Raw genomic sequence first — 72089 nt, forward strand, 5'->3', positions numbered from 1 at the left:
GGATATCTCTTGAAACCTTCTCCCACTCTTCCTAAACAGCCATCAGTGATGGCACCTGGGGAAAATTAAAGAAAACCAGATGAACCGCAACAGACCAGTCCCACCAGGGCATGAGCCAGATGAGGAGGAATTGCTCTCCCTCCAAGCACGGTGGATTTCTGGTTTCTGTGGTGTCTGACCTCACACTGGACACTTGCACAGTGCTGCACTGCCATGGCTTTTACAGTCCCTTGCTTCAGCCATGAATAGGCCCTGCTGTGCTGGCCCAAATCACTGGGAAACCATACAGGAACACAGCCATGTCCTGCTGAAATACTCCTCGATTTAAGGGTCACCTATTCTTTACTTGAGATTCCATAAAAAGCTGGCCTGAAAAACTTGATAAATAACTTCAAATCACAATTGCTGTTTCATAATAAAAGTGCATGTGGTCAGGAGATGAAAAAAGAACTGGAAGCTTAGATATGTTCTATGTTGAATTGTATATATAAAAGTGCATTTTGTAATTAACTTTTTTCTAAGTATCCATCCTACTTTTATTCTCAAATAATTTTTCTAAGTGACATATTTAATGTGTAATAACACATACTGACTTTCTTATGAATCTAAGCCAGGATGCACGATGCCTTCATCTGGTTTCCTCCCCAAACTGCCTTAAAGCCCAATAAATCTGTGACTATTTCCTTTCTGAAGCCTCAGAGGATATAGAGTTACTTCACAATTCCTCAAGCCCAGAGCCTTCAGTGTGCCTGATGGAGAGCCAAAATCAGAATGGAATTGCTGTAATTGGAAAGTGAAACAAAAATAGTCCCCTGGAAAGAATGGAAGCACAATGACAAAAGCAAGTCCCATTTGGAATGGCAGCATGATGGCTATCAGACATCATGGTGAAGTGTGTGTTTGCCTCAACAAACTGTTCAAACAGTAGTGACTGTCATATGGCTCCCATCATAACCTGTCACTGACAAAAACTGGAACAGTGCTTGATGCAGTCAGGGCCCATGCAGTTTAGTTTTCTCCTTGTACAGTCAGCAGTTCCTTACTTTTCCAGAAAAGGGATAAATTATGTTTCAGCTTTAATTTTATGTAGTCACTTGTCCTCCCCACATGGCGTTTTACTGTGTGATTTGTGTCACATTAAGCTCCCTGCCTGGCATAACTTTTATTGAGCATTACATTACTGCTGGCTTTGAAGGACGATTTCCTCTGCACTTACAGGTTCAGATTATGGGATGCAAGGAACTGCTCTGGCCACTGCCCACCTTTGCAAGGATCTGTGACTGCAATACACAGTGCAGCTTGTGCAGTTTCAGTTTCCAACACTGAAAGAACAGGTTTTTGCTGCGTTCCTCCACCCCTTTCTAACTATGGAGAAATGAAAGCAGAGTGTTTGGCCACTATTTAATTTGTGTTCACATGAGGATCAAAGTGCATTTGCATAAACCCAATGTCTGTGCAAAGCCACCTGCTCCTGCTCTCCCATGCAGGGAATTTCCAAGGGCAGAGGCTGTTAATTTTAGGTTGTTCTGTGCATAGCAAAAGAGATGGAGCTCAGGCAAACTGTTCAGAAGTCCCCATATAGAACACCTCAAATGTGTGCCTTAATGATCCAGGGTTTTTACTTGTATCTAGACAGACTACTAGCAGAATTTTCAGGAAAGAAGGTTTTTGTGATATGTTAAACAGGTTGATGTTAGAAAGAAATCAAGATTATCTTTCTTCATCGAGATCTTAATGTCATAGTGGTGCTCAGGGAGATCTCTGGTGTTGTAGAAATAAAGGCAATTAATCCATCACTATAAGAATCTACCCCAGGACTCCACCATCCCTGATTATCCTGATCCACCATCCAGATTTGTGGTTAGGTCTGTGGCTATGTCACATTAGGACCTTTTCAGGTATTTCACAGCCTCACTGCACCAGATGATGCTGCACTAACACCCTGCATGCCACTGTCCTACTCACTGCCTCTACAGCTCTTCCTCTAAACAGAAGGAAGGAAAATTACTCAGTTTGAGAGTGTCCTTATCAAATTCACTTTGCTTAGCATCCTTGTAGATTCAAAGCAAGATCTGTAGGCGTTTCACTGAGGTTTAACAACCCCTCTCCTTTCTGCTGAACGCTCCAAGCTTTTCAGAAGCTAAACCATTAAAATATGTGTTTCTCTCACAGCATGGACGCTTGGCTCTAAGCATTACTTAAAGAACATGGGTAAACACAGGAAAAGATGTCCCAGCAGGAGGGAAGTGATTATGGGGACAGTATGTTCTGACAGCAATTCAGGTTACAGAGGAGGCAGTGTCAGATAATGAGTTGTTTTATTTAAATAGTCAGCAGGTTTCAGTCCAGAGAACAATGGAGTCTGCTCCCACAGCGCTGCTGTACACATGCAGGGAGCTTCATTTGGTCAGGCCAACAGAGAAAAGAAAAAGACAGATAACATCTCTGAGAGAGGCACTGGGCTGAGAGATTGGCCCTGGTTCTCCTTTTGCCCACAGCTCAGAAGTCACTTAAGGTGAGTGGTAATACTCCATGGCAAAGCTGGAAAGGAGTGGGGCAAGTTTGGGCTTTTCCAGCCTCAGGGTAGTTCTTATTTCTCATTTAAACACCTGTGAGGTTCTCAGGCCAGGACCTATAACCATGCTGGGTTGGGAGGGAAGCACGGAGCAGGAACTGGAAAGGGCAGTGAAGCACCCAAATCTTGATGGAGATCCAACCCTTGGCTGTGCAGGAGCAGGAAAAAGGGCTCAGCAGCAGATGGACAAGAAGAGGCATTTCCAGGGAAGAATGGGACTATTCTCTTCTAAACAGACTTTTTTTCTTGCTGCCTTCTTATTTCTCTGTTGATTCTACCTTTCCTTTCTTTCCATATCCATCTCCATCTCCAGCCTCACATCCATCTGCATGCCCTCTGGGCAGCCCACAGTCTCTGCCCACACTCTTTGCTGCCTTCTTGAAGCAGCTTCCAGCATCAGTGGCCCTGCCCAAGCCATAGGCAGCTGTGCCCTGCACACCTGACCTTGGACTTTGATTCCTGGTACACCTTTGGCATCAGCACATCCCACCCACTGAAGTTCCATGGACTTTAAGCCTCCTCTGTGAGCAATGAGGATTTGGAAGAGGATCAATTTGGCCCATTGACTATTCTTTTAAGAAAAGCAGGTACACTGGTGGGCACAGAGGTACTCTTTCAGGTCTTGAGGAAACTTAGCAGCTCACTTCAAAACTAAGCAGGGGCTGGGAGCAATTTCTGTCTTCTTCCATCCAGTTTACCTTAATTAGAGGAAAGGATTTGACAGGAATAGGTGTGGTCTTTAGCAAGTGGGGCAGTTAGTTCATAAGCCCTTGTGAGACAGACAAGATCACCTGTGAATCCAAGAAAATAATCTGGAGAAGAATTGTAGGGAAAAGTGAAGTATATCAAAGAGTCTCCGCCTCCATGAAATCTGTGATTTTCAGTATCCAGCTGAGTAGTTATTGTACTTTACATAAATGAACTCCCACTCTGATTACATTTGCTCGCAGCAGTATCCCAACCCTACCTATTTCCTAGGAAGACGTTTTACTTACAGGGAGAGTGTTGCAAGTCATTTCCCATCATTTGGTTGCGAATCTCTCTGACTGAGAGAACACTCCTTAAAAAAAGCAATAAGCCATTCCCCATGTTACCCTGGGGACAAGAAGAGGAGGGTAGAAAGATTCCAGGTAGGTATTAGGAGAAAGGCCAGTGGTTGAGTTAGAGCAAGGCATGCATGGCCTATCCCAGGAGATTTTCAAAAAGAGATTAGAGAAATCTCTGTAAGAAATTGGCCAGGTCCAACCTAGCTTGCCTTGGGGCAGGGAAAATGAAATGCTTTCTGAGGCTCTCTTCTAGCCTTGTTTTCCATTTCTCCACCTACAAAACACTTTCAAACAGCTGTGATGTCTTTCCTCTGTTTCTTCAAGAAGCAGTTGGGAATCTGTCTGTCCACTCAGCAGAAAATTGCCTTTCAAACCCTGGAACATATGAGCTGGCTGCCATTCATTGTCACCAAGATTCTCAAAGAGTTCATGGGTAACTTATAGTCCTGTGAGATTAGCAGCCAGAAGGGGTGTTTCTTGGATGTGGAGGGCATGTTCCTTTCCTTGGGGAGTGAGAAATATTTGTGTATTTCACAGATACCACCAAAAAAAACCACCCAGGAGAACAATTATGATGCCTCTGACTGGGTGATGTTTATGATCAACAAAATTGATTGGGGTAGTTCTCAGAGAAGCAAATCCAAGATGAAAGATTCCATATCATATTACCAACCACCCAACCCAAGTGTGCCAACACTGACAGACACCCTTTGGAAAGACTTAGAATTCAATGATTTTGACTAAATTACCACATCCATGGCAAATTACAGGCTGTCTATTGGAAAATATCTCCTCTCAATCCTACTATTTTTTGTTCTCCAGTTATGTTTATGTTCCCAGCATTTTCCCTTCCTGGCAAAGGCCCAGTGTTTTTTGGGAAGGACTAAAGATAGGCTTTATCTCCACAGAATGCTATTTAGTGGTTGGACAAGGTTGCAATTAGACAGTGTGATCTTCCATTCCGCTGCAGACCTGTGATATCAAGCTTTCAGCATGACCTACAATATTGGATCCAGATCTGAGCCTTGCCAGACCAAAGCAGTGCAGAAAATCTGACTGCTCTTGGAGGCAAGTGATAAGTGCTGTGTGGTTGCAGGCTATCAGAAGCTGCTCCTTATCTGGAGTGTCTTCAAGGGGCATGGAGAGAGATGGAGGAATTCACTGACTTTGAACTCTAATGGACAGGAGAATCCATTTCTGCCCAATAAATACACAAGAAGACCCAGGTGAGAAGTCTGGAAGTGAAGTGAAGTGAAGTGAAGTGAAGTGAAGTGAAGTGAAGTGAAGTGAAGTGATCATACTTTGCTGGAATCAGGGGAGCTCTGCCCAGAGGCACCAGGCTGGCTGTCAAAAGCTGTGCATATGTGTTAGCCCAGCGCTCAGCAACCCTCCTCAGGCAAAAAACAGAGGGGTTTAAAACTCTCCAACCTTTCCAAACAGTGTAGAGAGACTAGAGATGGAGCCAAAAATGTTAAGCAGAGATGCAAGTACCTGCTCCTTTTCTCATTACTCTTGCATATTTGAAACCTGATTTTTGTGCTTCATTCTGCAATGTCTTCATTCTTGATGGGCCCAGGAGAAGTCACTTGAAACCCATGCTCGCCAGGGTACACATCCCACAGCAAACATTTCACAGCCTGGAGAGGTGAGCTGGGAGCTCACATTCACATTTAGAAACCCCTGACCTTCTTGGGCAGAACAGGAACCTCTCAGAGCAGCTGCTGTCGCACTAACTCCTGCCTCTGGTGCTGTGCTGGGACCTGTCCTGTGCCTTGTGGGGAGGGGCAAACACACCTCACCCAGTGCTGCACTATCTAATCATCGCCAGCTTTTGATGTGCTTATCATCACATCACTCTGATAGGGAGTTAGAGGTGGGAAACTGAGGCACAAAGTCTCAGGTCAGGTTTTGAAAAGATTGTGAATGGATAGACACTTTGTCTCTATTTTAAAAATCCTGTCCCACAGAAATTGCCAAAGAATGTTCTGATAAAACAAGGATTTTTGCTCCCAAAACCCTCTCTAAAGGCACAGCACTACTCCTGAATTTTAAAGGCTTTTTCATAATTTTAAATTAGGGAAATTACCATCCTTACTTCGAAACATCTACAAAATTATAAAATATTTCTGATCCCAATGACACCCACAATCAAATTAAATGGAGTTTTCTAATATTATAGCTAAGGTTTCCTTAGCACACATCTCACTATGATATGTGTCCCTCACTGCATATGAAAAGGTCTGGAGAGGGAAAAAGAGAATATAGTGAAAACCAGGCAAATTAAACAAGAGTCACTGAATTATTTTGGTAGTATTTAAACTATTTAAACTTAATTACATTACATAATGAGAGACTGCTCCATTTATTCTTTTTTTTCACAAGTAACCAGGTTTTCTAGATCCTAACTCGGATTCCCTCTAAATAATCATAGTTCTCTTTAACAATACAGTCACATGTAAAACAAGTACAGGAAAAAAAAAGGATTGAACAAAGTTATTAAGAAAGGTAAACTTTTTAATCCATAATCTGTGCAGGCTGCATTATTTCTTGATGGCCACAGGCTTGTGTGAAAGCATACAGAAGGGATGAATGAACCCCATAGAAAAGTTTCAGTTCAATCAGTTCAGCTTTCAAAGCCAGATGAAACCTTAAAAAGTTTCATTTACTTCAGGGAATTTGTGAAGAGGGAGATTCTCACCAAAGACAGCAATTTTACATTAACCTTTAGGTCAGACCAATGTTGCATTATTAGCATTATTTAATTAACAAAATTCATGCTTTGAAACTTTAAATATTTGCAAATTCACCCCCTATAATGACTTTCATTCATTATTATTTATTTAGGGCTGGAGTCAGCCTGTGGCAGCTCTTATTTCCCACTGCAGGGGCAGCTGGGGGAGACAATCCAGTCACTTTCTTTAGGTGTTTAAATGGGAGCAGAGCTCCTCCAGAAATCTGGCTCCAATTATGGGCACTATGTGCTTTGAAAATCTGACCCTGGCCTTCAGTGTCAGCGAGGGATTTCCCAAACCAGCCTTTTGACAATGCAGAGTCACCCAGGCACAGCTCCCCTGGCACACACAGGGCACCCTGGGCTGGCATCACACCTCTCCTGCCAGAGGCGACCAGCAGGGCTCAGCTGCACAGCCAAAGACCCCCAGCTGACCACCAGATCCACACCACCAAAAATGCTTTATCATGGAAAGCTCAGGGGTGTGTTGGGACATTCACTTTTGTTGTTTATTTTTTTTAAAAAATCAAAATCTTTTACTTAGCTTTTTAAGGAAATGGTGATTTTTTTTTTGTCAGATTCCTCTGCCATCTTTTGCGGTTTTCTGTTTTGTATTATATTTTGTATTTTATTTTTTTTATTTGTTTTATATTAAAATTTTATATTATAATTTTGAAAAAACACACTCAAAGTATGTAATTTAACGTACGTAAAGAATTTTTGTTTTTCATTTGCAAGTGACTCCTTCACCTTTGTCCTCATTCCTTTGGATGGCCTGAAGGAAAACACTTTACGTTTCTCCAGCTCTATTCTGTTAATGGTTGAAAGAGAAAGTGATGCTGATGTGCTTCACAAGTGCTTAGAGATTAAAATGCTCACACTTCTGACAGATGGAGAGAGTCTATGGGTTTGTACACAGGAACTAATAAAGCTTTCAGTACTGCACCCTGCCACCCTGTACCTGCAGCACTTGGGGAAATATTCCCTGATGGTTTTTTGAAGCAGTGTTTCTCATACCAATCCATCTCCCTGCCAAGCCTCCATGGCCATGGGGAAGTAATTGAAGCGTGCATGACTGGTTCCTGTGAGTACAGCAGCAGCAGGAAATTAATCTGGGTAATGATATCTCATAAATACTTGTTCTAAGCTCAAAAATCACCATTTTGCTGTCCCTTTCCTCTGCCTCTTTCTCTTACATCAGAGGCAAATCTGGAGATGAGTTTCATCCCCCTTCCTGGTATGAGTGTGACCAGGTTTTAGGGAGGAGCAGAGAAGGGCAGCAAAAGGTTTGGCTCATCACTGTGCCACAACAGAGGGGCAAAAGCAGTGCCAGGAAGGGGCTGGTGATTTTTGCATAGCCTGAGTGTGAGAACTGACCATTAAATGAGGTGGCAATCCAATCAGATAAATGGGCACAGGCACTTTGTTTGAAAAAGCCATGTTTCTCCTGTGAGTTTTAATAAAGCCCTTCTAGAGCTGGTGCCGCAGAGATGGGACTGCACTTTCTCCTGCCAGGGACGGAGCTTGCATAGATGGGAGACTAGTGCACCTCCACACACTAGTTCTGCCTTGAGGTGCCAGTATGGGCACAGACTCTCGTGTCCCTTTGCTGTTCCTGCATCCATCCTGCCTCTGGAATCCCCCATCTGCTTCCAAGAGCCAGCAGTGCTGGCATTTTGGTGGAAAGTACAAGAAACCCTCTAGTGGACACTCAGAGGGAGCAGGTCTGGGCTCTGAAGTGTGAAGATTTTTATTGCTTTTTGGATTTTATGCCATTTTGATCTTGAAAAGACTGTTCTTCTCGAGGGAGACTCCTAAATCCTTATCACCTGGGATTTCTTTCTTTTTGCTTTCAGTCACAATTCAAGTCAATGCCCTGAGCTAAGCACAGATACTTGTGTCACCAGGGTTGGAAGCTGTGCCATGGGTAGTGAAGGGCAAGAATCAGAGAAACACAGAATCATTAAGATTGGAAAGGAATTCTACCATCATCAATCCAAACATTACCTGAGCACCAGCGTGTTCACCACTGAACCATGTGCCATCCACACACACTTTCTGATTTCCACAGATGGCAATTCCACCACTTTCCTGGGGAGCCTGTTCCACCCTTTCAGTGGAACTTTTTCTAGCATCTGATCTAAAAATCTCCTGCTGCAATTTAAAGCCATTTCCTCTTTTCTTATTTCTTGTCACCTGGGGGAAGAGGCCAGCCCCCACCTCACTAGAACCTCCTGTCAGGGATTTGTAGAGAGCAAGAAGGTCCCCATGAGCCTCCTTTCCTCCAGGCTGAACACCCCCAGATCCCTCAGCCATTCCTCATAAAACCTGGGCTCCACACCCTTCCCCAGCTCCATTCCTTACTTGGGACATGCTCCAGGACCTCCACATCCTTCTTGTCGTGCAGGGCACAAAACTGGACACAGAAATTGAGGTGCAGCCAGGGGCCAATATCCAGGTGGCAACGTGGAGACCTGGGTTGCTCTCTGCTAGCTGCAGACTAAACAGGGGATTTTTAGAGCTACTCAGGCATGTAACTACATAAGTACCTAAGATTTCCCCTCTGCATCCCTTCAAATCCAAATGCCTTCGAAATTTTCCTGAAAATCTTTTAGTAGTTTAAGAGCCTTTATTGCTCATTCAGCATGAGGTAAGAGTCTTGCCAGGGTCCCGGGCTGAAGCATTATCTCTCAGGCCCATGGTAAGAGCTGGATAGGATAAGGACTTCATCATATGAAGTTTCTAGTGTTGCAAAGCCCAGCCTTTCCTGGTCATCTGAATTCGCGCAGATTTTATTTTGGCTGAGCAGGACATCCTTTACTGTGAGATACATTTGTCTGAGCTGCTGCTTCCTCAGCCTAAAGCTCTCATAGGAAAGCCAAGACTATCAGGATACCTTCACACTGAGTGCAAATGCAAAATCTGCAAGGCTCTGACTCTGCTTTCTCCATCAGGGAGCTGATGATGAGCAGCACCACAGCTCATCCCTCCCATCCTGCAGAGGGGATGCTGCAAAGAGCCACTGCTTTGGACACTGCAGAGGCTGAGGCATCCAAAGATGCCAGGTCAGTTTTAGCTTGGTCTCTCAGAGGGCTGCACACTGTTCTCATGTGTTAGTCACCACAGCTCCTCTATTCCAGCAGCAAATGAAGAGCTGGGAGTTTCTTTGGTTGCACTTGTCTGTGATACACAACACACAGTTCTTGAGGCCAAAAAACAGCTGGAGGTACCCAGACAGGAATGTCACTGGCAGAGCCTTGGCAGGGCCCAGAGGTGCTGGAGTAGTGGGCTGGGGGCACTGCTGGAGGAGGGAGAGGTTGAAGCAGAAGGTAATGAATGCTCCAAGCGCAGCTTTAGGATTTGCCACTTTTTAGTAACGTCAGCACCATTCTCAGTTCTCATTCCTGAGCTGGTCCTGGGTGCCAGACTAGCTCAGCAAAGGGAGATGGAGCTGTGCCTCCTGGTGTGCAGAACCTCTTCCTCGTGGTGCCCATTAAACCAGACTCCCAAAGCACAGCTGGGAGCACTCCCTTTGCATGGCCACCCACGCTGCCCATCCTTTGTCCATCACCTGAACTCTTTTCCAGGAGCTGAGACACCCACGGTCCTTTGACTTAGAGAGTGCAAACCTTCCTTTCTCCATCTCTGGGGGCACTCCTGCCTGCCCCAGGCTATGTGGAGGGACAAGGGCCTATTTCAACTCTTTTGAATACAACTGCTCCAGTGTGGGCAAAGTATTTAAACTGCATTGCAGTAATGAGTCAGACACAGTGCAGCACTACACCTCTGTGCTCTGAGGCTGGGGCTACTCTAGGGGAAGCAAAAGGTGTTTGTTCCTCTTTGAGTTTGTTCCTGAATTTCATCCTATTCCTATTTTAAGCAAATACATATGCTTGTCCAAGTAGGTACAGCAGTCTGCTGCACCAGAGCAGACTTAACAGGGGTCTCTTAGTTATGCAAAGGCATTAAGGTGGCGAGTGAGCTGCCATGGCTCAGGGAGAACCTTAGAAAGGATACTTGTCAAGTATAAAATAATGTTAACAAATTAGAGCAATTAAATTTAGGATGTGGCATGTCAGAAACCAAAGAAAAATGCAGCTGCTGGCATCACACTGGGGTGCATTTGTCACATAATGTCAAGGGGAATCCCTATAGATAGAGAGATCTTTCACTGTGCACAGAAAATGAAACTTTCATGGCCCTCACAGGTTATAAATGGGACTGTTGTTGACTTTCTTCATGCAAAGCTGCTTGCTCCCCAACAAAATCTCAACAATTCCAGAAAAAAAATTCACTCAAGTAGATTTTTTCCCCATTGAGACTCACTTTTCAGGCACAGCCACGTTCTCTCCCAGTCCGTGGCTGCAGTCAAAGTGCCTTTTGTATGTCCCTCCAAAATAGTTTATTCTTCTCTAGCAAACAACATCATTTAGCACTAGCTGGAGGAGCTGAGCGGTCTCAAGTTAGGAAAACCAGATGTATTTGAATCATCTGTCAAAATCAGAGGCCAACACTTGATCTATGGCAAGGTAATGAAAAGAGTCACTCATTCATTAATAGTGCGGAGCCGTAGGAGCGCTGCAAATCACGGGGTGGGACATTGTATGAATGTGTCAATGTTCCTGATATCCAGGGGCCTGTTACTGAAACATGCACTGATGAAAGGCTTCATGTGTGCACCCAGAAACAAGCCAATAAAGTCCTGCTCCTTGCAGGAAAACAAAAACAAGATCTGAAAAGGCAGCACAGAGCTAGAACAACAGTCTCCTGTTACCTTTTTGCTATCACTGGAGCAAGACACTGGACTTGAGAGACCTTTTTTTTTATTATTTTTCTAAACGTCTTTTACAGACTTAACAGCCTACCTCCAAGGTCATGCCATCAAGAGGCCGAAGTGATGACTCAGATGCCATCAGTGGGTTTAACACCCTGTCTTGGGCTGTTATTTATGGCTGGTTTTATTGCCGTGTTTTTGAGGCCCCAGCTGAGGCAGAACCTCCGTGCATGAAGTCTTACACAAACACACAGGGAGGACTGCCCTGGCCAAGGGCTCACAGTCTGTGAAAGGGGGTGCAGAGTGCCTCTGGGGTATGGCCAGTGCCATACAGAACATTTCCAGGAGACACACAGAACCATCTCTGCAGCCTGCAGGAGACACTGCCTTGTGCGGCCAAGAAATCACCACCCAATGACAAACGGGGGTGCCAGCGAGAGGGAAAGTACAGGGGAAACACTTGGAGGCATTGGCCAGAAGTCTGGACTCAGAGGCAGATTACACACAGTCCTGTGTTTGTGCAATGGATCCTCTTGATTAAGGGCATTTTCTGCTCTATCTGGTGAGCTGAAGTTCGATTTCCCTGGTCTGAATGCTGTGACCAACAGTGAGAAAGGTGATGAAGGACATGGTCAAGGTCACACTGAATTAGAGGTTCAGACAGGAATAAAACCCAGAGCTCCTCAGCTCCATCTAGATGCCAAGGCAAATAGTGCTGGAGGATGCAGATGGCCATTAATAAACACCCTCATGAAATTCCTACAGGATTTGAATGGTCTCCTGATGAAAAGATTATAAAATGTACAGAATCAGATCTGTAGCTAGCACCTATGAGAAAAGCCAACTTCTCTGGATTTAGCTGTCAAAATTCAACACCAGCCTACACCAACTGAGGATTTGGCCCTCTATTCTTGGGAAGCCATTTACAATGAAAGAATGTGCATACACTTAGGCAGCTTGCTCTCTTTTTATATTTTAAGATCAAGATTCATTCCAGATTGGTAATTAAGTTTAGCTCTTTCAGTGTCAGGAACTGCTCTGACAGCTGTAAATCACAATAACATGCATTTCTGTACATTTGTGCCTATATGCTTGCGCATTTTTGCTGTTCTAGCTAAGAATACAGTCAGTGACTTATGTACATTATGCTGCATCTTGAAATTGTTTTTGCTAACAGACAGTGCTTGCATAGTGAAGAGGGCTGTGCTCTGCTAAAGACATCTTCAACTTCCTCACAGAAAACACTGTCCAGATATGAACACCTCCACCTAGGATGTTGGTCAGATCAGGCCTAATAGTGGCCCAGGGCTACAAACCCAAAATTAAGTGGATGTTTCTCCTGACATGCTGCAGTGCCTGCCCACACTGCTCTGGGGAAGTTAGCTCCAGCAAACTGGGGCTGTTCTCCTGGGTGCAGGCATGGAGGCTGGGGAAGGCATGAAAGAGTTATTAGGAGCTGAGAAATGCTGTCCAAATCTTGCTGGGAGTGGTGGCAGATTGTTATGTGAAAGCAAAAGAAATGCTCTAGGCAATGCATCCTGCTGGGGCAGCCTGTCCAGGCCAGCTAACCAGGATTGTGCTCTCAGTGGGGAAAAGGAAAAGGTTGGGAGCAGCTCCTGAGCTGGGGCTTGTGCTAGCCCCAATGTGAGGACATGCCCAAAGAGCCCACCCACCTCCTCGAACATGTGCTGCAAAGCTTACACTTGTGCTTGGATGCTGATCACAAGTAGAAATGCCATCAAAATGTTGCTTTAGCTCTGGAAATTCAGCATAATTCAAAGATGGCTTTATGATGCTGCCAGCCCCAATTCCATTGATGGAAATCAAAGCTTCCCAAAAACCAAAGGACTAGTGACAGCATGCCAGGTTTGGTCCTCCTAGGTGGTGGCACTGCTTGCTGAGTCTAACATGTGGGCAGGCAGCAGAGATTCTCCACAGCTTCCCATTTGGCTCTGGGCACTGATGGATGGCCGCATCCTTGAACCCCACACAACCCAGTCTGCTCGTCTCTGATAGATCCACATGATAAAATCCAGCTTTGGTGGGATTTATTTTCATCCCTCTAATGAAAGTGTTTTGATTCAGTTTGCAGCATGGTTTAGAGAGCAGGAAATTTAAAACCCGCTCAGTGTGCTGTCAGCTTGAGCACAGTGATTTGCTGTCAGCCCACCCAAATGGGGTGCAGGCTGGTGAGTGATGGAAAAGGCAGTTTGGGGGCTTCAGAAACATTTTCCTCACTATAGCAATGATTCCTTCTCAAAGAGCAGTCATCTAAAGTACCTCTCCCTAGCTGTGGCTGTCAAACAATTCAGTATTCCCAAAATCTTGACTGAGATACTCCTGCAGGCTCAAAAAGTGCATGTAAAATGAAGCACGGTTGCTTGAATAGCAAAACAGCAACATTTACAATATGTATCAAACAGATTGATATTTTTAAAAACTTTTGTCATTTAACGTGTTCAGGCCTCTCATTTAATGTGTTCAGGCCTTGTGTCATTTAATGTGATCAGGACTCTCTATTCAGGATCTATGTTGATCTTAAAGGGTTGGCCTCCGCAAGTCATAGAGTTGGGGCATGGAGCTGAGGTCCCAGAGCTGAGTTGTGGTAGGTGAAGGAGGATGTGTAGGAGCTGAGTCTCCACAAACACTTCTGGGACATGGCCATGGCTGCTGGTGCTGGACTGTTGGAGAGCTAAGCCAGACTGCTTGAGGAACAAGGGCTTCTAACCCGGGAGTTATTTTCTGAACATGACCTGCTAAACCTGATGGAGCACAGCTGGAGAAGAGAGATAAGAATGTCCTGAACTTGCTTGGTCACAGACAGGTAGGAAAGTACAGCACAAATCCTGCTCTGCATCTGCCAGAAAAGGGATTTGAATCTGGATCCAAATCTGTTGGAAGCACCAGGCTGTTATATGTAAAGTGCAGGGTGAGGTCACCTGGTAGGGAACACATCCTCCTGCTTCTGCTGGGGTGGAAAAGGACATACTCAGTCCCCTCAAAAAGCATCTGCTGTGCCTTTCATCCCCTATCAGGTATCTCCCTCCAGCCCAGAATTAAGCCCTTTGTCTCCCTGAGTGGCACAGAGGTGGCATCACACCACAACCACCAGCACAGCTTTTGGCTGGCTCAGGCAGGTCCCTGGCCAGCAGGATTTCACCATGGCCCTTGTTTCAAGGTGCCCATGGCTACCAGTGCCTTACAGTTGTTCTGGGTCAAACACTTCCCTTGGTTCATTATGGGCAGGGAAAAAGGTGGCATGAGTGTGCCTGACCCTCCTATGCTTTCATCCACATCTCCCAGCCAGTTGTTACCACTGTTAAATGTGAAATAACTTATGAAATCCTGTTTTTTCCCTGTCAGAGCATCAGCTAAATTTGGATGGAGTTTAGGAAGCTAACAGGAGCACTGGTTTTAATTTTAGGGGAGGAAAAACAAGCCTCCTAAGCTTGAATTTGTTTTCCAACTTCCACTACAGCAACCACATCCTCTCTGTTTTACTGCTTCTCCTTATCTGAGAGACAGGGTCATGATGCAGGGATAAAACAATATATATTCAACACAGAGGCCTCACATGTTTATGGGGAACAGCTCCATCTCTGGCCTCTTCAACATGATTTTGAAACAAACTTTTTACTTTAGCGTTTCTTTGATGATTGATATTGGGGTTGGGTCCCTCACTTCTTCAGAGAAAAGTGACCTTTAAGACTCCAATTTTGAAAACTGTTCCAAACCCTGGAGCCTGGAGTGCCAAAACGTTTTCACATTCAAATCTCTTTCAAGCAGAACAGGGAGAGGAAGACCAGAGTTAGTGCACTCAAATGACCTCATTTGCCACATCAGAGCACAGAGCATTTATTCTATAAAGACCATCAGTGTGTGTGCAGTATCCAAGCTTTCTTGTTAGCCAATTTTTTTGATATTACTAATAATAAGCCAGCTTTTATATGGTATGGTTTGGCTGGGAACAAATGTATAAAATAAATTCTGAAACATGCAAAATTTTGAGGTTCTGATCAGAAAAGCCACATTAGCACAAATGTAGTTTTAAGTACACAAATATGGAGAGCATCAAAACTTTCCACAAAAGATGTTTTCCAGTGAAAATTAGCTGTCAGGAATTTTGGGGTGAGAGGTCATTTTTTTTTTCTTTTTCAGAATTAATTTATTTGTGAAAGTTCTGCTTTTTTGAGGAAAATGCCAAGTGTTCCTTCATAATTCAAATACTTACTTTGAAAATAAAATGCTTAGATTCAGCTTGTTTTCCACAACAAATGGTGGAACTTTCTGATGCCTTTATATTCCCATTTTCTTTTATGGGCTTGGCCAAGTATTATCTCCCAGAACACAACTGGTTTTTCACATCATGAGAGAAGGCTGTGGTGTGTCATAGGAAAGAGGATCTGAGCAAGTGTGGTCAGTTGAGGCAAATGTAAGTATAAGGCACTTAAATGGAAATTCCTGCAGGGCAGCACATTAGCATTTCTAACTTAAAAAGAAAAGAAAAAGGAAAAAAGATAAAAAACCCCGGCTTTTAACAGCAGAAAAACTCGCCCTTTATTGAGAAAAGCCTAAACTTTTCTCTGGAAAATACTAATGAAAACAGCAGTGCTTTCATTTTTGTTAGGAGACCCAAGGGAAAAAAAGAAAGAATTTCTGAAAAATTTCAGAAGAAGCAACTTCTGAAGAAAGTAAAATTGAGTCAAAGAAAAGGGGCTCTTTCTGGGTAAGTCAAAATAATAAATTTTCAAATTATGTGTCAAGCAGCAGCTTTGTCTCACAAAGTCCTGCTAGCAGAAGCATCCCACAAGAAATAGGCACTTTTCTAATCTCTGAACAGTGCAAGTTCATTGCCAAGAGCATCAGTCTAATGGACAAAGGTCTTAATGTATGGGAGAGCAGCAATTGCTCTCAAAATCTTGTATCATCATGTGCTTTGAGATCAGTGATGCTCATGGCTCTGAGACTTCAGAAGCAGACATGGATGGAGATGCTTTTCCTCTACAGATGCATTTATGGGCCTGCACTGAGCCATCATGGGCAGCAGCACACACTGCCCTGCTGGAAGGGTCAGGGGAGATGGCAAACATTTCCCTGAAGGGGCAGATGACAGCCTGGCCACCTTCCTTTTCCCATTAAGGAAACCCTTAATGCTGGGTTTCCTGTGCATTTGAGAATTTATGATGGTTTGTCCGTGCTTCTACCAACTCTGTGACTCAGGATGTAGCAAATGGGCACAAGAGAAAATTATGGCACCAAAGTCTGGGCTTGCACAGTCAGCAAGCTGCATGCAGATTGTTCTAGGGGAAGAAAGTGGAAAATAATTTTCTTTAATGTAGGAAGATCTTAATCCCAGGACATTCTTTAAGGTGCTTAACACTGCGCAAGTTACCTGGGCATGTGAGCAGCCAGTGTATCTGATAGGAAGTCAAAAGGACATGATTCAACAGTACCCATGTGGATAATGTAGCATTTTGCCTTTTTTTTTTTTTTTTTTTCCAGGTTTCAGGTTGGGGAAAAAAACCCCTTTTCCAGTAACTATCAAAATTTGGAGCCTGCAGCCCTGCAACCAGATTCACTGTACAGCTTCCAGCTCTTCTGCAGTGAGCAGGTTTACAGCAGGAGACTGAATTTTCTAGAATAGCTATTTATCCCCAGCAATGCTCTCCTGTCCTCTAAAAGCCCAGAACGCTTTTCCCAGCCCAAACTCCCAGTCCATGGGGGCACAGGACACAGTGCTGCCCTTTACTGGTTGTGTCCTTGCTGTAAGCTCTTTCTGAGTTTGTGGTGTATTAATCTCTGCACCTCCTTCTGCTATAGCTACTGTGCTGGCACCAAACACTTAATTTAATCACATGGTGAAACACAGATGTGTGTAACACAGGAGTGATGGGAACAGCAGACAAAACCCTTCAGATCTCTGACTGCCTTGTTTCCCCTTGGAGATCCGTGGAAAAATCCTCAAAAAAGTAAAACCAGAGTGTCAGGGCCAAAACCACCCCACACCTCATTCCCATGGTGTACAGTGTACCTAACAAGTAGATCTTTCAGAGCACAACCATTAAAATAAAAAACCCTCATCAGCTTTGCTGGCAGAGAACACAATGTTTTCCAAGTATTGCTGATAGCTGGCTGACATTCTAGCTCTCTGTGCTTCTGAGAGAGGAAACAGTGGAGTCTTTTTTCTTTTAATTGGAGCTGCTGAAAGTTTGTTATGTTGTTGTTATCACTTTCTGCTAGGTGTTGAGCAAAAGGACAGGGAGCCAAGCAGAGGGGCTCCTAGAGAGAAGTGAGGATGCCAAATACCTTCCTGCTCTTCTGCTTTGGCTCAAACGGAGCTGGTGGGGGTAGAGGCTGGGGAGATCACTAAACTGGATCATCCCCTAAAGCTCTTCTTTCCTTCTTTGACTATGTAGGGAGACCCATATAGGGGACAGCTACAAACCTGAGATGCTCCCAGGGAAAAACTTCTCCCTTTCTCTCAGGGAATGCACTGTCAGAATAAAAAGTGGTATTTTACTCAATTCCTGTATCAATCTTCTGTCTCAGCCTCATCTGGGACCATCCTCAGGGTGTGTGACTGTCACTGAAAGGCACGGGGCCATTATCACTGATAAGGAAACCTGACACATTAACAGGGACAGGGGGAGGAGAGGGATAAAAACAGAGAACAAATTATTAGCATTTGGACATATAAACAAAATATCTAAGAAAAACTCTTTCCACTGAGAGAAATTTTATTTTCCTCCTGAAATTAGTTTTAATGTAACATGTGTTCTCTTCTTTATTTACTCCCACAGTGAGCAGTCCTGGGTTAAAGATCCCCAGCGTTATCCAGGGTTTGGATTTGCACAAATTTCTTTATCCATACTTTTCTCAGAATCAGCATGATTAGTAAACAGTACTAAATGTAATCTGTTGTGTTTTTAAAAATTTATTTAAAACAGAGGCAACTCTTATGACAAAATCATTTACAGAGCAAGGAGATGAAAGGAAGCTTTAGGGATTGCATTTCTCTGTCAAGGACAAAACAAGGAGAGAGTCTGAATAGGATTGAAACAAACAATTAAGGCTGCAAAGAAATCCTTCATCTCTGTACCCTGGAAGGTCCCAATTCAGCAAAGTTCTGCAGTATGTGCTGGATTTTTAGGGGTAATTTCAGTGTTTCAAGTCTGGCATAAACCTCAGTGTCCTGACAAATGGATTTTCCATGGAGGTTGAATGGTCTTTGCAAAGACCCTTTAGTTCAGATTTTCATAGGGTTCATTTCGTGGTCCAAAAGAATAGCACACAAACATGCACACACAAAAACACAAGGAGTCACCAGGTTAAATTCTCAGACCTGTTTTAGATGGGAGATCAGTTCACTACCTTCTGGAGATGCTTTCCTCTTTCCATCTGCTCTGGGGGGAGCTCAGGTTGGGTTTCTTTCTCTTTTTTAAGTAGCAAACAATGAAAACAAAAAGGACCACCATGACCTGTTGGAAATCTTGCAATATCTCCTGTTCCCCGAGCTCCTAGGTGGGAGTTCCCATTAGGGCTGGATTAAGCTAAATCAGATTATGCACCATGGACAATGGTGTCTGCAAGCTACGGACAAAAGGTGTCAGGGCAAATCTCTCCTCAAACCCACTAATATTGTTCTGCAACAGGGCTGTGAAACCAGCCCCCTAAATCAATGCTCCTTTTGTGGCCAGACTGTGGTGTAACACATCAAATCCAGGCTGGGAGTATTTTCTGTTAATTGAAACAACATTTGCCAATACACCTACATCTGTCCCAGGGGGAAAATGAAGGGCAAGTGCCAGCTCTACCAGCCAGCATCTTTGCCTGGATTTTTTTCCTCAACTCCTTTATTTCATTTATTCTACCTTCTGTTGGCAGCCACAGAGCAAAGCTGCAGTGCAAACATGGATTTTTTGTGAAAGTATTAAATGTGATCAATCCTAAACAATACCAACCCCAGGATTTCCAGTCTCATCAGACTGGCACTGCCAGGTTTAGATTGGATATTAGGAAAAAAATTATTCACTGAAACAGGGATAGGCATGAGAGCAGGCTTCTCACAGAAATGACAGAAACACCATTCCTGGAAGTGTTCAAAAAATGTGCAGATGTGGCACTGGGAACATGATTTAGGGGTGGACTAGACAGTGCTGGGTTCATGGTTGGACTCAATGATCTTAAAAGTTTTTTCCAACCGAGACAATTCTATGAATTATTATAAAGCCTGGATGTGCAAGAGCAGTGCAGAAGAAGCATTTCAAGCTCCCCTTCTGTGAAGGGCTCTGTGGTGTTTGGTGACATGGCACCAGTTTGAAACACCTGTAACTGGAGATATATTCCATGTGCTTGTGTGCATGAGTATGTGTGCACTGCATGCATTAAGTCTTCTTTCTGAAGCTCCTCAGATAATTGCAGAAAATATGAAATTTTGCAGGCCTTGATGAATCAAAACTTCTGATTTTTTCCCCCTGTTTTAAAGCACAGGTTTTGGGTTTGCAATTTATAGTTTCACATTAAGATAGCCATGAACTATTTGGGCTGTTTTTCCTGACTAAAGCCATTTATATACAGCTCTCCACTTCAAATCTTCCTCCCCTAACAAATGGTGCTCCTGAACAGGCATGGGCTACCAGATCAGACAGTTGAAAACTGTGGACTTTAGCAGTGCCTTGCATAGAAAATCCCACTTGATTTAAGTGCTTACAGTTGCCTAGTCATAACTGTTAGCATAAGAGAAGTTACTTCAAACTAACCCTCTCTTTAAAGGAAGATGCCCTTATTAAGGCATTTGGAAGCCAGCACAGTCTTTTCCGTCCTCTCTCAGATTTTACACAGCTGAATCCTGACCTACATTACGTCACCTAACCTTGAATTTGATGTAGAGCAGGGTGAAAGTTGGCTTATGGCCTGGGTTATAAACAAGGAAGGCCCGAGAGCATTTCCCCCCTCAGACCTGGGCTGATGTCACCCTATTGTGTGTGTGTTACTCATGTCAGAGACTTCTGCAGAGAAATGTGCTGCCCAAGAAGACTGGAAGGCAAAATGTACCAGCCACTGAACCTGTCCTTTTGCTGGAGAGTGCAAACAAATGGAGAGACCATTATCACTACCAGTACCACAGGGAAATCTATACTCAGGGCAGAATTTTCTCCTCCTCTTGGATTCCCGTATTATTAAAAAAAAAACCAAAACAATCAACACAATCTTTAGCAGTAGAACAACTTTGTATATTCCAGACCAAGTTCAGTCCACATACAATATACTTCTCTTAACAGATGCCAGAATTTGGTTGTATCTGGAATAATGATGAGATGTGACTTATTCTTCAGTGGCAAAACAACTGTGAACTAAAATAACCAAGTAACTTTGTGAAGTTTTCTTCACTCTTTCTGAGATGGTAAATACACCACAGAGGAGGCCAGGGCATGGTCCTGCAAAGCTCCAGTTTTCCTGGAAATGCCCAAACACAAGAGGCTAATGGGTGATGTGCCACCAGAAGTGGATGAGAAAGCATTTATCACAAATTTTGCTAGAAATTCATGGCAAATGCTTCAGGCATCACCAAGAGGATGCCGTGGCAATGTCCATGCTGGGGAATTATCTGACCCATTGACTTCTCTCTCTGGAAATAGGTGAGAGGTTTGCAGGAATAGAATGGAAAACTCAATGTGGAGAAACTCCCAATCTCTCCCAGGTTTTCAGAATAGCACTGGTAAAGACTTAGATGAATATTAGATGTTAGGAAGAAATTCTTTACTCAGTGTGGTGAAGCACCAGAACAAATTGCCCAGAGAAGCAAAGCTACCCCATCTCTGGAAGTGTTCAAGGTCAGGTTGGACAAGGCCCTGAGCAACCTGGTCTGGTGAAAGGTGCCCACAGCAGAGGGAGTGTGAACCAGGCGATCTTTAAGGTCCCTTCACACCCAAATCCTTCTGTGATTCTATGATTCTAAGAAGGATATGGAGAGACCATTATCACTATCATCACCACAGGGAAATCTATACTCAGTGCAGAATTTCTTCTTCCTCTTGGATTCTTGTATTATTAAATAAAACCCCAAAACAATCAACATAATCTTTATCAGATTCTAAGAAGGATATGGACTAAAACCAAAATATAACCAAGCAAAAACATTTATGCCCCAATCCAGCAAAGTTACTAATTTCTAATTTCATTTCTGAAGAAGGCTTTCCCAGCAATCACAGCTGTACCTGCATCCTCAGAGCCTGTGACACTGGGGGCTGTGCCCTACGACCCCAGTGTGGGGCAGAAGAAAAATGCCTCATCTGAAGAGCAAAATGAGGCTGCTGCCAGCCCAGTGCCTTTTCTCTCTAAGCTGTGCTGAGCCTTTTGAGTTCCTCAGAAGCAGTCCCACCACTCACGGTCCCTGACCCAGGTCCTCCCAGTTTGGACATTCCCACCACAGGAGGCCTCTGTGCATTAGTGCAGAATACTGCACTTTGGCAAACAGAGCACCACATCTTTTTCATCATTATTCACTATGAAAAATGTGCTTTGGCAAAGGCATCTCCTTTATTTCTGTGAAACCCAACTGAAGAAACAAAAGATAAATGAGCCTGTCTAATACTGCAGCACAGTTTAGAAATAAGGTCCAGTCTACCCCCTGATGCAAGAGTGCACCATTTTTAAACCTTGGCTAGAGATGCTATATTGTCAAATACATACACACAGGGGTCAGTAGAGTTCAGTCTGATTTTTTTTCCCCTCTTTAGCCACTATTTACATTGCTGCTCAAAAAATTTACTGCTTTATGCTCAAATTATATTTACATTTGTGCATAGAATTTCAGCATGGGCAGGGGAGGAGAGCGTATTTTCTTCATTGCCAGCTGTTGATGGTTTTTCAAAATGCTTATTTCTCAGAAAATTTCCACAAACTTTCCATTTTGATCAAGGGACACTTATCTCAAACCACTTAGAAATTGACAGGACTGCACAGAGGGTCACTCTGACCACATAAGGATATTTAGCCAGGAAAAATGAGGGGAAGGATTATGACTCTGTCTTTGGTACTCCACACTTGCCAGCCACTGTACAATGTGTCCCTCATAGTATTTACATTCCTGAAAATAAAGGCAGTTTAAGAAGTGTTTTAAGCAATTTGTTGGAATCTAGTAAAAGAAAAATCATTTAACAGATTGACTGCAGTAATTCTTATTTATTTATCTCCCATTTTATTATTTTGCACAATTGTGAATGTTGATGCTGAGATAGAAACAGGACTTTATAGGCACTGCCAGTAGTTCAAAGATGAAAAGGCCTCTCGAGGCCTTTTGTTATCAAATTCCACTTACCCTCCCTGCTGTAACTTTCATCACAGCTGAAGAGATGGTGCCAAAATCTGACTTCACCTTGGAAAGTGCCAGGAGACACCACTGGCGTTGCAACAGAAGAAAGAGAGGGGGGAAGAGACAAACTCCAATGCTGACTGTGGCCTGGGAGAGGGGGAAATGGCTGAGGGAGAAAGAAAATGGCTTGGTGCTGCTTCCCAAACCTTCCCTGAAGTTGCTAGGCAGGTGGGGGAGATGAGGCCAGACCCATGCTTTCCAAGAATTGCTTTTCAGACAGTTTCCCTGCCAAATGGGGAAAATGAAGAGTTCCCACCAATTGACTGCAAAGTCTGCCCTCGTTTTTCCACCAGCTCCTTCCTCTTGTCCAAAGCAGATGAGAAAATCCAGCCCAAGAGCAGCTGAGCAGGCAGCACTCTGCCACTTCCCTGAGCATCTCAGAAATGGAAAAATCTGATTTTCCTTTGCCTTGTTTTCTAACCAGTGTCTCTCCAGTGATTATGTGTTTCTGTCTGAAGAACGAGCTTTTGGGGTCAGGCACCACTCTGCCATATGTTTGAAAAGTGTGTAAGGAATGAGAACCCCCAAATCTCTATTTGCATGCTTCAATAGTGATGTTAAAAACAATATCTTCACGATCAGAGCCAACATCTTCAGGACTGACAAGAAAGTTTTGTTGTGTCCAGTCTTGGTACAAACAGGGGACATTTAAGACAGTCTGTTTTCCAAGTTCAGATGTTCACTATCTTAAGTTCAGTCTCTTCTTGCTCTTCACTTAGGTTTTGATCAAAATGGAACATCTCAGATTGCTTATCATTTTTGAATATCATGCCTCATTGTGTTTGTTCCTCAGTTTTTCCTGGTTGTGCAATGGAAATAAGGCTGCTTACTCCACTGTGATTTCTCAAAGCACTTTTAGTGACTCCAGAAAAAGCCATTTGTGTGCTAAAACTTTATTAATATTGTGAAATGATGAATGATCAGCATGTGCCAGCAGTTAGCACATAAAATTGTGTCCTTGGACCCCTTTTTACTTGAAAGGTCTGTCATGTTAAAGGTGAGGTAAACTCAAGAGAGCAATAGTTATTGAATAACCCATATATGAAGACTCTTATTTGGTAAAAAGAAAGATGTTTTAGGCTAATCCACCAACAGAAGATCCTGGTAATTAGGAATAAAATGTCCACACATGGAGTTACTCAGGGACAGTTATTTCAGGAACAACTACTGCTTCAGGGTTATTCTGGAACAGCTTTGCGTCTACAGCAGGGGGAAGCCCCTGAGTAATGTGAGACACCACAGCACAGAGCATCCAGAAAACAGCTATCTTTCAGGCACAAAGCCAGGACTGAACACTGTGTTCCGTTTCATTAAAGCTTTTCTTCTTTTCTATTGAAAAATTATGGGCAATTTCGCAAGAAGTTTTCTGCTTCTATTTTGGATCCTGTAAGAATGGAGATAGAAAAAGTGGGCAGCTCTCCTGGTGTCCTTCAGAGGGGGTCAGGAGCAGATACCCAGAGATGAAGCCTGAGGCAGGTAAGCATGACACCTCCTCTGGCACTTTCCTGAAGCTCACGATCTCCTGCTCTCCTCAAGACTTTTTTCCATCTGTATGTTTACTAGCTCATGAAGAAATTGTCCTTTGGACCTCTGTCTAAACACTTTTGAATAAGTTTATACTTTTGCCATAACACCTCGTGGTGGTGAGAACTGCATTTGAGGCATCACTTCAGTTGATGTCCGCTGCTTCATAGGTGGTGGAGACTGGGCGAAATGCCTGGATCTCTCCTCAAGTCACTCAGGTGGACAACACCTTTCTCATTACATTCACTGGGAATTGGATCGTGGTCTAAAGCTGATCACAGGTTCCCTCAGGCACTACAGGAAAACCTCTGCCTTGTATCCTCAAGTCTTCAAGCTTCAGGACTCAGCTGGAAATGGAATCAGTTTTCCTCTGGCCTACACTTACTTGTAATCATTGGGAATCTTCTACTGCACTTTACAGCAAGCTCTTACCTGCCAACAGCACTTTCCCCACTGAGTGCATGGAATTAGCCATACAATTTGTCAGGGAAGAAAAATAACAGTAAGACATATTTGGTGTCTAAAATGAGTTTATATTCCACACTCTCCTTCTTCTCCCTTCTGCAAAATTCATGTGCTACTTCGTATTTCAGTACCTGACAGACTGGGCTGGTTCAAGCCAGTACCCAGAGAGAGAGACAAACACCTTTTGTTTGGTGCTTATCTTCTTCACTCCTGCCCTCCCTCCACCCCTCTCTCTTGCTCGAGATAAGTTCACAGCTAATCATGAGAGATGTCAGATAAACTTACTGTGAGTTGAAATCCTGCAAGGCTGAAAGGAGCACTGTTGTTCCTTTCTCAAGCAGGTATTGTATTTATACAGTCAAGCGAACAGGAGATGTAAAAAAGATTACTCCCTCAAAACTTGGCTGGTGAACTGTTCAGAGAAAGATAAATTATATTTAATTTTTTTTTCTCTTGATGTAGAGCCAGCAACATGCCACCGGTGCAAAGCAGTTACTATAATCTTCTTCCCTGCTCTTGCAAATGCTTCAGGTTTTGGTCTGGAGCATCCAGGCATCCCCAGTACCTCAGCTGCCTACCACAGAGCCTCTGAGAGTGACCTGTGGGATGGGGATGGCCATCCTGGCAGACTTATCCTGACTTATCTTAAATAAATGGGTGCCCAACTTTAACCATGATATAGTAACTCACTTCTACACCACTCTGAGAATGAAATCTATCCCAGTATTTTCCTTAACTTCTCCTAGGGACATGAAACAGTTAAAGATATGCTGCTAATGTTTTACTCATCAGTGCCTCTATAAACAGTCCCCCTCCACTGTAATGGATGAGTTTTGATATTATTGTTTGGTGTACAACAATGATCTCTAGTTAATTAGTAATACATGTTTTTTCCCCCACCTGTTTGTTCAGTTTCCCTGAACAGTGAGGAATGATTTAAAGCAGAGACAACAAGAAGAAAGACAGCCTTGCTTTCGTGGGAACCCGTGGGTCTTCCAGCTGCAATTTTGTGTTTGTAATGAATAGTGACAGGGTGTTATTACACCTAAGTCCTCCCTGTACCAGCCAGTGCACACAGGAACACAGACAAGGGCTGTGACTCAGACCCACGTGGTCAATGAGCACAACTGCGTGGGAAAAGCAGAAATGCCAGGGGACAGGTTAAACTCAGCTCAGATTTGCTGGCATTTGCTCCAGCTTTGCTGCACTCCCAGTGCAGTGCCCAGCTCCATGGCTTTGCATGTGGCCTGGCCATTTCAGGGCAGCCCTGTCTGCCCTTCAGCAGCCACTTTGCAATGCCCAGTCCCTGTAAGCCTTACTGGAGACAGAGTAGGTTCTCCCAGCCATAAAATGATGCCAAGTCTCTACTCAGCTGCAGACACAGATTCAGACCCTTGCTGATTTTTAACTGTCCTTATCTCAGTACTTCTCCAAGTGTTGGAAAAAGCTCCAGGCTGTTCTTCTCCAAGGGTAGATGGAGCTACTGCCCAGCCAAATACCATCCCCAGCCTGCATTACCAGGCTTCCCTGAGATCAAAGTGAACAGCAGGACTGAAAATACAAATATGGTCGTATTAAGCAATGTGAAGAAAGACTGCTGAGATCAAATCTAGTCCTGTAGTGAGCACGAAGCCTGCGCCATTCAGGGGTTGTGGGATTTCACACAGGTACTCCACTTACTGCTGGCTGCTGCTCCATATCTCCAGCAGGGCTGGAGCTGAAACCAGTCTGTGAGCAGAGGCTGTGCGGGCTGAGCACAGAGTGACTTCCTTAGGAGCTACACCCTGATGCTCTGAAATCAGCAATTTCAACTTGGACCAGCCATCCATAATAACCACTGTATAGGTGCATCCTGGAGTCACCCTGCTACATAATTTTATTTAGGATGTGGTTCCAAAGCTAAGTGAGAGAGGAGGGTGGAAAAGTGATGTCTAATTTTGGTCCTTCTGGGAAATACCCTCTCAGTACACAGACTTGCTATTCCCAGCTGATAGGGTGAGCTTCTGGGACAAAATACTCAGATTGAGTTGGAATATGGAATATGCTCAAGTAATTACTTGAAAATTATCTTTAGCAGTCGTTTCCTGTTAGGTGCTCTGCATGGAGGCTCTCAGCACCCTGAAGGGAGAAAATCCCCTCTTGTCTCTGGGTGTACCCCCCATCAGCTGATGCTAGCCTAAACCTGCCCCTAGATTTCAATGCCAACATGTTTCCCACCAAGCATTACTCATTAAAATCTCATCCCTTCTCTTTTTGACCACACTTGAGACACAGAGCTAACAGACAGAAAAGGATCCTATTTATAACACATAGTGTCGTATGGTTAATTTAAAAATGGCATTTGTCAGCAAAAGCAGTAATTTTTTCAAGATGCTCACACAGGGCTCATGAACAAATAACCCCCAAAATTACAGGCCTATAAACCTCGCTTTGACTCAAGTAACTTGACAATGTTCACTGCAGAACTATTTGGGGATGGCTATTTAAACACAGCAAGCAGTTCATTATCATTTGTGTTTTCCTGCTAAGCTTTCACTCTTTTGTTCAACCCACTTCAGCCCCCGATTGAGACATTCACAAACCTGCCAGGTCACTCCTGCTTATCTTTCCCATGACACCCCCTGTCTCCCAACGAGCCCAGGGCCATGTCAGTGCATTTCCACATAAAGCAATTCTTCTGGCTGAGCGGAGGCATTTCCCCCGCGCCTCCTTTCAGGGATGGCCGGCCCCGGTTTCAGCGCAGACAGTGTGACAGATGCAGGGTGCATTTCCCAAGCAGAAAAGAGGTGGAGGCTGCGGGATGAATGTTAAATGTACCATGCTCCCAACATAAAAACAGACCAAACATGCTGACGAGATTTATACCAACGCTTTACTTTCTCTGCTGGTCAAAGGTTCAGGCACTTATAATAGTTTCCCAAGGCACGTTGACTGTGACAGATTTTAAAGAAGAGACTCCTGAAGGAGTTCAAGGCGTAAATTGAATTACAGTATGCTTGGCCTGCGGTTGCTAGGGAGATCCCAGACCCGAGGAGAAAGTTCCTGGTGATTTTTCACTGTTGTTTGAAGGCTGTGAAATTAAGGCTTTGTGCGGTGCTCACCAAGACAAGGCTGTGCTTGGCGTTCACCATTGACATCAAGCTGGATTGGCCTGGAGGGGGCAAATTTTTATGAAACAGATATGACAAAGCAGCATTTTGATCAAGTCATCGCTCTCTTTTAAAAGGGCCACTCTCACTTTTATTCACACTGGGTGATGGACATTCCTATTTAAACACTTTCAGCTGCAGAGGCCTGAAGCTCAGAGCAGGATCCCAGGCTGCCCTGAGCTCTGGGAAGGTTAGGGAGTGGGATCAGGGCTTCAGGGCTAATCCCATTACCTCTGGCATGGGTGGAAGCGAATTCCCAGCATTGAATACACCAAACTTTAAGAGAATCCATGTCTGGCACTGTGTTTTGCAGCCTGTGTCTATTTTCAGCTCATTTCATGGGCTTGAGCTTTTGCAGGATTCAGGAGGAATGAATTTTAGCTCTTTGAGGTTACACAGGCAGGGCAGAGCCCTCAGAGAAGACAAGGATTTTTTTTCCAGGAGAGCTGGAGGCCAAAAGCTTGTGCAGAGCCACCTGCAATGCCATGAACACTCTCTTCTGCTTGCACTCAGCCACTCATGACCATCACCTGTGCTTAGACAAGTTTTCCATGGCCTGGAAAGCCACAGAAAGCATTATCAAAGGTCAGCTTTGGCAGCTTTGGTTGCGCCTGCAGAGCAGGTGCTGAAGAAAAGTCAGGGGTAAACAAGTGAGAGGCTGAGATCCCAGGGCCACTCCCAGCAAGCCCAAATGTCCTGGGCTCAGCAGGACATCCTGAAGATTTCTCAGCTCTATATGCAAAGCTGAATGCTGTCAAATCATGGATGCAAGATTCTTTCCTGTGACCCTCTCAAAAGGTAACAAAGAGGAAAGGACAAAATGGAACAGGAGACTTGCAGAGCTGAGCCTGCTGCTCCTTCTCTCATGGCAGGGATGCTGTTTGGGAGAAGGACTGACTGTCCATAGATTCACACTTGTCCTTCCCCTTTCCTTCCAAGGCAGCTTTGTGTCTCCTCATGGCCCTGCACTGTTCCTAGAGCCAAGAGAGCCTTTCCCAGCTGTGGAACACCAAGAGCCTTTTCCTTGGAGAGGAGTCACTTTAGCTGGGAAAGAGTGCCTGCTTAGGGTAAGGTGATGCCACCCAGGGCCACACCTGGATGGCCTGGTAAGGCAGCACTGTGAAACCATCAGACTAGTTGTAATGTCAGATGACTTTGCCCAGCTTAAGCAGCCCAGTCAGCATAGCAGGTAGCAGCTACAAATACTGGGAAAAGAGTTAGGATGAAAATTAAACAGCAGAATTAAAGTAAATGAGGGATAATTTTAATAAATCCGTCTGGAAAGTTTATTTGTTTCAGTTTCCCCTAAATCGCTTTGTCTCCATCCCCTTACCCCATCCCAGAGGGACTGATGCTGCCCCTTAGCTAACAACCATTTGGCATGTTCTTGGTATTTGAAGCCCAGCTGGACTTGTCTTCATTTTATAAAATAGTGGGGGAACTTTACAAACACAAAACCCCTCCCAGACTGAATCCCTCTACTTCTTTTGTGCTTGCTATGCACAAAATGTCATCTCTGTTTGCAGAGAGGAGCTGAGTCAGTTAAGTATGGATGGGGAGAGCTTATGTTCACTCCAGCACTGTTTGCTCTGAAACATTATGAAATGCAGATTAATGTCTTAGCACAAGAAAGTTCAGATGAGATCCTGTGATTATGCCTTCTCAAAAAAAAAAAAAAAAAATAAAATTAAAAAACAAATAAAAAACACACTGAACAAAAAATCAAAGAAGGACTCTAGTATGAGAGGGAAAACCCTTCCCTCCCCCAACAATCCCACATTTTGGGAAGTCGAACCTGCAGTAGAAGGAAGAAGGCTTAGTGGAACTGAAGGCAGCGGACAGAGATCTTTCTCTGGATAAATCACAGCGGCACGCAGGGTAGCTGCCTCCTGAACACACTCAGGGAAGGCAGAGTTTGGGTTTCACTGAGGTCCTGGCTTGCCAGCACCCTCAGCCCTGCCATGTTCCTTGTTGCAGTCATTAGCAACTCCAACAGGATGCAATAGACAGAATAAACCAGGCATTGTTCTTGACCAAAAATCCAGACTCTCCTGCAGAAGTCACCCCTTGGAACTTGCTGAGGCAAAAGCAGGTGAGTGTGTTCAAATACTGCTTTTGAAAAAATACTTCAGCAGGTCTTCCAGAGAAATGCCCATTTCTGCCTTTCAAGATGCTTCAGGGAAGGTATAGGTTGGATATTAGGAAATTTTTTTTACCAAAAGAATAATAAAGTACTGGAATGGTCTTCCCAGGGAGATGGTAGAATCACCATCTCTGGATGTGTTTAAAAAAAGACTGGACTTGGTGCTATAGTCTGATTGAGATGTTAGAGCATAGGTTGGACTCAATGATCTTAGAGGTTTCTTCCAACCTCATTATTCTATGATTCTGTGAAATGTAGAGAGTTCTTACCAGGATAGATTGATAATGGGAATTTCACCAGCAAATCCATAATCACCATTTTATTTTTTCATCTTTCCATGGCTGTATGCCTTCCTCTGGCTGCAATGTCTCTATCAGCACCAAATCCTATTGAGATGTCTTACACTGCCTCTGAGTTTGCTCCTGAGCCAAGCCTCGTCAGCACTGGTTCCATGTTATCTGCTGCAGATCTCAAAAGTAAGGGTACTTTAAGACCTGTGAGTGGTTAAAACTTTATTGTGGAAGCATACAAAATGATGTTTTTTAGGCAAGTACATATACATACATATTTATATTTATCTCCCTATGTGTGTATGTTTAAAATTTAAATAATTGAAAATGTTTTGCTTCTTTTTGTTTCTAATCAAAAACCCAGAAAAATGCAGTGAATTTTTCAGGGAAAGTCCTTCCCCAGTCTAACATCTCCACTAATGAGCAGTTCCCAGGCACAGCAGATTCCTCACCTCCAGTGGAGGAAGGCAGCACAGGCAGAGGACAAAGGCAGTGTTGGGGTCTCTAGCTGGTCACTGTGACTCCGAGAAATGTTAAAAAGTCTCTTTTCCCCACCTGGCAGTCAAAAAAGGATTCAGAGCTCTTAATTTCTCAGTCTCAGGGTTGTTTATTGTTTCTAATCTATAAAATACTTTCTCCTGTCCTGCTGAGTTCAGCTCAGCAGGACAGACAGAGGCACTGGAGCAGTGCTGTGTCTTTGTACTAAAAACTACATGTACAATATTTACAATTACTTTCCAATACCTATCACCTGTATTAGACTGTAAGCTGCTACTCTAAACCACCATCACAGCAGAAGATGGAGGCCAAGAAGAAGAAGGAGAAAGGCTGGACATGCCCAGATCCCTCCATCTTGCCCCCTGAACCCCCATTCTAGAAACCCCAAAATCTACTTTTCCACCCTGTGATAAATTCACTGTCATTCTACTTAAACTGTTGTGGCTTGCAGATCTTCATATAAGGTTGGTAACTTGTTCCATGGGTCATAATCAAACCCACAGGCATCTTGGGCTCTGTGCCAGGGTCTCTGAGCCCCCTGGCAGGGGTCTTGGCTGCTCAGGGCAGCCAGAGGGATGTCCTGGGTCCTGACAAGGCAGGAGCTGCAGTGTGTGGCCAAGAGCCTCCCTGGCACCTCAGGCCCCAGGCCATGCTCACTGTCAGGGCAAGACTTTTCCTGTGATTGTCACACACTGCTCCAGACACCGTGACCTGCCCTGGTTGCTGCTCCGGTAATATCAACTCCTTGGAGGTGAAATGCTGCCCACCTGGCTGCTGCAATCCTCCAGCAAACCTCTGCTTTTGGCCTCCCCCTTGCACAGGTGGAGAGGGATCCCGTTACCTGCCTCTGGGAACGGCTTGTGGCAGAGGGTCTCAGTGGTGCAACACTTTTATCTCTGTTCCATTAATTTCTAATCTGTCCCTTTCCACCCTCTGCTCCCCCTCCCCCCAGTGTAACCCTGGATAGAGAAACAGCTGCAAATACAGAAGGGATGTGCTCCTGTCTCTTAAAAGACAACTTCTCATTCAGTTTCTCTTTTAGTTGAGGTGCTGTTGGCAAGTGAGACAGATGCCACTTATTTGTGTTTTCTGATCCAAGGCATGCTGGGGAAAAAGGAATCACTTCCACTCATTCCCACACACACTGGACAAGTGGCAATACCTACAGCTTCATCTTTTTACACACTCCTTAACTCCCATCATTTCTTTTTCCAAATCACTGAGCTAGTCCATGAAAAAAAATAAAGAATACTATACAATGCTCCAGGGTTTCTATATTTTTCCTTTGGGCATCTTTATCTAGAATTTAAAAGCCATTATTAAGTAATGTTTTCATTTTATTTTATGTTTTAAAATAATGAAGGCTAATAAAATTGATTTCCAAAACCATTCAGTTTTAAATGTAATAAATCAAGCTGTAGAGATACTGTGTGTGCACGTCTGCATATGCCAAATGCAGCTCAAATGAATACATTGATGTTTTACACTATTATAAAATGTGGTTTTATATTTTTTTTAATGCCAGCTTGATTAATTGGTCCCCTAACTGAACATTCAGGCTGCTACTGTGACGAAATGCTTTGTGGGTTGACTGGGCGATGGATTATTGTAAAGAGCTGAATAATTAACTCTATTGGGAGTCTTATATCAGGCACTGGGGCTCCAACCAAGCCATGATGACTTGCTGTTAGAAATGAACCAAATGCCAGGGGGTAAATTCATACCTGGTGTAATCCACTACTCAGCCCGCTGGAGTTACTGCAGGAAGGGGTTTTACTTGTGCCTTATGTTTTCACTTGCAGGGTGCAAAGGTTAAGGCTGTCAGGCCAGGCTGTTTGAAAGCTTAATGAGTAAGTATTATCACTGTTTGCAGAGTCATTCTTCAAATGTTTTCAACATAAAACAGTTTATTAAATGTCTGGCAGACTTTCACTGAGAAATGCCAAGATGTGAATTCTCCCCTTCCTCACTGTTATTTTAATACTTAGCACCTCTGCAAGCAAGGGTAGAGAAAGAGAAGGAAATCCCCAAAATAAATAAAGCCAGATATGCAAAATGCAGCTGCTTACAACTCCAGGAGGGATCCAGGCCCCATCATGGAGGTTTGGGAAGGGCTGTGTGGACCAGGAGTCAGTCAGTGTCACCAGCCTGGAAGGGTCACACAGGCTCCACAATAAGGCACCTCCCTACTTCAGATAACCACTGTGAGCTCTGCAGTGGGTCATTCTCCTTCCCATTACCTTTCCTGGCATTTCCCTGATGTATTTCAAGCTTAAGGACAGCTCTGGCCTGTGTAATGCATTGCCTGGCCCACCACCTTGAGCTGATGGCACCAATGAAACCAGCCTTGTCCCCACCAAAGGATGGGGCTGCTGCATTCTGTACCTGGCGTTGCCAAAAAGGCCTTCACAATGATTTCTAATACTCTGAGATGCCAGCAACCTGAACTAAGTACTGGCCCCTCACTGGACAAAGAAAACAAATATTGTTTCCCAGCAACAAGCAATGATTTAAACTTTGAAGAGCTTGTGGAAGAGAATGGAGATGCCTCTGTATCTCTAAATGATTCCCAGGAGGAGAGGAATCCAAAAGACAGAACACTGTAATGAAGAACAGTGGGAAGAAATGAAAGAGACCTTGGAGAAGACTGAAATCTATTTCACAGGTGTTGTTTTATTGTGTTGGAGAAGCATTTCTCCTAAAAAAAGAAAAGACGGAATAGCACAGAGAGATTTAAAGTTTATGACTGCAGCAGAGTAAAGAACGTGGGCCAGAAACTACACCTAAGTTAAGGCATTGCTCCCAGTGCTGGGAACAAGAAGGGGAGAAAAAGGAGGTGGGATGGATACTTTGGATACCTTGTGCACGCTGTGGAGTGAAGCAACCTGTTCATAATCTCCTGCATGGAGGAGAGGGGCGTTAGTAGGTGATTCCTAGAGAAAATGAGACAGCAGCAATGCTGGGTGTCAGCAGGCAGGAGTGGACAGCCAGGCAGAGCAGAGAAGGCAGCAGGTACAGAACCCCCTCAGTGAGGATCCCACACAATAAAAAACAACCACATGAGACGGAGATTGGCTCTGTGTCTGCACCACTGTGTCCATGTCCTTCCTGTGGTGTCTCCAGTTCCCAGGATGAAAATCTCAACACAGAGATGCAAATAACTCTTCTGCTCAAGGAGATGAGGTTTCTCCCTAGATGAGGGGTGCAGAGTAGCCTCAGGGTTTTTTTCATTTGTAATATCTTTGACTTCATGAGGACATAATTCTCCAGGCTGAAGCTCAGCTCCCCAAGGCACTGCTGACATCTGACATGCTGCTGCGCGCTGCAAACTGCACCCAAGGATTGGCATTCCACTAGTGCAAGAATTTGGTCAGAACTCTGGCATTCAGACAATATGCTAACAAGCACCCTTCCTTTTTAAATGAGAAACATGAGATCAAAGGGTTTTTCCGTATATTGGTCCTCCAATGATTTTGTCAGGACTGCTCAGCAAAGAGGGCAAAGTGAGCGCCCCAGGGATTCTAAGATTTGTTTTTGCTTAAAAAAAAAAAAAAACAACAAACCACCAAAAACCCAAACCCTTTCAAAATTAAGAAAAAAGCTTCCAGACATAGGAAAGAAGTAATGTGGAACAACATGCATTTCCAGATTGTGATGCAGCTTTCACTTCTGTGTGGAGCACTGTGTGGCAGCTAGAGCCACACTTTGGAGTGAGTTCTCTTTAAAGGCAAGAGAATTTAAAGGGTGGAGACTTTAAAGGACCTCACTTGGGTGGGGGTCTTAATTTACAGTGTTTGTAGATTAAGACCCCCACCCAAAACTTTACATAATAGCTTGCTGCAGGAGATAAATAAAAATGTACAAGTGAAAGACTGGATGCTACAAGGAGAAGATGTCATTGCTGGGCTCATTGAGAACACAGAGAGTTGGAGCTTTGTAGTAACTTTGCTGGATGCATCTGAGACAGATAAAAGAAAGCAATGATTTCTCATCCAAAAGAGATGAGAAGAGGAAAAGATGTAAAGGGAGAGACACTTCATATTTCTCAGAAACATGAGTCATTAGGGAAATATCATCTTCCTCTGTGAGAATAAATTATTGTGCAGTAAACATATGCTACTGCTTGTTGTACTGGAAAAAATAGAAAGCATCTACTGCTTTTTGTGGTTATCAAGTTAAAATGGATAAGGAAAATGAATCATCTTCATAGCCACTCTTCCAGTTATGTCCTGAAAGCACAGATATCCATATGATGTTCTCAAAATGAAAGAGAAATTTAATTTAGAGGGATTATTTAATAATTCTGCCAATGCCCGAGCAGCAAGAAAGAATGAAGAAGGTAGGATATTTGATTACTTGTCTAGCCTGCACCATGCCAGATAGAATATTTTTCCCACAACAAGTCCCCAGGGTCAAAATCTATTGACTTACACTGATGTATGTACAGAGGAAGTCTGAGAGGTACATGGATTTTCTCCCAGATTGTGCATGTCCCATCCCTGGAAGTGTTCAAGGTTGGATGGGGCTCTGAGCATCACAATCTAAGGGGTGGTGTCCCTGCTCAGGGCAGGGAGACTGGAATTAGATGGTCTTTAAGGTCCCTTCCAACCCAAAACATTCTATGGCATGCACAGGGCTGATAAAGATCACAGGGCACTCTGAATCGCCATCAGGAATGCTGGGAGCCAAGAAAAACCTGGAGGTTTAGCACTTAAGGAGAGCACAGTGCAACTTCTTTTCCTTTCAGTGGATCCCACAGATGCACCTTACCTTGAACAGAGAGATTGTTCATTAAAATTTTCCTCAGATTGCAGAAAATACAATAATAATGTCTGTCCTTTCATTTTTTTTCTCTACGGGTTAAAATTTTGAGGGGAAAGAAGATATCTAGGGAGATTTATTTCAAATATTAGGGTAGGATGTTCACTTTAACTGAAAGACCCAAACCCCAAAATTATTGCAAATGTTGCCATTAGGAAGGGCATCTAATTCCTGAGGAGTTAAGCACAGACTGCTTGGGAAAATCTGGATTTCCTTGGCTATCAGACTGGTTATCTAAGCAGCATCCAGCCATCATTTAGTAACAACTCAGACACATGAAAGTTGATTGGTGTATATCACATTTTGCCTTCACAATATGCAAATATCTGATATGCAAATATCAAATAAGCATTCATATGTATACATACAAATTACTGTGAGTAACAAGCACAGATGTTTGACTTATAGATTCCCAGGTTGATATGATTATCTCATGTAAATGAACATAATTCAGAGTCTATTCCCCATCCCTAATGTGAAGATTTACATTTGGAGTCACTCTTGTGAAACCAGGGGACTTTCTCTTATTTACATTCCCTGTAGCCATGATCAGAATCTGCCCCACCCGTGGCACAGAGGAGAGAAAAATGAGATGCAAATCTCAGCTCATTTCACTGCTGTGTGGATGCAAGTGCCACATGCTCTGTTATGTGGAGTGAAAGTGCTCCAACATCATCCTGCCTTATCAGAGCTCCTACAAACGCGGGATTTATGAGCTGCACATTAAGGCCCATGATTTATGATCCTTTCTCTGCTCAGGTTTGCTGCTTTGCCCCAGGGACTGTATCTGTGTCCATAGGCACTTTCTAAGATTTCTGTGCACCACCTAAACAAAATGCCCTTTCATGAGGCCAAATACATCACATCAGGAAAGCAACTGTATTTCTTTCACAACCATTTAAGCTCCCTCAGCTCTCCGAGGCTCAGTAGCAGCTTCTGGAAAATACTTAGCCCTGTGTATAGCAGAGTGATAAATTAATATAGAAATGGTCTTTCAATTTAGAACTGCCCATGTTTCTGTCACTGGCCACAGGGCACCCTGACAGGAGCACAAGGCCTCTCTGTGTCACCATCCTAAATGCAAAGTAGGTAAACTCTGGTGCAGGCTCTTTTCCAGCTATGTAGCAGCTTTTTCCTTTTATTCACTCTTGAAGTGGCATTTTGATGCACTCAATATGTGTTCAGTGCAGTCCAGGAGAAAAAAAAAAATCAAGGAAATACCAACTCCCACAGGTTCTTCTGTTTTCATGCAATAGCACACTCTAAATGGACCAAAGAATTAATCAGCATCTGTAGGAGAACTGCACCTCACTCGAGTTTCCTTGGACAGAAATTAAATAGCTGGCAGAGAAAGGAACCTCTATCATATTTTCACCTACCACTATATGTAAAGTGGGATTTTATTGGCATGTGTGCTGCAGCTCAGACTGTTTCAACAAGGCAACTGGGAAATCAGCATTTTAACGTTAATAGCCATTACCACTGCTTTGAAATTGTATCTGTGTTCTGTGGGATGTGCCTGCCATAGCCAAAGATGGAAGGAACTCAGAAAAAAAATACATGCTCAGCACAAAAAAAGATAAGGATAAAGATGGGGGGTTTTTTCTGCCACTAAGCACTGATGCACCTTTTTGGTTGAAAGGGAGAAATAGAAATAAATTTATTCTAAAATATGATCATCTATCTGGGCACTAGCCCAGTTTTCCAGTGCCTTATATTTATAGCCTGACTTACAAGCTATTTGTGTCTTTTTCATTAAAAATGCCCCAGCTTCTAGGGGCCAAAACCTTGACTAATAAAAATTACAATGATGATAAAAAGTTAATGATGTGCTCATTTTATTTATAGATTGCACCCCCATTCCCCATCAGTTGTTCATTTTGGGCAGCATCCAGAATTGCACTCAGGGACCTAAAATGAAGCTAAAGAAGAGTTTCAGCTCCTGTTCTAAGAAGAACAATCCAAACCCAATAATCTGAAAGGATTTAGTTACTTTAATGGCCTTTATTTTTCTGATGAAAATATTCTTAAGCTGTTTTTTAAGGCAAAGGTGGGTCTAGAGATTGTGTTCTTCTATCTTCACTACCTGAGTGCTGTAACTAATAGTAGTAACAAAAAGGTGAGCAGAGGAGAAAGGACCAAATATCTCTCCATAGAAAACAGGGATCCTGCCACCTGCACTGAAATTATTTGAACTTGGTGCTTGCCCAAAGAAAAATTTCAGACTCTGAACTTTTATTTCACGTAGAGACAAAATGGTAGCCTTTAATTATGAGCTACTTCTGGATTAATGTTTTTTTTCCTTTCCATTAGCTCAGATATTCCCCCACCTACTCCCAGCAAACCTCCAGGCAGTAGAAATGCAGGGTTCACTCAATATCCCATGTTTTATCATTTCCAGGTGCCACAGCTCTAAATACCCAAATGCCTACATTTCCTCTTTAGAAATGCCTGCAGAAACAGGGACCTGGGAAGGTGAGGTCCAGCTCTGCTGCAGAAATCCCAGCCAGGTACAAGTTAGCCTGCACTGGTTTAATTTTAACAAATATATAAATAAGCTTTTCCTTCTCTGACAGACAGAAAGCTTTTGTTCTAGTCCAGCAAGGACAAGGAATTCCCACCATTGTTTCATGGTTCCCCCTTCTTTCTTCTTTTCAAGTCCATTTTTCAAAAAGTAATTTTGAAATGTTCTGGGAAATGTAGGGGGTAGTAGTGCTAATCTATCATCCTCTTCTGATAACATTTAATTAAAAACCACAGCTATTAGTCATCTGCTACCCCACCACCAGGGCTGACCTGACAATATCCTAACGCACTGGTGAAAGAAAAATGGAGAAGGTTCTTTTTCATTTTATTTTATTGTACCAGCAGGGGAGCACAACATATAATTTAAGGGAGGGCAAAGGCAGATTCTTCTGCCAGTTTCTCAGGAAGTTAATCCAGCATTTTTTTAAATGAGGGGTTTTTCTGCTGTTGTTTGTTAAATGTTGTTGGTAAAAAAAAAATAAATCCAAACTGGGAACAGCTACCATGGAAGAAAGCTCTTGTGTGACCAAAGCTGTCATCCTCCCAACAGAACATCTATAACCAATATTTTCAGCCTCTGCAAGGGTTAGACTTTTCCCTCAGTGGAATGGGAAGCCAGGAATTATCAGGTTTAATTGTAAGAGAGAATATTTCTGAGACCAAATTTTTAAGTTGCCCATGGACTGGTGACATCTAGACTCAGCTTGGCCCATCTGTCTCTTCTAATACTTGAAGATGCCTTTGCTGAACCAGAGTCAAATGGCTGATGATGGAAACAGCTGAATCCTTGAAGACAGGCTCAGTGGTCCCCTCCCCTCCTGGTGCTGGAGCTCCCCATTCCTGTCACCCATCCTGCTATCTGGGCCTAGCTTGAGGCTGCTATAAAAAGAAATTCTAGGTTTACCTTTCTCACACAATTGCCAGCCCAGCCCAGTGTTCAGCTTTCAAGAAGAAGCAAAAACAGCCAGCATAGCCTGGCCACAACCACACATCCCCTGGAAGAGTCTCCCTGCAATAGCTGGAATGGGAATGGGCAGCTACCTACAATTACTTTCATTATGAGTCAAGCTTGGTCTCAGGCTGCTCATTTGTAACCCATCATTAGGAGCAGATTTCACAGCCTGCACTGTCTGAGCCCTCAGCCCTTACAAAAATACAATGGAAGATCCTGACAGAGGCAAAGCCCTTGGTTCTCAAACACTGCACAAAGGTACCAGGCTGAAGTGTGAGGCTCACCTGTGCTTCCCAAATTGCCAGAGGAGCTTCATGAACAGCAGAACTTGGTTTCCAAAGTCTAGCCATCATACGACCAGTGCATGTAAATAAATGTGAGCTCTGAGCAATTCCAGCCTTTCCTTCTGTCTCAGGTGAGGATTCCCTGATGTGTTCTAAAATTGTGTTCCTGCTACCAATTTCTTCTCTGATGAGAAAATTATGAGGATCTTCTCTACAGAAACATAATTTTAAAGGAAACTTCTAATGATACCTTGATACCGTCACAAACATGTCAAGCATTGGCTGAAGCGGGCAAGAGGATTCAAAAGTTATTAGTGATTAAAAGGGATTCAAAGAGGTAAAAACAGATGAGTTAAATATTAAAAAAATCATCCACAGAAGGGGATGGTGGTGACACTGCAGGGTTTTCCAGGGAGCCAGGAAGAGTATAGATTTTTGTATTTCTATTTTGACCAAGTCTAAAATCACAGCAACAGACAGCTCAACTTGTGTGAGAGTCATTAACCCACAAACCAAAAAATGCCCTTCTTCCCTCTACTGATGCTGCTGAGAAAGGCAAGATTACAGCAAGAGCACACCATGTAAAGCTACCTCAGGAATGGGTCTCTGAGCTGGTGTCACACCTTTGGCTCCAGGGCAGACACACTGAAAAGGCTTTGGAGGCTCTGTGGGGTCTTGTCCAGCTCTTGGCATGAGGAGTGCAGGGCAAAGGCAATTCCTGCACTCAAGCACATCAAAATGGGGGCCTTGACTTTGCTTTGTCCCTTTAGGACTCCAAGCTCCTATGAAAACATTCCACCTGTGGCCCAAAGATTTTGTTTAAATGCAAAATCCTAAGATTTGAATGTTCAAATTGTTTTCCTGTGTAGAAAAAGACATAATCACACATCCAGCATTTTCAATTCGCAGTCTTCAGCACCATAAAGGTGCATCAAACCTTTATGGACATGAAGCAAAGGCTTAAAGTTCACAGATATCCTATTATGGCCACATAATTCTGGCAACATGTTGGTTTTCAGAGATACTTCATTATTATTTAACCAACTCCCAGTCTTAAATGGGAAAAAGGTGAAGAGATGTTCTGTGTTTATTTCTCTTCTTCATTTGTTAGAGTGTGTGGTTTGGTTTGGTTAAGAAAGTAGCTATAATGAGATGAGACCACAGACCACTGGTTAAAGAGCTAAGAATAATCATGCTAATGTTTTATTCATGTGGGAATGTTAATTCAGATGCAGCTGTAATTACAGTGCCATCATCATCTAGTGGCCTGGAAGCACAAATGTTCTTCCTGACATGTGGAATAATGGAAACCAACTCGGTACAAATGCTGCTAACCAATACCCAGACACAATCTACACTCATCTCATGGCCCCTGGGGTGCTCTTCCAAAAGGCATCAGTCACTGTCACTCACACAAACTGCTGAAGGCAGAGCTGCATTTTTCTCCATCTCCAGGCTTAAAACAGATCACACAGCATCCCAGGATGGAAAACAAATAAACAGGCAGCTAACCTCAAAGTCCTCAGTGACACCACAACAAATGTTGGGAGCAAAATTTGGATGTTGGGGAGGTTTCTTTGTGCCCACCTTTGCTTGGAGAGAGTGTGGTGCTGACAAGGATGCTGGGCAGCAGGAGCTGGGCTTTCACAGCTGTGTGCACTGTCCTGTGGGCAGCCCTGGCACATGGAATCCCTTCTGCTGGATGGCAGGGCTGGAATTTGGCTGCACCTGGTATAACCTCTCCTCCCTTGAGAGCAGCTCTGAGCAGCACAACAGGCAGGAGCTGCTTGGCATCATTCTTTCTCTGCAGCTGATTTTTCATAAATAGCAAGAAAGCAAGGAGCAGAAAATCCTCTATTGTTTGCCCCTGTCTTGGCATTAAACTGAGAATTAAATTAAATTTTACATTAGCCTTCAATATTTTGGAGGATGTACTTCTGCTTTCCTGAAGACCTGGCTTAAACTGTGGCTGAAATCGAGAAGATTCTGTGTAATGAAGAATGTACCAAACTCCAAAATCTCTGTGAAACTTCCTTTTCTCACTGGTGCTGCAAAAGCTCCTGACAACCATCAGCTTTCTGTCAGGTTTATTTTGTTATAAACCATTTTGAACCAAAACTTTTTAATTTCTACACATTTACACTCCGTGTCTTAAAAATGCGTGTAGATCATAGCATTTCTGGGAGTGATTTTCTTTTTACTCCATGTCCATGATTCAGTAAAAATTATTAAATTTTTCAACAAAACATACTCACAGTGTTTCAGGTGGGGAAGGTCCAAGTTTTAAATGTTGTGCATCACAAAATTTTGGAGCCAGGCAGAGAGGTCAGGTTTACACTGGAACAGCTTTCAAGAGCTGGTTGAGACCCATCTGCAATTAAAGCACTCCCAGCTGTTTGGAAAAACATATTTTCATTCTGCTAGAGATGTCAACATATCTAAATTACGCTCTGTATGTAATGGAAATAATAATCAAAATTCTAAAATAATAACAATAATCCCAAACCAGAATGTCATCTCAGGAGCATAAAAACAAACAAAACCACCCACAAAAAATGTCCTAAATACAAAAAAAAAAAAAAAGGATCTGAATTTCTGAAAGTAAAAACAGCATTTTGCAGCAATGGTAAGCCCCAAACAAATTTTTGTTAAAAATGCCACAATTCAGAAAACCTGAGGATGTTGTTTGAAATAGAGTTCCCCAAAGAAAAACTTGTATGCTCACAACACTCTCTAGTATTTCCTCCACAGGACACCAGCCTGGCGCTGCTCCGTGGTCCAGCAGGAACATTTTGATGAGAGGTGTTTCAGCCAGTTTGACGGGGTGTGCAAGGGAAGGGCTTCTCTGTGTATTGGCTGCTCCATTAGTATTTGCTGGTCACCTGCTGGGCCTGGAGACTTTGTTCTTTGGGTGGACAGGAAAGCCATGGTCATTTGGTTGTCACTGCAGATTTTGTGCCTAACAGTTGCAGTGTTTAATTGTCTTAATTTCTCAGGAGTAGAGAGCCAATACTCAATGCATCCAGTCAAAGGAAATAATTATTATAGCTCTTGTCAGTCACAGGGTGTGTCAAATAGGAGCTACGGCTCTCATGGCTCTCCTAAAACTGGTGTTGAGGAGGGGGAGGCAGCAGCTCTGGTCTTTACTGCAAATTAACCACAATGGAGAGCCTCTGAAACAGGCAAAAGATATTATATAACAGGAGGATGTTTAGCTGGGGCCTTGCTATGCAAAGGCAAACATTTTGACTGAATTCTTTCATATGTGCATTCAATAAATTATAATCAGTGTGTTACATTTTTTGGCACAACAAAACTTCTAATTGTGCTTTAAGTTTTGTTTAGATGGAGAACATAGTCCTTCCTTAGAGGCTTCCAGGAGACCCTGAGATGTTCAGTTCTCCTTTCCTTTAGCACTGCTGCCCTCACGTCTCTGTTGAAGGGCATACACCTCCTTCCCCACATTGCCTTGATCAATACACTGACTCTCTTTCAAAACAGCCTTCCCTACTTTGAGGAAACTCTGATTTCTATTAGAAGACCCCAAAGTGTTAAGGAGAATCATACCCCTGGTTATTTCACAGAATCTGAGAACAGTCTGAGTTGGAACAGGCCCAGAAGGATCACCAACACCACCCCAAGAGTGCAAAGAGATGCAGAAAGTGAGGGATGGCTTGGGGTAGCCATTTCTGAAGGTAAGCCAGAAGGCAGCCCAGGCAAGGGAAATACAGCTCTGCCTGGGCAGACAAACTCTCATCCATAGCCTAAATATTACCCAGATTTAATGTTTTCTGATTCTTTTGGCAGGTGGGTTGACTGTTCTGATATTTTGAAGGAAGACATGCATGTGAGATCTTGGACCTGATGGTGAGTGCTACACTGTGATCACACTGCGCTAAAACCCAAAAGAAAGGTTCATCTCACCTGCCATCATGGGGAATTAACACTGTCAGGGCAGCTTGAGGGTGAAGAACAGCTCACAAGAGGCACTTGAATGTGAAGTACATCTAGTTTTGAGGAAAAGCAGTAGCTTCTGTTAGCCTGATATTGGGGACAGCCCATCTGGCATGCAGCATGGTTGGTCAGTGGAGGGGGAAGTGGTCAGGGCACAGCATGGCTTGATAAAGAGCTTGATGCTTTAATGAATGCTGAATAATTATTTTTTCCCTCATTTACCCTTTGGACTTGCAGACCCTAAAATCCTCTTGGTTGTGTTGGATGTTTCCTCAACAACTTTGACTGAACCAGCCAGCATGGACCTTTCTCCTTCCAGAGCAATGTGGGACACCCATGCAAAGGCACAGTTAGCTGCTGGGTTTCCAGCAAATCCTTCAGATTGGGAAGGTTCAGATAACAGCTTTAGGCACAAACAGCTCCAGCAGCTCCATTTTTGCTCTTTGAATATACAATGCACTTATGTTGACCTTGCTGATCTAGTGAGAAGTGAAGGGATTTATTTTCTTTTATTTTTTTGCTGAGTTTTATGTATCATTATGTCAAAAGGGAAAATTACAGCAGAAGAGAGTCCTGAGCAATATCCAGAGGTACAAAATTCTGTGATTTCAGCTGTTCTACTGCTGGAATTTGCTTCCACGCCTTACACACAAATAGCATCAACCCTCTCATGTAATTCCCCACCCCACATGGGAGCTCAGGTTCCAGATGTACTCAGCTTGGCACAGTTAAGCCCTCACCATTTACTCCTTTCTTGGCTCAAGCAGCTGGGAAGGCCTGGACCTGTCCTTGTCATGAGTCAGAGCATTCACAGGGTTTTCATGTTACATCAAATAACTCTGTAGTGACTCCAGTTTGGTGAGGCAAGCTGGGTTCAGAGGAACTCACACCAACAGCTGCACCCTACATGGATGTGCAGCTAGAATAGAACAGAAACTTTCACCTGGGAAGGACCTACCATGACCATCTAGCCCCACTGACCAGTTCAGGGCTGATCAAAAATTAAATGACTTTATTAAGGGCATTGTCTAAATGCCCCAATTACTGACAGGCCTGGGGCATTGGCCACCTCTTTGGAAAGCCTGTTCCAGTGTTTGACCAGCACCATAGTAAAGAAATGATTCCTAACGCTCAGGCTGAACCTCCCCTGGTACAGCTTTGAACGATTCCCATGCATCTTGTTACTGCATCCCAGGGAGAAGAGCTCAGCACCTTCCTCTCCACTTGCCCTCCACAGGAAGGTTTAGAGACCAATATACATATATATATATATATATATATATATATATATATATATATATATATATATATGTAACTACAATTAAATAGGCACTTATTTTTTCAGCACTAGATGGAATTTTTTTTTGTCCAAATAGAAACATTTCACTCTGACTATTAAAAAATCTTTTATGGCTGTCTATCTCCCAGTGATACCTCCATGCAATGCAAAAAGGTAAGAGCTAGTCATGGGAACTGAAGTAAAAGAGTGAAGGCTGAGCTCTGAGTAGAAGGGCCTGCCTGCAGCATCCCTTTTCTGAGAGCAGGAGGAGAGATATCCTGTGCAATTCAATGTCTACAGTGTCTTGTAAATCTGCCACAGGGAGCTCTGTGTCCCAGTCCCTCACAGCAGCGCCCCAGTCCCTCCCTCAGCATCCCATCATCCCAACTCCTGTAACAAATGATGATCCCATTTCTCTCTCACACCAACAGAGCCAGTGTCAAAATCCTCCTGGCTATTCTCAGGCCCTTTCTACAGAGCTAATGCATTAACACAACTATTTCTTGCTTCTTTCATTTTCCCAATTTCTCTCCTGTTTTTAATTAAACACTCCCTGGTTGTGAAAGTGGGGCAGGGTTTCTTTGCCTTTCTGTAAAAAAGCCCACCAAGAAAGTTTCCTTAATCTCTCACCAGTGTAAAATAAGCTTTCATTATGCCAACGAGAAAGCTTCAAAGTTTTAATTAATTTCTCTGCTTACAGAAGCATAACAATATTAGTCATGTTGGCCTATAAATTGTAGCGACCAGTGTGGATTTTTAATTAAATTAATGTCATTACTTTCAGAGGCATTAAATATATTCCACCACATGTACTATTCACTCAATGCTTCTCCTCCTTGACTCCCCCTCAATTCTTTGTGGCCTACATAGGTGGGTTGAAATCTGGGCACAGCAGAGGAGCTTACCAGCCAACCACTTATAAATTAACAGCCATGTTTGGAAAAGGTATTCTTTCAGAGAGGCAGGACCTATTCATTTACCCTGCAACCCAAATGAAACAAGAAACCACAGGGATATGGGGGTAGTGGAGGAATGAATGTGCCCACATATAAAAGATACTCCTTGCTGTCTGTGATTTGTGAAATATTGTACAAACACAACTTTGGTTTGCTATTGTAGCAATTTACTGGTGCTTAATAAAACATTATTTTGTGTGATGATGTCTGTAACAATTCATAGGCTCATTTAATCATGGAAATGGAGGGCTCAAAGGAACCTCGAGAGATCAATTACATCCCCTAGTCCTCTCTGGAGCTATATAATAAATAATAGCAACACAAGAAGCAAAACCAAAGTGTGTAGAGAGAGTGGGCATGGTTTAGAGTTTGGGCTCCTTCTGTCTTAGAAGTTATCACAGATAAATTGGCCTTGGAAAATAACTTTTCTTATTTGCCACATGCTTTAGTTCAGCTGTAACTCATACCAGATGAATTAAAGTTTGACTAATAATTCTGATGTTCTTCTTACTGAGGTCTTAAGAGTGTGTACTTAATGACTAAAATGTGTTTATTTAAAAATAACATAGCAGAGCCATGACAGCCTTTTGTAAACTCCAACAACCAGTCTGTTTTCCTGCCTGCAGTTCAAATAAAGAAATTGCCTTCCAAAGCAGACAAAAGCCTTTGGTCTCTGCAGCACATCCCAGAGAAGAAATGACTTTACATTGCATACACACAGCCCCACCACACCATGGACTCATCTAAATCAGCAACTGCTGAGCTGTTTTGGTCAGAGGTGCTATGGCCTGATGCAGTTCTTCCAGTACTTTCATACTGGGAGCACAATTTCTGCATGTGTGACTAGCTGTAGCCATATTTCTCTTCACAGAGAAAAGCAAGGCACGACTCCCCAAGAATATTTCTGTTTTTCCTTTCTCCGAGGTTCAGAGAATGTGAAACCCAGAAATATTCTTGGGAAGTGGTGCCTTGCTTTTCTCTGTGAAGAGAAATGTGGCTACAACTGGCTGCTGAGGACACAGGTTTGTGTGTTTGCTGAGCCTGGGGCACGTCCCTGCAAGGGTGGGACCAGTGCTCTGCAGGGCTGCACTCCTGCCCTCTCACTCCCTGCCCCACATCTAAAACGTGCAAAAGGAGAACTGTTCCCTGAACCCAAAGGAAAGTGCCAGAACCCACCTGGGGAGGACACAGCCTGTGGACAGAGCCAGGAAGGTCAGCAGATCTCGGGTGACTCAGGTCTGTGCCAGTGCAAAATGTGGATGTAGATGTAGAGATGGAAAAGGATGTGGATACAGATACTCATATGATATCATACCATGGGGGTTTTGTTGTTATAAAAGAATTATGAAGACGACTCCTAATTGTTCCCTTAGCCTGTGTGTCACTAGGCTCCCAGAACAAGCTGAAGTGCTGCATTTCCTCTGTTGGTACATGAGCCCAGCCTGCACTGCCTGGAAGGAGCACTGACAGGGACCCCAGGGTCTCTGGGGAGGAAAGAAAGGCACTCTCCATCCTACAACCAACAGTGTGATGCACCAGCAGCAGTTTTGCTTTCTGTCCAGGCAGAAACAACTCCCCCAAGTCTCCTCCATACTTTATTTCCTGAGCTGGGTTTCTTCCCAGCATCTGGAGGGGACTTACCTGCTCCAGTCTGTCAGCAAGGAGCCAAGAAACTTTTGCTGACCAAGCCAGAAAAGTGACCACGCTCCAGCTCTTCCAGGAGCTAAGCAGGACTCAGAAGTCTTGGGGTAGAAACTTTCTTATGGATAGGTGTAGGAATTAGAGGGTACTTTAATATTCTCCAGCTCACTGCACATTTAAGCATGATTTGCACTCTTCCCAGACCAGGTGTATGAGGCTCCTGGCTTTGAAGATCATTTACTGTGATAAACAAATAAATAAAATATTTGTTCTGGAGAAAGGCTGACAGCTAGTGTAGTAGTGACCTCATCCACCTGAAAGTGCACGAGGAATCAGCTGGGTCTGCCTCTCTCTGTATATTCAGATGTTAAAAACTGGAAAAGCAGCTTCAGCTAGAGAATCCAGGAACAACTTCCCAGCAGGGTAATAGAAAACATGAACAACTTCTCAGTGAGACAACAGTTCTCACCAGGAGTGAGGTAGGCTCAGACCAGAGCAGTTTCTCTGTTAAACACCCAAGAGGAGTCAAACATTGGGCATGATGGAGAAAGGGGGGTGAAGATAGATTTTTTTTTTTTGGTGAAGCTTTTTCTTTACTTCTGTTTATCTGAGTGAGTGCAACATTTGGGTTTGGGTTTTTGGTTTTTTTAACCTTTCATCGTCTTCCTCAAAGCCAAAATGTCCCCAGAAAATCTTTCAAATTTCAAAAACATTGCTTTAGTGATGAGGCCAAAGGGACCCTAAGCAGAGGACAGGACTTGATTTTCACTGCCTTTTGTCCTGAAATTGCCATGTTACTCTGGCAAAATATCTCTGCACAACAACACTAAGCCATAAATTATCTAGCAATGCTGTGTACAAATCTATGCTGAAGTTTAATGGCAGGACCATGAGGGAAAGGCAGGTTTGCTGAAAGAATCAAACCAACATTCATAAGGCCAAACAAAATCAGGACAGAGCAAGACTTGGTGTGGAGTGTGGAGAAACAGCTGCTGACCCAGCCTGTGTGTTACATATTTATCACCTATTGCTGACACACTGTGCGTCATAAAGCACTGCAGAGGTGAAAAAATGTGCTTATCTGTGAGCAGAAGGTCTGGGCTTGCTTGACTCTGAGAACAGCCTGTGATGGCCATCCTGCTAAAAGAGAGGTGGCCACCATTAGCAGCTCAGGATTCCAGATTTTGACTTGTGTCAAAAATGATAAAACAGGCACAGAGCTTAAAGGGATGGATTTGCTGGAGTATTGCACCATATTTGAATGGTGATCTTTGAGGCTGTGAATCCTGACATTGCTCTGGTACAGAAGGATGCAATCCAGCAGCAGGTATGGTAGAACTAAGATATATTGTAGTTTTCCCATGGAAATAAGAGTAAAACTAAATTATGATTTTCTTTTGGGGAATAAAGCCATTGGCATGGTAGAGGCAAACCATTAACCTCAGCAAAATAAGGCAAAAAGCCTAATCCGGTTTAAGCCCATGGACAGCCCATCTCAAGGCACCTACAAACTACAACAAACAGTTAAAGTCCCCCTAATGAGAGTTATATTTGCAGAGTTGGGGTCAAATTATAAAACTGTGACCTGGACTTTGGCTGAAACTTCAGAGTTCAGGAGTTTTCATAACAAAGGTTTTACTTCATTTTGACATTGCATGTGAAATGTGAAGCAGGAGATATTCTTGAGAAAATATTGAGTAAAATAAATGTTTTCCAGACAGACATCAGTTAAAAAAAAACCAAACAAACCAGCAAGTATTAATTTTCAGTATTATTTTTCATGTTAAAATATTAAAATTAAATTATTAATTAGTATTAATATTCAGACAGATATAAAAATATGCTAAATGCATAAAAATTAATAAAAATATGCTAAAATGTGCTCAATTTTTTCAAAATAATCTTTAGTACAAACATTTTAGAGAAAGCAAGGACTTTTCATAATACCATTAATTTAAGTGAAAGTTCAAATTCCTGTTGGATAAGAAGGAATGTGAATTATTGAACTCAGTGGAGAAGCCTTGGTAGATCAGGAAGGATTAGCTGTCTGAAGGGATGTCTGCACTGCAGCACAGAAAGGAATCAGATGAGATTAAGGAAAATTTACCTGCAAGGTCTCGGTTTGAGGGAACAACCATACACTTGTGTCTAACAAGTAGAAAGAAAAAATGGGACTCTAAATTAGGTCAGGTAACATCTGAACGCAAAAATCCTTTCACTCTAACTATTTTTTGGCTTTGCAGATCAGGCAGTATTTCGTTTGGCTGAGTCAAGAGCTGAGATGACTACTGACATAGGAATAAATAAATCAACAGGGGCCTGACACCGTTTTCAGCTTGACCAATTTAACTCAAGACCAGTTGTTCTGAAATTATTCAAGTTCTTTCAATACACAAATGCTAAATGAGATTAGACCTGGGGTGTTCAGCACCAGAGAGGAGCCTCTGTCTGCTAAATATAATGATTCAATCCTTTATGTAACCAGGAGGTAAAGAGGGCCCACAGCTTCATTATGTCCCTGGACAGGAAACAAGGCTCAAAGAAGCAGATCTGGGACTCCTGGTATAAAATGTTGGGCAATAATGAATTGCATCTTTCAGGTGTAGTCATTGGTAACAGCCAGTGGGTTTGAGGTCATTAAAGGAGGCAGTGTTAGAAAAGAGGAGATTTGTGTAGAAAGTTTAGTAACATGATCTCAGATCAGATTAGCTGCTGACACGGAAAATTATCTCCGTGAGCCGCTTTAGATAAGTGGTGAAGGAAATGAAAAAATTCAGAGAGTGTCTGCTGAAAGCCAAGGGTGGCACACCCCCATGCCCTGGTGTAAGAGAGAAGGGAACAGGATTCTGGGCTTCATCTCCAAAGAGCTTTATTTACACAGCACTGGTTACAGCCATAGCCCCATGAAGGCTGTGAGTTTATGGAAACTGGGGCAGTGCAGGTTATAAACGAAAAAGCACTGAGGGCAAGGCTTGTTCCCTCCTCCCAGGTGATATTTTGCAGCCTGATGTTGTGAATTTCATCCATGCCTTGTCAACGTTCTTACACTGCCAGATGATAGGAAGCATCCACATTACAAATGGGAAACAGACCCTAAATTCCAGAAATGAGAACTGTGGGGGTTTTTGTTCTGAATGCCACAGTAGTTGGTAATATGGAATTATGTAAATTCATGCTGATTAGAATGATTTGCTGTACATACATATATTCGGAATTTAAAAAATAAAGTATTTGAGGAATCAGGAGGCTGACTTTCCTGAGAGAGCAGAGACTGAGGCTGGGGGAATCCAGTCCCACAGATATTTTACTGGGATGATTTTATTTTTTTCCAGTCTTTCACATGTTTCCCATGTAAGGAACTTTGCCTTTTATCTAAGAAATTGCTTCCATGCTTTTCTTGGTTTTTCCTTGTGTCTTTTTTTACCTAAATTCATCACACAGACATAATACTTTCTTCAAAACACTTAAGAGCAGCCGTGCATTCCGTCCAGTGTCTTCTTTGAAATGAGCTGTCACCATTTGCTTTGTGGCATAAAAGTCTGTCTAGGGTGAGCCGCTATCACCTCTGGTTCCTCTCCACTGCTGGCCAGGTCCTCAGCCCTGTACAATGAAATCAATGACCTCTCAGCCAGGTTTCTGACCAGCTGTCTCCCCTCAGATCTGTTTTAAAAGAAAAATGTGCCACCAGCACCCACAGATAAACTAATCACCACCAGGAGTCTTTTTGTCCAAGGAATCATCTGCCTTGTGGGGAAAGGGTTTCCCCACCCTACAAAGAAGGTATCTGTGGGTTATGAGGCAGACCAATGTGTTGGTAAATCACAAATTTAGCTGTGCAGAGGCTGCACTGAGGAGGCCTTTGCCACAGGGCTCTGGCCTGCAGGAAGGGTTCCCCAGCCTGCCCTGAAAAGGCTGCTATGAGGAGCCTCATATCTGGGGATATGAGCCAAGTATGATAAATACAGTGAGCAGGAGCTGTGGGGAGCCTGGAGGATTAACATGAACAATTCCATTCCATTGCAAATACCCTTAATGAAAGAGCAGCATTAGGCCATGCTGAGCTCAGGGCTTTGTGGGACAGGGCAATGACAGCAGGAGCTCAGCTCAGGCTACCTGGGAAAACTTTCTAGGATGGAGATTAGATTGCTGTCCTACCACAGCTACAGGGACAGAGCAGCCACAAAATTTCAGTTTTTTCTGAGTTCCAGGGTTCATGGCTGCCTCATTCTGACCTAACAGTGGGAGAAATTGTCTTTTATTTTAACTTACCACACAGTCTTTTGAGCACCTCCACAACAAAGTAGTGAACAGCTTTCATAGTGTCTCTGCTTACATGAAAAACTTTGAGAGATCAGTAAAAATCATTAAAAACTTAATGATGTTACTGATCCCTCGGTCACTCCAGTGCTCATCCTGAATGCCCCTTTACAGCCTGCTAGTGAACACAAAGGAAATTAAAGTTCACTTGAGCAATTGTGGTTTGTTTGTTTGTTAAAAATTAGAAGAATATTTAATTTATTAGCTAAAAACTTGGAACATTCAAAAAATCTGAGGAGTTTCTAGGTGTGTGATCATTATGAGGGAAAAGAGCTGTGTAAAATAAAACCACAGCATACAGCCAGTTGTTGATAATTATTGCTGTCTGTCAAATAGGGTTCTTGGCACAGGTTTTGCACTCAGGTCAGCACTGCTGTGGTATTAACAAGAATGTTATCTGGGCATACAAAGATACCTCTGCATTTAGGTGGAGCTGTAATTGTTATGACTTCATGAAACAGCAAAGATAAGCAAAGATCACTGAGCTCCACTCTAGGTGCAGAAAGCATTCAAACTATTGAAATATTTTTGTGCTCTCCCCTTCTAATTCAGGCCAAAAGATGAAGTCTATTTGTCAATACTTTAGAGGGTCATAAGAGATCTTTCTTCAGTCAGTTTTGCACATCTTTTGCCTAGCCCAGAGACCTAGTGGGAAAGATGTCTTATCACCACAAAAATAGAAGCTGTCATGCTTGAGAAGAAAAGCTGGCTAGCAGCTGTGAATATGAATGTATTTTTTCATTTAGCTTTTCTGCTTCAAAATTGAGCATTAAAGGTGTAATGATACTTCCTTTGAACAGGTTGTGATAAAATTAAAGGGATCACACCTGTATATAGTTAACTGTCACATACACAACAATTCAACCTTCAGTCATGGATGCAGAGCCAGGTGTGCATCACAGATTGAACAGCAAATTGTTCTTCAGTTTTAACACACAATCCTTGAATCCAAGAATTTTGAAATGAGGTCTGTAGCACAGGAGGTCTTGCTCTTACACAGAGAAAATTTAACCAGCTAGTTCTTCACCAAGGTTTCACCATCCCAAGCTAAAAATATGCTTTTCCAGTAACCTGGATCTAGATAAGCTCTTCCTCCAATGTTTAAAAGACATCTGAATTGATATTTTTAAAAAATTATTATATGCCTGTGTACCTCGAATGTTGTAGGACATTAATTTCAAAAAAAGAGTTTTGGTTACCACAGTTGTAAGTTGCCTTGCTAAAGTTTTCCTTTACCTGTGTGATAAGGTCTCACACCTCACAATCACTGTCCTGGACCTCTCAGCAATGCAAGGAGTGTCATTCTCATATTGCAAAGTGTCCTCTGGTGACCAGGGGTGAAATGAGGCAGCTCTAGCAAGGTCAGCACCATCTCAGGAGGGAGTTACTGTGCCATCAAAGGTCTGGGGGCTAAGGCAGAACCCTGCCCGAAGTTCATTTGGTCAGGGCCTGACCCGCACAATTCTATAGCAACATCAGGGTACTGCACTGCCTAGCATGATTTTCCTCATATTCCCACCAAATTCAAATTTCTGTAGGCCTTTTCAGATATCTAATTTCATTCTTGTTGAAGTTTCTGGGCTACATCATGTAGTTATCAATGCCTTTGTTTTCTTCTAAAAGGCCAGTAAAAACAAAACAAAACAAAACAATAAATATTGAGATAGTGTAACCCAAATGCTAAATTCCAGGATGTTTACTAATTATTTTAGTATCTCTTGAGATACAATCCACTGAGGAGAGTACAGTGTCTGTTGCTGACTTGGGTCAAACTCTGGAAGACTTTTGAAAGCTGCCTGTTAATGACTCACTTCCTTCCATCAAAATGAGGAATTGTAATTGCAGTTGTGCTACAGTGACATGACTTTTAGGTCAAAAATTTAAAGAAGTTAAAACATTGGAACCGCCAGACAAGAGCTCATCCAGACCACTAGAGGAAAATCAAACATTTCTGAGCTCGTGGGGAAAACAATGAACACAACAATATCCTGTTTTTACATGCATTTGATTAAGAAGATGCCCTTACAGAATTCACTGATACTGAGTTCTGTAAATCTTGGTAGGCCAGGAGAATTCTGTAGAATGCCAAAAAGCAGTGTCCATATTAAAAATGAGACTGCAGTAAGTCACAACCTACCATCAATGAATACAGCTGGTGCTTCCAAAAATGTTTTCAATACAAGAATAAAAGCTCCTACACTATCTAGTAAACCACAAATCCTAAACCTTTCCTGCATTTGCAGGCATGTCTCAGCAGTAACTCAAAGCAGAAAGCATTGAATTAGTGAAGGAAAATCTGACATTTAAAGTATTTAATAAAAATGGCAGCAAAGCAGGAAGTGGTGAATGATGCTTCATATATGAGCTAATTGAGGCTATAAGTTAAAATAGAATCCCAAAATGGAGTTCCTGCAAGGAGCAACCAGAAAAAACCAAAAACAACAGAACATTTACAGGGATTTGATACATTTATGGCTAACATTATATAAGGCTGCAGTCCTTGTCAGCTGGAGCTGAACTCTGCTGGAGCGCTTCTAGTCCTATAAGCTGTGTTCCCATGGTCCAAATTTACTGGAGGATGCATCCCACTTCTTTCCAGTGAAGTTACCCAAAGCCGTGTAAGCTCCAGGCTCTGATAAGTGTCTGTGACACAACTTCTCTTCCTGCCGCGCTATCTCTTTGAACTGTCCTTTGGCTCAGCATCCTGCCACTGGCTCTGAAGGAAAACAAGGAAACCAGACTCTCAATCCATGCAGGTCAGTTTGCAGTTTACAGCTACCTGCTGTGAAGGTTCTTCCCCACTCCCAGCCTCAGACAAGGCTCAAGTTTCCCACTGTCATTGTGTAATCATAAATATTCAATGGAAAACACTGATAGTAAATATCCCTGGAAAAAGCAGCTCCTTGTTCCCTGGAATAAGGAGCTAAGGGCCTGTGCAAGGTAACCTCTACCCCTCAGAAACCTGTCCCCAGTTTTCTCCTCTTGTTTTCAGACAGATCTATTTCAACCACAGCTCCACATTTCTTCTTGCTTTGCTTGTTCCAGGGTGTCAGAAGATAAAAAGCTTTGGCACTTTGACATTATATTCAACAGCAAAGTTACCAGAGCACTGTAGTGGTGAGAAAAATTTGATCACAACCTGCTTTGGAAGGATGAGATCAAACACAATGTGATAGTGTTGTAGTAATGGAATAGAATGGTCATAGAGTGTTTGAGAAGATAACTGGAAACACATATCAGCAAGCTTTTTTTAATGAATAGTTGTACTGCTTATCAAATTGCAGTTGGATTATTACTCTGGTGCCACTGCCAGTGCAGTGGTTGGTGCAGTACAAACAAGGGGTGCAAAGACAGCCATGTCCCCAAACAATTTACAACTGGCACAACAAATGTAGGTCCAGAACTGGGTTATGCTGTAAAATGATGGAAACCAGCAGCAACATGACACAAATAATAATTTAGGGAAATTATCTTTGCTTTTTTGGAGGTTCTCCTGGATTAAAGGACTGTGTCAAGAAAAGGGTGTTTTTGAATGTGTGACGACAGAAGAGTTCCTCAGGAAATATTGACTAGAAAGTGACAGAGAGCCCAGGAGACGTCAGCACCAGTGGGGCATGTGCTGAATGACATGCTGAGGGGGCTCTAGAAGGATTCTAGAGATGTAATTCAAGAGACATCTTAAAAGATATTTGTCAATTGCTCCAAGGAGATGCAATTGTGTCCATCCACACACATGTTCAGGAACCAACACGAAGTCAGGAACCACTGCTGTATCCCATAAAAGCTGATTTGTGGTAGGTGGGACTCCTGTCCTCATGGCTAGAAAGACTGAGCATTCCAGGATGCCCATGGGGGCTCTCCAGTGGCCTAAATGCCATTTGGGATACCATTCTGATCCTCTTTGTAGGGTTGTATCTTGGATCAGCTGGACTAAATCCAGAGCAAACCCAAGGAGCTGAACTAATTTTCCTTAGTCAAAGCATCTTGTCAAGCTTAGTAACAGACATAACGAGTTCAAATTTTAATTCCACAGACAAGAGAATTAATATTTGTATGGACAAAATCTTTTTATATGCTCCAGATCAGTAGGATTTGGAAGTGACACCGCCACCACTTTCCAATTTCAGGCTGACAGCATATCCCAGTATCATGTCAGAGGAAACAAGAGTATGCTCAGAAAGAGCTCAAATCTCTCGTGCAGAGGAAACTGCTGAAAATAAATGTTAAAACATCAGACACATCTGGACCCAATCCATAAGCAAACTTTCCCTTGAATTTGAACTTGGATTCAAAGAATAGAGGGCGGGGAGGGAAGCCATAAAGCCTCCTGTGATGTGACAAGTGGGGGCTGTTTCATTAAGGTGATGCTGTGCTTTTAATTAGATAGTCATTTCATTTGGCTCTAAAGTGTCAAGTATAATTAATATGACATTGGTAATCATTACTCCATGGTAATCTTGGGAGTTGAAATTTTTTTTTTTCATTGTTCAAAGATCACACACTGCTCTGATGGAAGTGGGATGATCCTTTTGCTACCAGTCTGGAAAATCTCTGGTTTCTGTGCTTGTGTCTTGCCCTATTGTCTATATTTTCTTCCTTTACTAAGGAAGGGATTTGCTATCAAAGGTTTTTCAAACTTCTGTGTTGCAATAACCTGATTGCCGCAGGAAACCCAAGGATAGGCACAGGCAACCAAGTGTCTGACTATCTACCTAGAGATGCAAACATTTGATTACAGGTGCTGAGTGGCATAACTTTAACATGTGCACGCACACAAATACACTGTGGCACCAGCAGGATGCAATATTGTCACTGAAGTGGATCACAGCTGTGCCCACCCCTGCATGGTCATATTGTGGTTAAAAGGAGTTTTCACCTATGATTTTTATACTACATTTTCCTGAAACATGAGTCTTTTCTTTCTTCTCCACAGAAGAAGTCAAATACTGGGTTTTTTTCCCCAATCTCTCCACATGAATTCAGGCTTTACTCCTTCATCTTTCTGTGCAGATGCCTCCAGCTGTGCAACAAGAACTCACATTTTGGTTTTTATCCAGTATAACATCCTCAGCCACCAAATTAGAACATCATTACTGACCTGGAGACCTTAAAACCAAGTTTTGCTGTAGGATTTCTCATGCCATTGCCTTCTAATTGCTTAATTTTGTGTGGCTGAGTGTGGAACAGTCAGCAAGCTTTTCTCATCAAGGGGACCCCTGGGTGTGCTCTGTTGTGACCATTGAGGCCCAAACCTCCTCAGAGAACCATGATTTGCGCTCTCTTCCTGGGATATCTCTTGTCCAGCTTCTTAAGGATGTCACTGAGTACAGGCTTCTCACTGTTCTTCCAGTGCTGCACTAACATAAACCCATCTTCAACAGCGTGATGAATCGTAGGGTCCGTGAGATTGCGCAGTGCGAAGCAAGGCAATCGAAGAAACACAGACCTTCCTAAAGGGCTTATTAAACACAAACAACTGTGCCTGGCAGGCAGACCCACACTGTGAGCCAAGGCTTGCTCTCCTGCCCAAGTCCCAGTGTTGTTTTTTCTCACCAGGGACCCCAAGGCCTGCGGCCTCTTTGCACAGCCTGCAAGGACATCAAGGGGCTGAGCCCCAGGCTGCTGGCGAGCACGGGATTGCAGCGGCTGCTCGGGCAAGTCAGGCATTTCCTATTTTCTGTAGAGATTTGCTAAATCTAAACATTTCAAAACAAATACAAGAACTGAAGCCTCTTCTCCTCGTGGCACAACAGGATGCTCTTCCACTGTTTATCTTGGTTGAGCACAGGAAGCTGTGTTGTAGGGAAGCACTGGTGCAGATACAACTTGTTAGGGTGTTGTATATTTGCCCAAAATGTCTGGAGAGGATTCAGAGTAATCTGCAGACATTCATCCAGATAGATGTGTTCCTCAGGCCTGGTGTGAGTCATGGAGCACTGACCTGCTGGGGAAGGAAAGAGATTAAATAATTTACAGTAAAAGCCATTCTGGTCTTTGTAGCTACGTGCACATGCAGACCTGCCTCATCTCAAAGCACCAGAGAGGACTCATGAGATCTTCAAAAATTATGAGAACTCTGATTATAGCAGGCACTGAGGAGATTGTGGTTCTCCTCAAGGTTCAACAGGACTAAGTGTTTCCATTTGAAGCACAAGATTAGGACCAGAGGGTGCTGCTGTTAGTGCAGGCACAGGCACAGAAGCACGTTCCTCTGATTTAGGAGTAAATTGACTTAGTTATGGTAGCTGAGGCAGGCTATCCTCACCCAGCAAATGTGAATTATTGCCATCCAGCTCAACCCACAGTGGAAGGAGTTTCAGATAAATTACATTCCTTCACATTAGCCATGGAGGGGGAGCACACACCCTGACAGTTACTACATCTCAGCTGACGCCTAAGCCTCAACAGGATTTAAGTTGCAATACAAGTTGTCTGTGGATCTTCCAGCAAGCCAAAGACCCCAAATACCAGCTGCTGGGAGAAATGGTAACTCTCCACTTGCTTATCAATATATCACTGTCACATGTGCCTGAGCCCAACCCAAGCTTATGCAAGGAGCACAGACCCATGGCATGCACACAGCAGATCCAGAAACTTGCTCCAGACCTACCCCTTCCTGATGCTGGGGCACCAGGACCTGAGGTAGATGAATGTTGCTGCTTTTCACTTGTTCATCATTTTTGCTTAGAAACAAGAGCCAACTGGGCCAGCACCCATGCACTTTAGTAATCTACCTCTGACAGCTCTGAGTACTTGAAAGACCTAAAGTTGTGGTGAAGACAGAAGGAAGAAAAACCTACAGACGTCTGATTTCTAACATTTTAAAAGGGTACAATAAGTTTTGAAGCTCTAGGTTTCTAGGTTCCACAAAATCCTTTTTATCATTAATTCTAACTGGATAGTCTGGTTAGAATATATATTTAAGTCCTGCCCAGTATCCAGAGGCAAGAGGAAATGAAGAATAAGAAGGGACAAATGTTGAACAGATCTTTTTTTTTTTTTTTTTTTTTTTTTTTAAATCTCAACATTTTTGGCAGAAGCTTGAGGATAGTTTTCATTTTATCCCAATTAACTCAGACTACCTTAGTTATGGAAAACTGGAAGCCAGCCAAGTTTTCACCACATGAGTTATTTGGTAACTTCAAGAAATAATTTTATTAATAGCTTTTGTGGCTCTGTGTGTGTAACATCTGGGCACATGTAAGTGTTAACAATCACTCAAGTTTGCTTCTCTGCTGAAGAAACTGAAACCATCTCAATATGTCCAAACAAGCTCACCTTACTCTTCTATTCCCTTTCCAGTTCTCATACAAACAAGGTCATTATCATTGCCAACAACTCAGAAAAACAAATCAAAACAAAGATGTAGAAAATAGATAAAAACCACCTCCCTTTCATAATTCAATGCCACAAGAGTCTAAAATAAGCTCATAAATAAGTGTTTGAGGGATTGTTTGTTCTGTTCAAACAACACAATGGTTTTGCGGTGCTTCACAATTCTGTCTTGGTATCTTGTTTACCAGGAGATGGCTCTTTTCCTACTCATCAGCTGGGCTAAGAATGGAAAGGAAATAATCCATAATAAAAAATAAGTGTCCTCTCAGCTGCCAAGTACTCTTAAGTTCATCTGGGTCCACCACCTGGATAGCTTGGCTGAGAGCTGTGCCCAAGGTCACATCACTGAAGGTGTGTGGTGATGCTTTAGAGGGGAAATGATGGTCCCTCTTGATGGCTAACTGTGATGCAAGTCATAGTAGAACCTTCCAACCAATCCTGCAAATTAACAGTATTTTTAAATTAATATTTTCACTACTTAAGAATCCATTAAAAATATTTTCTTTTCAAGACTGAGTGCAGGGAATAAGACAAAAATTACTTGCCTAATTAAATGTCCACTTTCAGAGGCCCCTTTATATTTAGGGGAAATAGCGGGAAGACAATTCAAGGTAAAGCTTATCTGAGGGCTCTGAATTCCCACTTGTTCAAACATTCATTTTTCATCAGACTATGCCTTTTATGACTAAAGGAGGTAGTCTGCACATCCCACAGGGGAACAATACTGTGGCTCTCATCATATATTTTCAAACTTCACTGAGACATGCTCTCTTTGCTGGCCATGCCACAAAAGTGTTTTGACCTTATAAAAATTACCAGCATTAATTATATGACAACGTGTTTATGCCTTCCTCATTATTTTAACTTGCATTGGGACATCAGGAGAAGGAATTTAATCACAGGGATTTATTAAATTAGTTTTCTAGAAGTTCTAGTAATAGTAGAAGTCATAACAATCCCAGACAGTCTGATGGTGCAGTGTCACAAGCACAATACTAATTCTCTGAGATACTGTGGGAAATGACCTTCACCTGGTGGCTTCTCACAACAGCACTGTCAGTGGAATGCTGACTCTTGAGAACACCATACACTCTGCAGAAAATGTATTTGCTCTTTAATGTTAATTCAAATGCAGATTTGGCTGCACTGTCAAGGCTAATGTTGGAGCTTATTAATTTATTCCAACTGGCAAGGGATGGAGCACATTGCTACTGTTTGAACACAGGGCTCACCTTCATCAGCCCAGGCTGTCCCACCTACCTTCAGGATGCCATTTCATCAGTCTCTTAAATATCCTCTCCCTTATTTGTTAGATCCACGTTACTGTCTTCAGTACTAGCTGAAGTGCCTTTCTAAAATGGGCTGAATGGAACATGCCTCCTTCTCCTGAGTGATTTTAAACAAACTTCTGCTGGACACTCTGGGCTCCTCTGCTTAGCAAGATGAAAGCAGGGAACCAAGTTTATGTTTAGAAGTAAAGCACCACAGATAGCATAAAGCTTTCAACTGATGGCTCAGTAGAGAAACTCTTCCACTGTCATGCCCTGCCCATGATGCCCATCTCTGGTGGCTCAGCAGCCAAGTTCTCCTCAGCTCATCTTCTCAGTGATTTCTTCCCATCAGGATATAAATAAACCTCTTAATTTGGGCTGTCCAAGTTCAGCAGTACTTTCCAGTGGTAGGAGGACACAGGCAGAAAATGCTCAGCTTGCTGACACCTTTCAGACACACAGACTGCCATCATGCAGTGAAGGATCTTTCTCTGAGGTGTTACACAGATCTGGTACAGGGGCCCCAAACCCTTGCACCTCAGAGCAGGGGGAGAGCAGACCCTACTCCCTACCACTTATTCATGCAGAACAGACGCAGTTTTCCCAGCAGGAATGTTTGTGCAAATGGCCCATTCTACACATAAACTTAATGGTTTGGGGCTCTCTCCGTGCATCCACAGCTGAATGTATGAACTATAGTTCTGTGAAGTTTTCAGTTTGTTTTGGGCTTCTTTAAGATGAAAACAAGATACACACAGTAATTGGGACACGACAGAGACAGCACCATTCCAAAATAAACAGCTTGGGAAAGAGCCTGTAGTCAATCACTATGCCATAAACCACAGGCAAACAAAAGAGGAAGACTAAACAGCAGAAGAGTTTTCTTTCAAATTCTCCTCAGTTTTCTAGCAGTTTCTTTGCCTTGGGATCAGCCAGCCTTGATTTTCTCTCTACTCACAAGCCCCCAGAAGCACCTTTGAGGAATTCCTACAGGGGAGTGTTGACAGAAGTTCAGTCACTATCCGCCTTACTGGGATGTCTTCTCCTCCACAGCAGTTAACCAGCAACGTTGGCTTCCAATACTATAATAATTCCAATAATAAAATTAGTATTTTATTGCCTCACCTTTTTCCTCAGCAGATTCTCCATTTTTTTCTTTATTTATCTGTGTTTCAAGCACAGTGGGGGTGTGATGATGATGATGATGATGATAATAATAATAATGCTATTATTGCTATTGTTTTATTACATTGGTGAGTGGATTATAGTTATTGTTATCATTATTATTGGTTTTGGTTTTGTTGTTTGTTTGGGTTTGTTTTTTTTTTTTTTTTTTTCCTTCTAAATCCTTGCACAGGATTTAGAAATAATAATAATTTGCCTCCATTCCCTGTGTCTCTAAGTGGGCTCTAAGCTTGCACACAACTGGGTGGTGACCTGTGGCTCCAAAGCCTCCTAACCACAATATACTGTGTTCATAAACAAAGTTCACCGGATGTTCAGCATCCAGCTTGCAGGAAACTCTGCCAAGTCTGTGAGCACTAAATGCTGAACTAATAGTGAACTTTCATAGAGCAGGTCATGTAATAAACTTCCATGAATTACAGATATAAGCTGCTATAAATTGCTCTGCGGCAGGTTCCAAGCAATGTTTTTGCTGTTCTTTCACTAAAGCTGCAGGAAATCCTTAGAAAGAAGAACCAAAAAAGATGTGATCTACCTTCAAAACTTGCAGCCTTGCTGCATAGTTGCTAGCCCACTGTCAGTCACACAATGCAAAAAGTAGAGCCACTTTTTGCAATACTGATCCAGGAAAGTTTTGTTAATCCTGTACATAAATTGGAACAAAATTTCAGAGTGTAGATATTTCTCCGAAGAAAGGGAAAAAATAGTCAGGATTTTTTTCAACATTCAAGGACCTTGGCCCTAGACAGCAGTTGTCCACCTCCAGCAGGAGTAAGGAGCTCTCAGGTGCTCTGAGTAACAAGTCAAACAAAGCAACAGATTTGTATAACACCAAGTTATTTTACAAATCCAGCCATGACATTCCTTGTCCCTTGGGTCTCCCACCCTTTGATCAACCCCAGCCTCACAGGAAGGAGCAGCTTTAAAAATTAAGTGAACACAGACATAAGTTACTCTCTTCTCTTCTTCTGTTCTCTCCTTGCCTTTCCCCACTTTCCTGTCCTAACGGATTCTTTCTGCCAGTGACCTCCACAGATGTTTGCCACTGGGAGTGTGACACCCTCCATCCACCTCACTGGGATGTCTACTCCTCCACGTTGGCTTCCAGTACATTCCAGTAATAAAATTAGTGTTTTATTACCAGTATCTTTTCCTGGGAAGCAGTTCTGTGTGCTACAGGCTGATGGATGGAATCCTGCATTCTGATTAAAATCCAGGAATGTGGTACAGGCCAGGAATGTGATACATGGGCATCAACAGACAAACCTGCCAATGAGGCAGCTTGGGAAGTTCAGCAGCCTGGGAAGTGATGTAGCTTCTAATTATGATTCCCAAATTTCTTTAGCCTGTTGTCTTGAACTAGTCCGTGTAAAATCTTCATAAGGGTTAAGTATTGTGATGTGTAACTTTGAGACATTGATGCCTTTTCCTGAACAAGTCATTAATGCACAGCCCCTCAGGGTGATGAGTTCCCATAGTTTTCACTAATATCAACAGAATTTGAAAGAATTTGATGCTTTCTGCAACATTCATGACTAGGGTCCAACATCTGGAAGAGATGTCCCATCCCAACTATGTGTGATATCAATGGCTCTTGATACTAAAAATTTTCCTGGATAACCAAAAGGAGAAAATCTCAGCCCAGCCAAAGGTCTGTTTATCATTTTCCCCTTGCAAATTGCAGCCATACTTTGACTGTGTCTGCTGAAGCCTCTTACCTTTTTTTTCCCCTTGCCTGGTGACACTCACTATCATCTATTATGGGGAACATCATTCGCTCTGTTTCAATTCATGGGACATCCTTCAGTGACAAGTATGAGGCTAAGAAATTTTGTGAAAATACAATCACAATCTGTTGAGGAGGAAAGTTGATGTTTGGGAGCCAGAAAGGAGAGAGGACAGAATGTGTTCAGTCAGCAGGTCCCACAGGGACTGAGAGTCCCTTTGAGGAACTCCATCCTGTCTTGTGTCTTTTCCAGGCAATTAATTTTTCAGGAGTTGAAGAGGTTAAAATACCTCTAATAATGAAACAGGTAAAAGGTAATGAAGGTCATGGAAGGTCACAAAAGACCAAAATCCTTTATTTACCCCCTGCAACAGGGCACGATTTCTCCCCAGCAATCAGGTCACAGGCTCCAACCTTCTCCCATGGGAATCACCTCCACAGAAGAAGAGTTGTGTGACTCCCTGCCCTCCCAACTCTTCCCTCTGTGAAGTGAAGAATTGAATGTACCAGCCCATGAGGTACCCACCAAGCATTAGCAAACCCCTTCCATGCTGACCTGTCAAGAGGAATCACAAGAACTAACTCTTCCTTTATTCTCACTACACACAGAGTGTGTGTAATGAGAATACAACTGGCATTTTCCAGGCTATAAGACAAATATATTCTTAGAATGACATCCATGCACAAAGTATTTAGGCATTAAAGTATGTATAGAGATATAACTCTCTTCTTATTCATTTCTGGAATTGTTGTCAGAAAAACTGCAGTGTTCTTCAGCTGATCTGGAGAAATGAAAGAGTAGTTCACGCAGTCATTACAGAGCAAACTGTGGGTGTTAAATAGCTAGGAAAAATAATAATAAATTGCTAGGAAAGTGTGGAAGAGTGCTTTGAAAGACATAAGTTTCTCATTTTGATATCTCTACAGTAAAGGCATGGACAGAGGCCCTGGGTATGAATGTGATTTCTCCATGGAAGAGCTGGAATCAGCACTTTGCTCAGGTCTTGGGAAGCAGCAAACACAGGTGTAGAAAGGCACAAGGACTGAACATCAGTCATGCCTGTGCTCTTAGGAGATCTCATCACCATTTAGAAAACAGGACTGCAGGAGGGGAGGAGCAAAGAGCTGGGCTCTAGGTGTGGTAAGTCACATCTTTGCTAACAGGGTCAGAGATAATAACACATCACATACATCTTTTTATAGGCCTCACACATGTATACAGGCCTGTTCCAAAACTCACTGAAATCACTGGGACCCTCTCCACTGACATCAACAAGCTCCAGATCCAGCCCATAAATAAGTGCAGCAAGACTGCAGCCATATGGGATTATTTCTGAGCCATAGTAGTAAGAGATATAGCAGAAAAATGTTGGCTTGTTTTTATGTTGGTAAACTTAACAGTCTTGGCAGGTTCAGCAAGAGCCCAGATTCTAAGCTAAACTCTCATCCTCAGAGGTGGCTGCTTAGGGGGAAGACCATGGAGAGGGCAATGTGGGCAGGCCAGCATTGCTACTGCCTGTTTTCTACCTGTCCTGTGGACACACAGAGCTCTCCATCCACATCTGGCAGCCTGAAAGCTAAAAATTCCCTGTGTCCAAACAAACCCATGGGAAAGGACACACTGAGCTAGATAAATTACAGTTATGAAATACAAGTATTTAATTAAATCTTGTCTGGCTGTATTTTGTACCCTTCCAAAAAAAAAAAAAAAGAAAAAAGAAAAAAAAAGTCCTACTTCAAAACTAATTTGGAACTGACTGCCTATGTTATAATTTATTAGAAACTCTGTTGTCATCACTTCAGTTCATAGAAAGGAAAAATAAGAACAGCAACACCTTTCATCAGTCCCCATCTAAAAAACAAAAACAACTGCGCTTTAAAGAAAAAAATTAAATACAGTGGTATAGCTAAGTCGAAGTTTGTGGTAACTGCAGGGAGGTCAAGCAGGTCAGCCAAGGTGGAGAAAGGTGGGTCAGGTTAGCAGAGGGCAGACAGGTTTCCTGGTGCCCTCCCACTGGTGGTCTGGCAGCCCTGGAGCCCCTCCTGAGCCTCCTTTGGCTCCAGCTGAGAGAGTTCATCTCCTGACTCTCTGCCAGCAGCTGCATGCCTGCAGGAAGGTGCACAAAACAGAGGCTGAGGACAATAAAAACGTGTGGGGCAGTTGCAGGGTTGTGCCACAGCGCAGGCTCTTTGAGATGTGATTCATCTGTGACTTGCAGCAAATGCCTTTTGAGATCCTGACTGCTCCCCATCCAGATTCAAGACTGAAAGGTAACTCCTCTACTCTCCCATCCATCCCATCTAGGAATTACAGAAATACAGAGCAATTTGACTTGGAAAGGGCCTTTAAAAATTCATCCAGTTCAACCACCCCACCACAGGCTGGGACACCTCCCACTGGACCAATTTGCTCCAAGTCCCATCCAACCTCACCTTGAACACATTCAGGAATGAGGCATCCACAGCTTCTCTGGGCAATCTCTTCCAGTGTTTTACACCCTTATTGTAAAAAGAATTCTTCCTTTTATCTAATCTAGATCAACCCTCCTTCAGTTTAAAACCATTACCCCATGTCCTTGGAAGAAGTTTATTTACATTTCATATCTTCCTCTCAGCAGCCATTTGTTCAGGACATGCAAGAACAGCAGCCAAGGCTTGTGAATGGAAGTTATAACATATTTAAATAATAAGAAAGATGTCAAGGGCAAAAATACACTCTGGCTGTTTCACAAAGTAGTTCCTAAAACCTGCACTGCCCAGCAGATTTTCCTAAGCATCAGACTGACAGCTGAGGGGCAATAGAGGCAGGGCAGCAGGGCTGGTGGCTGTTCTTGCTGTGAAAGGGCAGCTCCATGCCAGGTAACTTTCTTGGAGTGGCTCTCTGGACATTTTCTGCCTGATTTCAGCCAGCTGGTGAACTGTTAAAGAGAAATGTCAGCACACACCATTCCCCCACCAAGGCTCTGCTCAGCTTGAGCTGTGTTAGAAAACCTTGCTCTCGTCTTCCTGTTGAAATGCCATCTCATTTTCAGTCCTTTATCAGGGGCCAGAGTTTATGCAGGCTTTGCTTCCTTTCAGAAGCACTGTCATGCATGGTCCCTGTTTCACATGTGTGTGGTCACTAGATGGGTCAATAGATTGTTTATTCAAACCAAATGGTTCACATGTAACAGGATATTCTTCAGTCCCTTGCATGCAAAAATAGCAGTACAGGTCATGCTGCTTTTACTGTTTCTTTTCTTCTCTGCAAACACCAATGACATTGAGAAGAGCAAAATGGTAATTTTCACCGATTTTATCTGCACAGGGAGAATGTATTCCCTGTGATGGATACCTAATCCTGAATATTTTATTAACCACTTTTCTAAGGCTACCATTTGCAAAACAGATAGAGATTGTTATGGCAATCCTGCTCCTTTCCTGTGCAAGGCTGCATGTGTGAGGAACTAGGAGTTTAACTAGATCCTGAGATTTTGAGATGCTTTTAAATATGGAAGCTGTCTCCCAGCATTCTGACCTTTTACAAAATATGTAATTTTGGGTCCTACACAAAAATTTTCAGTGAAGATTACTTCTGATTAAAAAAAACCAAACAACTGTATCCAATTGGAAAAAATACCCACTCTGAAAATTCAAACAAGATTAAGACTCTTCTTTAAGACACCATATAGATATGATAGCAGAAAGGTTGTGGTGCAAGAAGGTGGTACTCTAAGAGAAGTAAATAGATAAGAAAGAAGCACCAGGAACCTCCTCTGATAAAGAACAAACGTACAACAGGGTCAGTTGACTCTCACAGAGAGAGAGAAGTGCTAAACCTCAGTCTCCAAGGCCAGTGTACTAACCACAGACAATCCTTCCATATTAAAAAAAGGATTATTTTTTACTATTGGAAGCTGTTCTTTTTATCCTATTGGTGTTTAAGAACTGAATGTTTTGTTAACCATTAATTTTGGATGAGTTTGCCATCTGAAATCTTATAGCATTTACAGTAGTTTTTGGAGATTTCCCTTGTTGGACCATTCATACAAATAGATATATCTTATTCGCTCCTTGGCTTCTTTCTGTGTTTGTTTTGGCTACCAGCACACTTACAAGAAGAGTAAGGGAAACCTTTCCAAAAAATTAGCACACTTAGTTATGAGAGAGTTGAAAACTTACCATGCCTTTGCAAAGCGTGAGTGACAGAGAGAATTCCTTTGTTAATTATTTTTCCTAGGCCCAGAGGAAGCAAAATATTTGAGAGAAAAATCCCAAATCTTTTTACCATATCCAAAATACGGTGAATTTGAAACAGGAGAGGGCTGCACACACTGGTGTAAAGTGCCAGCCTCGTGGGCAGCACCGAAACTCATTCAACACTTGAAAAAAAGATTTTCTTTATTTGGAGGCCAAGCAAAACAGCAATGAATTTCCCCACAGACACACGCATTTATTTTGCTTTCATCTGACAAACACAGGTCAGTGTATTTGCATCCGAAATATTTTTTTTAGGAGACTCAGTACTTCTTTTTTACTTTGCTTATGGCAAAACACATGAAAATATCCAGTGGAGGAAAGGTCTAAACAAGTCCAAAGTTCTACTTAAAGCAAAATTGATTTGTAGCCTGTATAGACATCACATTGGATATTTCATTTATTCATTGTCTCTATGAAGAACATTGTTGGAAGTTGAACTGGGATCTTCTTTACAACACCTATTTCACTTATTTTCCATTGGATATTTGTTTTGTTAGCCCAGATGTCCCACCAGAATTCTTGGGGTGTCTGACTCCATCACTTGTCTCCAAGTCACCAACCAGTTGCTGTATCAGGCTCATGGACATATCTCCTTTGTTACCCTGAAGGCTGAAATCAAAACTGAATGGGATCTGCCCCACAAAACTTCCAGCTGTCTTCTCAGATATTTCATTAAATACACTGGTTCAAACTGTGTTTTGTTGGGAACAGTCTGGGTCAGTTTTGGGGACTTTGGGTTGACTTGGCCTCTTGAGATGAGGTCGCAATGAAAGAATCCTGAGTCATGAGTACATACAGAGTGACCCTCACCATGAGATGTCCTCTCACCCACGGTGCCTCCAATGTCCCACAGTGCCTTAAACCTGCTGCAGGAGCTGGGCCATAGAAAATCTTCTTCTCTTTATCCTGACAGCTAAGCTTTAGTTTAGCAGGACAAATCAGTCACAGTTCTACACAGCCTGTAGGGATTGCTCTTGGCTCATCTCCTTCTGCATTCAAAAGGTTTCAGATGCTGGATAACTGCAGACAAAGGTTTGAACTTCTTCAGACATCTCCTCTGAAATGCCCCAACACTCACCCACCTCGTTGCATAGCTTGTGGCCTTGGTGTTCTGTCCCTAAGGACAGCAAATCTGGCCTTGAAATGAACTTCCAGGAAGCCCTCAAACAATATTGAAGACAAAAACACCCAGTACTTGTGGTCTAGTGTTTACCAAGGGCTTGCCCTTGAGTCCTTGATCTATTCCCACAATGGCTGAGTTTTCCATGTGGTCACCTACCCAAGTTTTACGTGCTCCAAAGCTGCTTTGCTCCTTGGCACAAACAAGATGAGTTTGGTTCATCCTGGGATGGAAAGATGAAAAAACTGAACTGTTTTCAGCCAGGGGAAATCTCACCATCCTCCTCATATGCGAAGTGGGCCTGGAGCATCCCTTCCTCCCTTCAGGTTTGGGTTTAGGACTGCAAGCCCAGCACCAGGGAGTCAGGTTAGATGGAAGCAAAGTCTCCACAGGGCATGAATCATCCTTTTTTATTTTAATTTTTGATCTATGAGAAGCCAGCCATAACTTTCTGCATACTCTATCTACAAAAGTTACACTGCATTGTTCCCACCAGAAACAGACTCCTTTACCAGTACTTTTAATAAATTTCAGGATCTTTAAATCAAGTCCATATGAATGGTATGTAGAATCTGATCCTCAAATACCCATGTGTATTAATTAACTTCTTATTTTAATAAAAAGAATCCTCATTTAAGCTACGGGAAATTGCAGTGTGTGCATGTATGTGATCCTTGCATCCACACTGCTTTTTTGGATATGTTTACCTTGTACACACACTCATCCAAAATTAAGTTAATGGTCCCAGTCTGCCCCTCAGGACTCTGCAGATGGCAGAGACCAGCCATAAACAGTTTCTCTGAGAAAGTACTAGAAATCTCTTGAAAAAGGAGGAAGGATAAAAATATAATTAGGGTAAATATTATTATTCTGTGCTGCAGAAGGAGAGTAAGAGAACAAAAGCAGAAATAGCTCTATTACAGGTTTTTTGCAGATTACTACCTGCAGCCAGTGGATCTTCTGCAGTTTCCTTCCAAGACAGTTCATCCCCACACTGGTTTATCCGACAGAAAGAAAGGTGCAAAAAAGAAAATAAATGTTGTAATACAGAGGAAATTCCTACAGCAGGAATACTGGTGAGATGACAACTGCTCTTTTCAGCACATCATTTGGTTTTAGATTGTCCAACTTTTCAAAAAGGGAAAGGGGGGAATTTCCCACCTCATCATGACAATTATAAAGTTAAAATAAATATTTCTCTAAAAATGTGCACACAGAAAACATTTCTTTTGCAGCCTTGAGTTAGTGTTTGTTTGTTTGTTTGTTTGTTTGTTTGTTTGTTTGTTTAGGGTATTTACTAGTTACAAATGTGAGTCTTCAAGATACCTGAAGCACTATGTAAATCTGTTGCTAAACAGATCAAGAAACCTGTCTGCTTTGATGTGCACAGTAATATCTAGAGGAAAAAAATAGAAGGCAACTGGATTTGACTTCTTGACTGTGGCACCCTCATACAGAGTCCAGCTAATTTAGTCTTTGTTTCATTTTGGAAGCAGGTTCTTCCCAAGCAGTGTAAAGGCAGGTCCAGCTTTGAGGGAGGTCAATAGTTTACAAAATCTCAAATGATGTTTTTTCTTTAAGTATGTTTTATTCTTTAATTTATGAATCAAAGTCCTGGTATTTGCAATGTGGTGGTTAACCTCTATCACCTGCCTTTATGATTGTGAATTCTATGCTGGACCATGAATCCATCATGTTTTATTGGGAAGGAGACAGTCTTGCATTTTAAAATGTGCAACAATGATCTTTGACTTGTCCTTTTGATTTGGGTCAGCTAGCAAAACTGGAGGAATGTTTATGATTAAGGGAACTTATAAATCAGAGAGAAAGGAGACAAATTTGTTAGTTATTGGTTACAGCAACTCTGAACTTCTGAAGCTGTTTTTTAAATTTTTTTTCTTTTAAGTAGTCAAGTAAGATCTATAAGGGTGTCTAAATAAAAAAGACATTTCACATTGTAGATTCATTGAGATAAACCCCATATCTGAATTAGCCACATCAACTTCAGCTTACATTTATCTTCAGGAGAAAGCCTAGTCTTGGCTTGTTTGTTTCTGCACTTATCTCAAGCATCTCTCTTGTATTTGAGCTCTTCTACAGAACATAAACAGAAATAATAAACTACAGAGTGAGCATATAAATCTCCCCTCCCTGTGGAAAAGTCCTCAGCAACTCCTGTACTATGCAGCCTTTAAATTTTCCAACAAGTTTTGTTTGGCTAAAACAACTCTTTCAGAAAGTCATCCAGCTTTAATTTAAGACATTGAGAAATGAAAGGATCTATCAATCTTTCCATGGTTCACTGGAATGGTTAATCAACCTTGCAGTTAGAATGCGCCTTATTTCCAGTTTGGAATTGCCTTGTTCTAGCTTCCTGCCCCAAACAGGCAGCACATTCTTCCTGAAGAAAAACAATTAATTACACACTACAGTGAAATCTTCTTTCAACTTTCCTGATAAATTGAAATAAGGAACTTGAGTTCACTGAGAGGCTCACTGCACAGCATTTCCTGCAATCATCAAATCATTTAGGTTTGGGATTTTCGTTTGTTGTTTGGTTGGTTGGTTTGTATTGCGTATTTTTCTCTGCACCTGCTCCAGTGTTCAAGGAGGATTTTGAAAGAGCACACACCACAGCTGGACGAATTTCTCTTCCAGGCTGGGATGGAAATGTAGCACTCCCTAGTGCCATGTGGAGGTTGGGTTATTTTCCAGCATCACTGCCTCCTCCCACACCATGCATGACAGTGGGTGCCATCCTCTACAAATATTGATATTGGGTCTCTGCTCTCACTGACATGGATTTTCCTTAATATGTTTCATGAATAATCCCAGCTCTCCACCTTTCCTTGGCATTTGCAAGAAGTAGACTCAACAAATAGCAAATAAATGATTTTAAGATAACCTGTTTCCCTCTTTTTTAAAGCACCTCTCTGGAATAACACTTTGAAAAGCTTAGAGATGGGACAGTCTTTGCTGTTCTACTGTGCTGTTTTCTGCAAACACTATTCACTGTTTCTGCAGCACTTAGGAGCCTCAGCCAAGCACCAGAGCTCCATCTTCTTTCTTTGGGTTGGTGCAGATTTTTGAGATGGAAATTGGGGCTGAGGAGATGAGTCTGTAGTGTAAGCTCTTCCCTGATTTGAGGCTACTCCATTGTAGTACCAGGAAAAGGAAAAGTTAACTTGGTTGTCTGCTTCCAAAGATTTTTCATAGCAAGAGAGACTTCATATGCAGCCACTCAGACTGCCAAGGTGGGATGAATCCCCCCTCTTATCAATTTTGGGTGCCTTTGTGGTAGATGTAAACAACTGAGCTGTCTGTGTATTCAGTGGACAGAGAGGCATTTTTAGGGTGCTGTTCATATAGCCACTATTGAACATTTCAGTATAATGTGAATCACACCTCCTAAGAGATTCTTTATCTCTGTTAACTATGAAGAATATTCCTGCACATTAACTCACATAAAACCCTCCACAGTCAGGCAAAATTAAGTCCACAAACTCCAACCAGCCTCTGATGAGCAAATAATTTTCTATTTGCACTCAGAAATAATATATAAATTAGGCAAATACTTTGTTTAAACACACTAGTAGCCGAGACGTCAGTCTGATTTCTTTGTCCGTGATAGCAGCAGGGAGAGAAAAAGGAAAAAGAAACCTTCAGACTTGTGCTGTATCCAAACACAGGAGTTCCCCTTTATATCTTGGACATGTCTTAGCAGAGTATCATGTTTTAGGGCTTACACAGACTCAGGTATTGGACATGTGTTCCAGCTTTGTAAAGGGTAATTTGATACGGTGTCAGCCCTGTGTTATCATTCGCCTCACTGGCATGTTAAGCCTCATTCATGTAGAGCTATTGAGGAGAGAGACAAAATCAATATATCTGTACAGTGATGAAGATGCCAAGCC

At 42.7% G+C, this 72089-nt stretch overlaps 1 long non-coding RNA gene across 1 annotated transcript; it reads left to right on the forward strand.

Annotated features, from left to right (window-relative positions):
• The first annotated feature begins 2466 nt into the window (after positions 1 to 2466).
• LOC134419158 (uncharacterized) lies at positions 2467 to 42794 on the forward strand. Its single transcript, XR_010027985.1, has 3 exons — positions 2467 to 2515; positions 32372 to 32419; positions 42737 to 42794. It is a non-coding gene; the product is annotated as an uncharacterized LOC134419158 (long non-coding RNA).
• Positions 42795 to 72089: the final 29295 nt, after the last annotated feature.

The sequence above is a fragment of the Melospiza melodia genome, chromosome 5 (genome assembly GCF_035770615.1).
Source record: "Melospiza melodia melodia isolate bMelMel2 chromosome 5, bMelMel2.pri, whole genome shotgun sequence".
NCBI lineage: Eukaryota > Metazoa > Chordata > Aves > Passeriformes > Passerellidae > Melospiza > Melospiza melodia.